Below are 60,948 nucleotides of genomic sequence, written 5' to 3'. Positions count from 1 at the left end.
TTGAGTCTGAATGTTCAGCGTCTGCTGGTAGACTCGATTCTTAGTAAATCAGGGCCTTATTGTCTACAGATTAAAATCATGAATGCAACATTCTTGTGCAAGGGAAACACCTTACATGGACTTCTGCAGAGCCTGCGATGAAGAATGGCTCATTTTCCCCATCCCAAGACCAGACAGCTGTGTTCCCTGGGGCTCTAGTGTGGTGCAAATGGAAGACACACACCAGTGACTGCTGGTATCAGGTGAATGGAGTCACCCAGCAGCCCTGAGGGATGCTAGTCGGACTGGAAGTGACGTCAGAAGTGTGGCAAGAAGCCGACAGGGGGATGCTGGATGTAGGCAGAAAAGGTAGTCAAGCTGCCTGTGGAATATGAGCTCCACAATAGCCGAGCACGTCCGAGCCCACTCGGGTTTATAACTGCACATGCGGAGTTTAAAAGTCATCCCGAGTTTTTTTTTTTTTTATGGACGGTTGGCAACCCTGGTGGCCCCTCCCCCTCCTTCCCCCCGCACCCTCATAGCGACGCCACTAGTGACATCTATTTGAGATGCTTCCAAGATTATTTAGAACTCATTGACAGATGCATCTGACCTGCAGTTGGACTCCTACAGATGTGCTTCAAGAGGTTTTGCATTCCCATAGACATTTATAGGAACAGAAAACCCATCTGACATGGGTATAGGGCCATCAAGCCTAAGCTGGTGTGGTCAATGCTGACGAGAACATTTAGCCCTGGTTAACAACAAATGAGGCTTTGAAATTGCTCTACTTTAGCATGATTTCAAAGCTGCTGATCATCTGTGGCTTGCCGACATCTGTGTGACTTCATGCACAGAGGTCAATGCAAGTCATGCATGAAATCACAAAAAATAGTGCAGGAACCTTTTTCAAGGTTGATGCAATTCAGTTGCACCAATTTGAACAGTTCCATAGCTGCAAACAGGGTGCGACTCATCATGTGACTTTGATCTGTCAATTCTCATGACAAGTCACACTGGTGTGAACCAGGGCATAGGGACAGACTGTAAACACCTTAGGTTGCTGCAATGTCATGGAGGTAGAAAACATCTGGGAATCAGGGGCAGGGTTACTGTAAAGTACCTTAGAACAGAGGTGCTCAACCTTATTGTGACCAGGGCTCAGTAAATTCTTCCAAAACCTCCTCTGCCCCAGTAGTAAAGAAATTGGAATACAATGTATTGAAATGCTGGAAGGTTCTGATTATAGTCAGGTGTCACTGTGGAGGTACTTCTTAGTGGCCCAATAGGGGGATGGGGTCTCTAGGAGGGAGCTGGAGGCAACTGTGGGGAATATTATCATTATTATTATTATACAGTATTTATAAAGCGCCAATAGTTCGCTCAGCGCTGTACATTACAAAGGGGGACAGAACATGTGACAGAACAATACCAATACAATGCAAAACATGAGGGGATCGAGGGCCCTGCTCTTTCGAGCTTACAATCTAGGAATATGGTCTCTCCAGGAGGCTGGGGACTTAGCAGAGGCACTGTAAGAGACTGTAGGGCCCTGCAATGGCTGGGGAAAACTGTTGGAGGTTGAAGGTCCCATGCGGGGACTGAAGTTCTTATGCCATCTCATATGAAGCCTACACAAGTTTTCTCTTTTCTCCAACAAAGGAACCCGGAGGCAAGGGAGCCCAGTAAAAGTGGGTATAAATGGGTCATGGGGAAAGGCTTTTAAGAAATGTTGTCACTTTGCCCTGGCAGGGCAAGAATACATCTTAACAGCAGTGGACTATGCCACCTCATACCCAGAGGCCATGGCACTATCCATCCTCGGGGTGCTCAAGGATGCTGGAAAGCTTTACAAGAGTAAGGAGTAGGAGTTAGGGGACTCTGCAGCAGACTTGGTGGCCCATTAGAGGATGAGGTTTCTGGAGGAAGTTGGGGGCACCCGCAGGAGATGCTGTCTGTTCAGGAGGCAGGGGGCTTTGCAGCGGCACTGTGGAAGCCTTTAGGACTTTGTTGGGGGTCACTGTTGGAAGTTGATGGGCACTATTTGGGGCTGGAGGCTCTACAGCAAGCTAGGTGGCACTGTAAGAGGTTGGGGACACTGTGGAACGAGTGTTCTCACAGGGTCCAGGACAGTTAGGGACCTGCAGGCCACGATGCAAGGTGGAGGGTCCACTATGAGAAGTTAGGGGGTCTGTAGCTGGAAGAAGGCAGGCCACAACCCATCAGTGGGACACAGCCCAGTACTTGTGAATACTGGCTTATGGGGTGTGGAGGAATTGGTGACAACTGAGGGAAAGATGGAGCTGTGCTTTAAAAACCTAGCCTAGTACATGACAAGGAAACTGAAGTGCTCTCCATTGGTATGCCCGATTTCCAGTTTTACACTCATTCACATGTGACCCTATGACTTGTACTCCTAGGACTTGGTCCTTGCTTGTCCTGCCCTACACTTCACAATCACATTTCTGACATTGCATGCTGAGTTATCAGCCACTTTCTTCTCATTGGCCCGTGTTATCAGCCACTTTCTTTCCATTGGTCCCTGCGCTCGTCCCTCATTTCCGTCTTTCACAACGAGCCCGCCCCACAGGTGAGTGGGCGGTGTCGGAACATGCGCTCCCCTGTACTTGTCCAGGATTGGTTGGTAGTGACGCCGCTGCTCGCACTCGTTCTGCCCTACTCGCGTGGTGTGTCGCGCGCTCGCCACCCCCATCCCTTCACTACCATTGGGCGGACAGATACGCGCCCCTCGGCCACCCGCAGGCATATATAGGACCCGCTGGCCCCATTCAGACCCTTGTTATGTCCAACTGCACAGTGAAGAAGCAGAAGATGGAGGACTCCGTGCTGGAGCAGCTGAAGAAATGCACGGTGGTGGTGGCTGATACCGGGGACGTCAATGGTGAGACCGAAACCTCATGTGTTCACCCCCCGGGGAGCCCCGAACCCCTCTCCTCTGTGCTATATGGGATCTGGTGGGTAACCCGTATGTAACGCACTCTGGATAGGTAACCCGTATGTGAGCGCTGAGTGCCCGACACGTGTGGTGGTGGGGGTCACATGACAGGTGACTATAGACAGTGCATCCAATCAGCATCCAGACAGATCCCTGTAGTATATAGCTGATGGTACCTCTACAGAGGATCGTACAATCAGATTGCACAGTGTATGCCCCCCCCCCTTCTGATGATCATACACATATTGGTCTGAACTGTTCTAAACAGAATTGACTAAAATCTAGGCAATATCCCCAAGGCACCCCGGGGTGAGTTCAATAAAACCACGCCACCACTTCTGGTAGTAATCCCTCGTTAACTTGTCGCACCAAAATTTGTGACACATCTGCGACATTTCTAATTCTGACAGCGACGTGTACGCCAAATGCAGGTGGTTCTAAAATGTGACCCCTTACATAGTGGAGCGACGCCTGCGCCAAATTCTAAAATGTGACCCCTTACATAGTGGAGCGACGCCTGCGCCAAATTCTAAAACGTGACCCCTTACGTAGTGGAGCGACGCCTGTGCCAAATTCTAAAACGTGACCCCTTACGTAGTGGAGCGACGCCTGCGCCAAATTCTAAAACGTGACCCCTTACATAGTGGAGCACCGCCTGCGCCAAATTTTAAAACGTGACCCCTTACGTAGTGGAGCGACGCCTGCGCCAAATTCTAAAACGTGACCCCTTACGTAGTGGAGCAACGCCTGCGCCAAATTCTAAAACGTGACCCCTTACGTAGTGGAGCGACGCCTGCGCCAAATTTTAAAACGTGACCCCTTACGTAGTGGAGCGACGCCTGCGCCAAATTCTAAAACGTGACCCCTTACATAGTGGAGCGACGCCTGCGCCAAATTCTAAAACGTGACCCCTTACATAGTGGAGCAACGCCTGCGCCAAATTCTAAAACGTGACCCCTTACATAGTGGAGCAACGCCTGCGCCAAATTCTAAAACGTGACCCCTTACGTAGTGGAGCAACGCCTGCGCCAAATTCTAAAATGTGACCCCTGACATAGTGGAGCGACGCCTGCGCCAAATTCCGCATTACATACCAATAAAGTGTATCTTCCAAAAGTGGAGATAATTGAGGCGAGGGTCACTCAGCGAGCTGTGTTTGCGCAGGGGTGGCAGCCCGTTCATTTGAATGCGCTTCTGTGCCTGTGTTTCATGCAAGAAAAAAAGTTCCTGCACCTTTAAAACAAAGTCAGAGGGAAATCACTTAACGCTTTTGCACTATGGGATTTCCCGTAAATGAAGCGTTCTGCGTTGTCAGGATGCATGGGGGGGGGGGGTGCTAGTGAAAATAATTGGCAGCCATGTGTTTCTGCAAAGTTGCTGTGAGGCTTGGCTGCCGGTGTGGGAAGAGGTGCGATTTACATGCTGTCCCACAGCTACCCCTACAAGTGTGACCCTAGCCTGAGACCAACTCCTTTGGCGGACAGATTGTGTGGAAGGGTGTCGCGTGCGTTCTAGAAGTGCTGCTGCTGGTGTCACTTCCTGACCACTACTTGAATTTGCTGCACACTGCACCAGTTAATGCTACAAAAACGCACTCTGGATAGGTTTTCGCTTACACTTCACACCACACTCCATTCCAGTGCAGTTTTGATGCAGTTTGCTATGTTCCAGTACAGTTCTGTGCAGAAACAATTCAGCATGTTGCACTTTTTTTTCTGCACCAGAAACTGACTGCACTGGTGTGAACTACAGCCATTGGAATACATGGAAAACACTGTGCATGCTTTTGTGATGCAGAAAAAATGCACTGGACTGCACCTAGTGTGAACTAGCCCTTAGAGGCACTGTAGTGAAATCTGTCTGTGCCAATCTCTATGGATTCCAGGGGAGGGGTCATTGATTTCAAGCAAAATTAACCAATTTAATTGAAATGATTCTAATTGGCATGAACAGAAAATCTGATAGTCGGAAAGTAGATCATTTGATAAGATCGGTAGGTGTATGGTGCACTGAATGATCTGATTGGAACAGGAAATTGATTATAGGATCATCTTATATGAAGTCGTTCTGTGTATGGCCACTATTAGTGACATCTGGTTCAGCTCATGTCAGTGTTGCAAAAACAGCAGCTGAGACTGAGGCTGCTCATAGGTCTCATTCACAGTAAGGCTATGTTCACACTAGAACATGGTGCCGGGAAACCCGCAATCCGTGCGCTTCCCACACAGTGTTCAAGGTTGCAGTGCAGTCACAGGTGTCAGTGTTTGCCTCTTCAATACCGTGCAGTTTACCGCCTTCCTGCCCAGGCCGGTGTTTAGCTTTTAGAGCTGCCGCACTTTGACAATTGCACAGCCATGCAATGCTATACCCAAACTACCTTTTTCTTTTTTTCACACAACTAGTGCTTTCTTTTGGTGGTATTTGATCACCACTTGGTATTTTATGTTTTTTGCTAAATAAAAAAATATATATTTTTTTTTAAATAAATTAGGGTGGATTTGATTTAAATCAAGTTGATTGAAATCACTAGTGAAAGGGTCAATTTAAATCATCGTTTTTAAAGAGCAACTGTCATCTGTCCCTCAGCGGCTCCTCTCACCCGCTGTTGACTCAGTTTCATTCACTTTAATGGGACGGATGGTGATGTGGCAGTGACACTACAAGGTGAGGGATGTGACGGCAGCAGGTGAGTGGATGCCCGCTAAAAGGCGTTGCCATGATGGATTTAAAATGACAGGTGCTCTTTAAATGTAAACAATCCAACTCATTCTTGCTGGTAGTTAGAATCTTTAATATTTGCAAACCGAATGAAGGTTTCCTTTTTAGAAAAAAAATTGTCGTGGTCCATGCAGTGTGTGCACTTAGATATGTAAAAAGGCTGCAGCGCTCCTTACACGGGGCAGTATTTCAGGTGGACCTGATCAGGAACCCCATATAAAGCTGGCCATACACTATACAATCTGATTGTACAATCTTCTTTTGATCTGCACAAGAGCTTGTCTGACTGGGTACAGATTGAGTGGATGGTGTCGGCTGTTCTCATATTACATTGTCTAGGTCGGGGATTAGCATTCTGTAGATTGCAGGCTGGTGATTGGTAGATCATGGTCTGGCCTGGCTGACCCGCCATCCCAGAGCATCAAACCAAGTGCAATGCAGAGGGACTACTTTTTTAAATTGGAGCTGTAGTAAGGAGCAAGAGCCGCATAAGCCGATGACTCCTCTGTAGTGCCGGCTCCTGTCCCATGCGGAGTGATACCAACTGCACTCCACCTCTTATCCCGGCTAGCAGTCTCCAGAGTGGTGCCAGCAGCAGGAAAGATCTTCAGGTCAGTGTGATGCAATACACTGCTCATAGTAGTATAGGACTGCTTTCACACTTGTGTGCTGCGGTTTACCCACACAGCGGATGAAGTGTACATGAAGCTTTCCTGCGGTTTGCTGCACTTAACCATAGACTTCTATTATATCCTGTGGGTTTGGTGCACTTTCTGAAAGCACATCACACGTGCAGGATATAATAGTCTATGGCAAAGTGCAGCTAACCAAGGAAAGTCGCAGATGCGCTGTGCCCACAGTACAGGTAAATGGCAGTACATCGGTGTGAAAACAGCCTTATAGGGGGTTCAGAACAGGAGGCAACACTGCCTGGTGATCTTTGACTTCTATGTTCAGGTAGATCTCCACCTCTTTAAAGTTGTCACCCCCCCCCCTCCCCCAACACTGCATTTATTTTGTCCAAAAGGTGAACTTCTCCTTTAATACCCCTGATCACTGCCACACCTATCATATGACGATGTAGTGCACTGGTGACAGTATGTAAAAAAAAAAAATGTAATTTCTTACTTTTCCAAAAAAAAAAGTAACAAAAAATTACATCTTCAAAGCACTCGCCATACCTCTTAATAAATACCTTGGACTGTCTACTTTCCAAAAGGGATCATTTGGGCTGCCCTGGCATTTTAAGGCTTTAAGAAATAAGATTGGCTGTCAGCACATCAGGACTGATCAATTTTCAAATATATACTATAATTTGTAGGTTCTAACATTTCACACAGACTAAATATACGATTTGGGTTAATTTTACCAAAGAAATGTAGCAGACTACTTTTTGGCCTAAATTTATGAAAATAATTATTTGCTAAATTTTATAATAGAAACTAGCAAACGTGTGTTTTTTAAAAATTGTTATTTTTTCGTTTACATAATAAAAAAAAAACCCCAGTAAATACTAACAAATGAAAGCTCTATTTGTGTGAAAAAATTATACAAATTTAATGTGGGTACAGGGCGGCATGTCTGCTCAATTGCTAAAGTAGCGCAGTGCTGAATAGCAAAAATTCTCTGGATATGAAGGGAGGCAGATCTTCCGGAGGACAAGTCAACACACTGGAAAGCATCAGGTGTGAACCAACTCTGAGCCAAATTCTTTAATTTGTGTTTCACATGCCCCCGCCCGCCACAGCAGCTCACAGAGGCAGTGCTGCCAATCTGGGAATCAATGGGCAAGACTCTGATGTGTGACCGGGTGCTAATTAGCCAGCCACAGGCTTTTGAATGAGCAATGACAACACTGATAACATCACCCACCGTAACATCTCCTTCCACTGTAGTGCAAATAGTCTACAGGAGTGGTACTCTGCTCTGAATAGGAGCTGTGCGGCATCATTGCAACATCAGCTTCATTGGGAGGACTTCACTTCACAGTCAACAGATATTTGTGGGGCTTACAGGGGTACTAAGAGAAAACTAACCCCTAAATTAAGTGCATATTTAATTGGAGGCAATACTTAAAGCCGGATACAATTCGGAACATGCTAATTTGTTGCAAAACATGTCAAAAATATTCTGAGTTTTATCAAAGCAATTGTGTTGGTGTCCCAGGGTAGCTGTGTTTGATATACAAAGTGTACTGGATACAGCAGTTTTTTTTAGTTATGTAATCATTTGGCATCTACAGGCTTTCTCATTCAGAGACTGGCGCTGTAATAGAAATATTTCATATATTCAGGGCTTTTGGGTCCAACTTTTCTAGAGCGGCCTTAGGCTAAGCTAACACCCCATTCTTGTGCAGCCAACCAGTAGTAAGTGTTATTCACAACCGTGCCCTTTATCAGGAGAACACCTCTGTTCTCTCCAGCTTTTATGTTAGAACACTTATGGGGGTGTCATTTGTTTACTGTAAATTACTACTGTAATAAATTATTGCAAAATTGCTGACACTTCAAAGGTCTTTATTTCTGTATGTAGAAACTTGCATTGAAGGGTTCTTTAGGAAGTAGTTCATTTTTTGTTTTTTCAATGTAATCTTTATTTTGAGTTTTGCAAATACAGAAATAAGGAAAAAAGAACATTCCAGCATCCAAAGGTGGGTGTAACATTCAGTGCTTCAAATTTAATGACTCAATAGTCAGGGCATGTACAAACAAAAATTACAAGCAATGAGAGTTAAGCAAATTATCTCAATAAGAAATGTAATAAAAAGGGGGGAGGAAATCAACAATATAGACATAATTAGTACAAGAAGAGGCCTGCTGGTTCCAGTAGAATCCCACAATATAAATAAGGAGCCTTAAGGAGGTACAGAAAATTTTCACCAGGCTATGCATCACCAATGCTGCCCGGTGGGCAGCTCAGGCAATGGAATTATGGGTTGCCTTCGTATGCCAGCAAATCATCTTCAAGTGTCTGCTAGACTGCAGTAGGGAAATACCCAGCCTAAAGATTGGGTGAAAATGTTCATTTAGCAATGCTAATGAAAAATACTGACAGCAACAAAATTTTAAAAAACGGATTTCGGGGCAACTAAAGGTCTACCATAACATACCACAACCAGTTCACGGGCTGAGGGGGACATTAATAGAAACACACAAAATAAAAAAAAGAGTAATAATGTGGTCAAGATTGTTGGTTCGCCTGGACAAGTTGTTTAAACCTAGGCTTTGCTAAGGCTAGTAAAGCAATGTCTAGACTAGAGGAGACCATGTTCAACCCAGATACATAATGTCTCCAAGTAGCCCAAATGGAGGCAAAGCAGTCTCGTGTACCCGTTTATATAACAATCCACTCCTTGGCCCCCATATTCTTCGTTGCCTTCCAGATTCAGCCCCAACGACTAGGAATGTGTCCTCTTCCACTGAATCGGCATGATACGCTTAGCTGCTTTTAGCAGAAGGGAGAGAGCACTACATTTATAGTTCGTAAATGTATGAGGGGGTATGTTGTATGCACTGTAGGAGACCAGATATAGTGAATGCAGGGTCCTTGGTTTAGTAACCCTTTTATACAATGGGAATCAGAGGGCTCTTCTCATAAGAGCTTACAGTCTAAGAGGCAGGGTCAAGAGATACAAAAGTTAATAACTGATGGAGAGAATGTACAGTGGTTAGGTGGGGGCAGGATAGACCTCTATGAAGAGATGAGTTTTCACAATTTGTGGAAAAAAATATGGAACAGATTATACTTTTTGGAAGAATAATTGAATTAACAAAAAGCAAACCAAATTCAAGATCCTGTATGGGTATCTTTAGTAGAAATGAAGTCATGATACCCTTAATTTCTGTTTCTCCAGCATAGTATTTTCACATAAAAGGCTCCTCCGTTGGCTAGACATGCTGTACTATTGATCCTTACTGCAGGATAAACTTTCTTGCTTGCAGTGATGCATATTCTTCTTACTCGTTAAAATGCTCAGCCATGTCACCACATTGTGGATAGCTTTGCACTGGAACTACAACATCTGGACACTTTGCATGTAGATGAGCTGTGCATGACTGTGGCAGATAAATTTAACACCTGTAGATTTGACATTTTGGGCAAATAACGGCAATGTTCTCATAGGAGAATTGGTGCCTGTACCTAACCCTCTTCTCCCTCCTATTCTTCCTGTTATCCGGTCTGGTGGATTACGGCACAGGACTTTCACGCCATATGCATAACATCCCCTCCATGCTTCTCTGCCTGCTATCTGTGATCCGAATACAGCACAGGGCATTCAAACACCCAGGGATGTGCAATTCCTATCGCATTAGGTTTTTGGGGGGTTTTATGTAATCTTCAGGCCTAAATGATATTTTAAGCGTGTGCACAAAAGGCAAAAAGGGCTCTGGCAGTGAAAGGGTTAATACATAAGGTGACCTTCAGAAATGTGTTACATGTTCCACCCATTTTTACAGTGGAACGTGGAACGTGCTCCTGCAGTGGCTCAGCAATCCGAGCCCTCTGTGTGACCACAGTAAGGGGAGAAGTTCCCTGTACCAGCTCTAATTTTTTTTTAAGAGCGCAGCTGTGCAGGGCTCCACCTACACAGCCACATCATCCATGAATGAATCCGCTATGAGGACCTACATTGTTTGCGAATGTCGGCTTGTAATTCTCATTGAACTACCATGACGCTGTTCAGTGCTCTGGCAGTTCATTGATTCTTCCTGTCGAAAATACATCTTACACTGACGGTACAAGGTGAACTGATCCCTTTAACAGAGGGAACATTGCAGCTTGATTTGGCTGCTCAGCATGCGCTTGTACTGAACACCCAAGTGATTCCGTGTGAGGGTAACCTGAAAGAAAAGTTTTTTCGTTTTTTTTTTTTTTTTTTTCTCATTTGGGCTTTCGTCTCATTTACTCAGCAGATGCGCTTCTGCTGAGCTTTAAGAGAGCCCAACATTCCCCTTTCCTGAAGAGTACCCAATTAGTGCTCAGCACACAGCAAGGTCTCTCCCCACCCGGCTAGTCTCTGGGTGCAGTGCTGGAGACAGGCGGGGAGGTGAGTAGGAGATCAACAGCGCCATAAAGCCCTTTTCATTTTTAAAAGCCCCATACATATTCCAATTATATGTAATTTTTGTCAGTGTCAGTTTGCCTGTGTTATACATTTTATTACTGTTTTCTTGACCGATTGACATATATCTTCTGAGATTGTCTACCCTGTATCACTAGAAAATGTTAATAAAGATTGATTACAAAAAAGACCCAGAAGTGCCTAAAAACACCTCCAGATTTAAATACAATTTTGTTTAAAATGTATTTTTATCTAGACAAGTAGATTGTCATGAGGGACAAGTAGATTGGGACCTCGATTTAGTCCCTGGACAAGAAGTTTTTTTTCAAAAATGTTCACACCACTGAACTCCATGTTCATGATATCCTTCTTCAAACTGTCTGTGATTCTATATCTGGCTGACGACAGCTGTGCCAACAAGATGATGTGATTTAATTACCAAGTCCTACATGATCAATAGGAAGCAGCTGGCAACATGCTGCAAATGTGTGCGAGGATACCAGAAAATACGTGACCGAGATTGGCTGCAATCACTACATGAACAACCATTTATTCAATTTAAGAATAGTAATTAATGTATAAAGACAATTTTTTTAAAGTTATGGATGAAGTGGAGAGGGATTTTATTGCTGTCTCCCCGTTAGGGAGATTTCACCCTCTCGATTTGTCCTGCTTACCATTATCATTGACTGTAAAAGATGATCTCAAATTTCGGAGAACAGGAATTAGTGGAGTGTGACGGAGGTGTGGGCGGGACAGAACGCACACGGAGAGCAGTAGACACACGGGTTTTATTGAAGGATGTGGGACACTTGATCGGGGTAACAAGGGTAACGTCCGGGCACACAACAGAGGGACAGTTCAGGAAAAGATAATCCGGGCACACAGCAGGGGGCAAGTCAGGCAAAATTAGTCCGGGCACACGGGCAGTTCAGGCAGGGATATTCCGGGCACACAGCAGGGGCAGTTCAGGCAGGGATATTCCGGGCACACAGCAGGGGCAGTTCAGGCCAAGGTAGTCCGGGCACACAGCAGGGGCAGTTCAGGCCAAGGTAGTCCGGGCACACAGCAGGAGCAGTTCAGGCCAAGGTAGTCCGGGCACACAATGGGGGCAGTTCAGGCCAAGGTAGGAGAGGTGCGAACCGCACTGCAGGGGGCAGATCCCTTTGTGTGGGCTATGCGCGGGCGCAGGGACATGTAATGAGGGAGTGAGAGGGGGGACCGTGACATGGAGAAAATCTTCCAATAGACAGACCAGTTCTGCTGACAACCAAGGATTCCTTTGCTTCCTGTTTTAGCTATGGGACAGGAAGTGAAGGGAAATCTCTCCAACGGGACACAGATGGCAAGAAACTGACAGCGGTTAGAACTCTCTTGCTGTATCCAAAATGGGGTGGAAAAGGCTCTGTCTTTAGTTTTACTTATAATTACCAAGTGTTTTTATTCTACTGTGCTGCTTTAAAACAGATTAGGTTATGTCATGACTTTAGATCTCCTTTAATCCATAAACCCATGGCACCTTATACTTGTTCAGTAGTCGGTGTTCTTACCTGCCTCTGTTGTGCTTCATTTACCTTAGCTAACCTGGTGAAGACAGGGAGTGGTAATACAAAGTTTGGTAAATAAAGGTGCAAACGTTTGGAAGTAGTATTGTTTGCATTGACTAAAGCTTTGCAAGCATGAACTCTGCATACATAATGTAGGTCATTGTGTAGGTGTCTGGTGCATAGAATCTTTATATGCTGAGTAATGATTATGCCATGATTTTCTGCCTTGAGGATTAAAGCCCTCTGTGCACAAGTAGGATCCTAATATGACCACCTCTGGTGATCAGAGTATGGATTGCCTAATCGTTATCAACACAGATATCATTTTGGAAGGGTGGAAGATGTGACTGTGTTGAGTCTATCTATGTAGTTCTGGTATGGCCTTTCTCAATTTCCCGCAAATTTTATGGACAGTTGGCACCTGGCAGGAGCTCCAGAATTTGTGGAATTTGGCCTTTACTATCAGAAGTTAAATCTGTTTCAGTTTGCAGCTGAGAAAAAAAAAAATGATCTATGTGGTCCACTTTATACCTGTGACGTGTAAAATGTGTAATGCCAGCAAGGCCGGGGCCTAAACTAGGCAGCCGCCTGGGGCGCACTGCCACCTAGGGGTGCCTGGAAGCAGCACAGGACAGCACTGTGTGGCCTATGGACCTCTTGTATGCGTTTTTCATTTCTGTGCAGAGACCCCGTCTCCACATACACAGGGATTGATGGTATCTTTACTCTGCACAATCGTCTCTCAGCATGCATACACACATGACCATTTAGTACATATATATACATATTGCAGTATTCCTTGTAGCAGTGAAGTGTAGGCTCCCCCTAGGATGGGAAGTGATAACATTAGCCCAGGACCCCGGGCAGTCTCTGATCGGAGGATTGGTCTGTTCGTCTCTGTGCCTCTGGACTCTGCACCCCGGAAGGAGCCATCAAAGGTGAGCCAAGCCTAGAAAGATGGCGGGGTGGTGGACAATGGACACGGTGCTGATTGATCATGTGGGACACCGCCACATAATGATTGATCCATCAGCTGAGGGGAGGGGCAGCAGAGTAGAGGAAGATGCTGGATGTCTGGGGCCAGTGTCGCAGCTGATCTGCTCCTTCTAGTAATTTTGCAAATTAAAATAAATTTAGCAGTTTCATATTTTGTCAATTTAATATTTTTTCTACTGTTTTTAAAATGTATTTATTTTTTGGGGGGAGGGGGCACGTAGCTGGTCTTGTCTATGGCGCAAAATGTTCTAGCACCAGCCCTGAGTGCCAGGGCTGTACAAGGTATGGAATTCAGGCACCAGCAGGATATTTTCTAGGAGCCAGGTCTATTGACAGGACAGCTAGGGAACTTCAAAGGTTGGGCTCTGTCTATAAATATTAAGTAGCATTGGCTTCCTAGTCCCTGGGATTTGACTGTCCCTGGGTTTTGTCCTCATGTATCAGTGGTGCAAAACCTTGATTTTTCTGCTTTTAAATTTTTCAAATGAGTTGTCTATTAAACTTCCAATTCTGTGGTGTCACAGAATACTAGACATGGGGGGGGGGGGGGTGGATGAGTAGCCTTCCCAGATTAATTTTCTGTTTGGCTTTTCACTGGTGAACACAAGATCTCCATTGCTGATGACATTGGCCTTTAGAATGTAATTAACCAATCAGTAATGAAATTAAAAGACTTGTTCAGATTTGTCTGCATTCCCAGTGGAAGTAGAAGAAAATTGCTAACTCATCCTGTATTTTCCCCTGGATCTAGGCTGTGATATACCAATATACTAATTGATGCTTACTGCCTGGATTACATTTTCAGTAAGCACTGCATGTAATGGGTAGGATGTTCTAGTGATGGATTTCAGCTGTTTGTCGCATGAAAAATAAATATTTTCTTGCTGATTAGTTGAAACTGCTGATATCACCATGATTACAGGGTTTGAGAACCTTGGTGTAGACTAGAAATGTGTATCTTCCAATATTGTAATGAAGAAGAATGTAGACTTTAAGCTAGATCATGGAACGCCAAGCTTTCTCAACAAAGTCAGTTTACTGTCTTTCAGATATTATGGGGGCAGACGGTGTCCAGTGAGATTAGAAAATGTCCCAGTGTTGGTCGAAATAAACAACTCCTCAGGCTTGGTGGTCCAAGGAAGTAAAAGGAAAAAAAAAAATAGTGCCCGTGGTGAGGAGGAGGAGGTATAGTGCCCCTGTAATTGTTAATGGTTGGTGGACTGGTTACCCATCATTGGGGGCAATAGGAGGAATGGTACCCCATCACTTGTATCAGTGGATGGAATAGTGCCCTATCATTGGTATCAGGGGGGAAAAATTTTGCCGCACTGTTAGTGAAAGGAATGTTACCTCATTGTGTCAGTGAGAGGCCTAGTGCTCCAAGGGAAGTACAAAGGCAAGCAAAGTAGTGGTGCACTGTAATGAAAATTCCAGTACCAAAACCAAAAATTAGGGATACATTTGGTTGAAACTGAAATGGACGGTTTAAAAAAAAAAAAAAAAAAAAAAAGTAAAATTTAATGTGGCTGGCACTTTTGCATTGAAGGCTATGGGATGTGATTTTGCATTGAAGGCTATGGGATGCAGCTTGCCATCTGTCGGAGTCGCATTGATTTTGAAAGTATTTCCTGCACTATTTTTTTGCGATTTCAGGTGCGACTTGCATAGATATCTATACATGAGGTCGCACAGATGTTTGCCAAGTTGCACCGACATGGATCCAGTGTGAAACAGGGCTCGGGGCAACAGCATACTAAAGATAAGTTTCATGGATGTTCTAAGCAGATATTGGAATAATTTTTAGTATATAAGTGCACAACTTGAGAATCTTTAAGGGCTTAAATGTGCATTTATTTTATTTTTTTTTACTGGAGCCTGCAGAGCATTTCACCCGCAATCAGCAGATTGTGGGTGCAGTGTCAGGCTCCTGCACAATCTTCCCCTAGCACTATGCCCATATTCCTGTAACAGGTTTTCTGTTACAAAGCAAGAGGAAGAATGAATGAACTATGACAGTGCTCAGCAGCTTCCTTGCAGCCCATTCAAACTACAATTACGTTTGCAGCCGCAGACAGTACTTGTAGTTTTTTTTATTCGCAGATCTCTTAATGGTTTCCTAAAGGTGAATTTATCCTTTAACCTATGCATTTCTGTTATCTAATTTTGAATAAAATGGAACTACTAAGCTCCACTCCAGTGCTGCATTGTCCTTGAGCTCATTCACCAGCTGATCATGTATGGCTTAGCTCAGTATGCAGGAGACATAGTATGTCTGTTCTGCATTAAACCTGCCTGTTTGGGGTTTTTTTTTTTTTTTTTTGCTTTTTTTTTTTTTTTAAAGTTCCATTTTAATTACACTGGTTGGCCAATTTTTTAGTAGGTGTGTAATACTTTACGTGTTGAAATAAGAGGCAGAGAGGACTTGGGTCAAATCATGGGAAGTGCTCTTATTTCCCAAGTTCCTTTTTTTGAGGGATGTTATTCTAATTACTAAACTAGTTTCCACTACTCACTTTGTTTAGAAATCGCTTGCATCAAGGAATGTGGAAATATCGATGGTGAAAATGAATGTTTGCAACATTGTAGGGACCTATAGATTGGTAGAGCTTTCAAACTGTATTTAAAGTGGTTCTAAAGGCTTAGTCCATTTTCTTGGGAAAAAAATAGCAAATAAGAGTATACAATTGTGACACCTGTCCTGATATAATTAGATATTAAAAATGACCTTTCCTTTTCAATTTCCAGCTGCTGTAATTTTCTGTAAAATATGCAATATGGCTTCCTGGAGGTGTTTTATACACAGATGGTGTACAAAACGCCCCCCCAGAAATGTCATTTTCTGCTTGTGTGATTGGCTTACTGATTTTCCCAGAAGTCTACACTAAAGTCAGATTTTCAGCATCCCCTGCAACACAAATTGCATTTTTGGTGAGATACTCCCAATAGGAAACCACGTCTAAAGGATGCAGACCCTGCAATTTTCCGCATCAGAGCCCTGCAAGTACAACAGCTGATTGAGAATTATAAAATCACTCACATACAGATTCACTCAGCACATGGACAAACAGCTATTTCTTCAGAATAGCAAAAGTTAGGAGTTTACAACAGTTTTTGGTTTGTTTTTAAATCCTTGCAATGTAATAGATCACTCAGAGGGGAAATGTTTGTCAACAAAAGTGAAGTTACTTTTTGATTTTTACCTTAATTCAGAGGTAAAAATCCTGTAACGCTCAGCTCCCCTCACCGCTCTAAATACTTGAGCCTGCGTTCAGTGCATTGCTATGCTCGGGCAGCAGTTCTCACCTGTCTCCCTCCTCTCAGGGCATAGAAGCAGTAGTGGAAGCCATTGGCTCAGTCCAATTCTGTGATGAGGAAGGAGAGGGTCTGTCTTTAGACACAAGCAAGCAGCTTGGCTTAGGATTGAACCTGCACAAGTGCCCCCAGAGCAAGCCACTGGAGGCACTCGCTAAAGAGGAGGAGCCTGGAGTGCTGGTGGGTGACCTTAGAAAAGGAGGATCAGGAATGCTCTGTGCTAAACCATTGCACAGAGCAGGCAAGTATAACATACTTATGAAAAATAACCTTTAGAATCAATTTAAACCCAAAGCCAAAAATGTAATATATTGCAGCTTACCAACCCTTAGAAAAAAGAAAAATGTATGCACCCACCACATCTGTTACCTGTCAATCCTGCGAATAACAAGGCTCATTTGCTGCACTTTATCAAGGGAGCTGCATGATGACCCTGGGCTGCTCACCAGGTTTGGACTACAAACATGTCTTCCTCGTCATCTTCACTACATCAAGGAGCCAGAAATTTAGTATTTTATAGAAGGCAGACAACATTCTTTGTAATTTTCGTATAATTCACAGGAAATGACAAGGACACTGCGTTTCTGGCAAGATCTACAGTTTTCTGTACTTGCTGGAAATGTTAGTATGAACAGTGAAAACAAATGGCCATCCTCACATCTGAGAAATGGTAAACTGCAATATAGATACACTTTTTTTTTTCTTGGATTTTCAGTGATACTAAAACTTCCATTTTTTAAAAAAGATAAAAAACATGTTATACTTACCAGCTCTGTGCAATCATTTTGCACAGGGTAGCCCATATCCTTTCTATATCTTTTCTTGGGTCAAACCCAACCCCCCACCGGAAGTTGCTTCTTATGGGGGGCACTTTGTACGTGCTTTCTCCCGAAGCGGGCTGTTTGTGCCTATTCAGAAACCCAGCAGCCCGGCTCAGCCCCGCTCCTGCTCTGTTCACAGGTTTTTTACTGACCGCAGCGCGAGCCAATGGTGCACAGCACTGGACCAAGATCAGGCTCAGGTGAGTATTTAGGGGGAATGCGGGAGTTGCATAAAAGTTTTTGTTTTTTACACCTTTAACCACCTTTTACCTTTTGCCCTCCTGAGGATTTACCCCCCTTCCTGACCAGGCCATTTTTTGCGATACAGCATTGTTACTTTAACAATTGCGCGGTCATGCAATGCTGCACCCAAATGAAATTTACATTCTTTTTTTTTCCCACAAATAGAGCTTTCTTTCTTTCTAGAGATTTCTTATCACCTGTACATTTTTATTTTTTGCGCTATAAACAAACTGACAACTTTGCAAAAAAAACAATATTTTTGACTGTTAAACATGTTCAGTAAAAAAATTTAAAAAATCAAATTTCGTCATTAAGTTTAGGCCAAAATGTATTCTGCTACATGTCTTTGCTAAAAAAAAAACAATCCCAATACATGTAACTTAATTGGTTTACGTGAAAGTTATTGAGTTTACAAATGGCGGTATAGATAACTGTATTTTTTTTTTTTCTAGTAGTAATGGCGGCGATCAGCAACTTATTGCGGGACTGCAGTGGGCATTCTGACACTGGGGGGGAAATTAACTTGGTGTCACTGACATCCCCAGTGACACCAATACAGTGATCAGTACTAATAAAAAGCACTGATACTATACTAATGGCAGTGGGCAGGAAGGGGTTAACATGAGGGGCGATCAAAGGGTTAACTGCGCATGTGTGTGTTTTTACTATGTGGGCTGTGTGTGCGCTTCACTGTAGAGGGACTAAGGGAGCCAACTGGAGAGATCGGTATTGTTTACATACAGGTCTCTCCCCCGTTGGAAATACTCGATCATCGGGTGCCGGTGAGTAATCACGGGTGGCGCACATACCCGTAAATGAAAAAAAATCATATGATTTTTGCACACCCCTACCGCCCTGTAGCAAAAAAAGGGGCTCATAACCACCTGAAATGCATGTTAAAACTGCATTGCAGCAAGAATGAAAACACATGCCTGCACATTGACATGTGTGCTATGGTAAGCCGTAAGTGTTGGTGTAATCTGGCATTTAGGGTCATGAGTGATATAATTCACAATGTCCTGCACCAGACTGCTGTGAAAACATCCCTTTGTAGTTCCCAGTCCCTTGTCTAGTCCATGTTCTGAGGAATGTGTGCTAACCTTGCATTCCCCAAACAGCTTGGACCTTGAGACTGAAGGCTCTGTATTCAACCTTCATTTCCTAAGTGTTTACATATGAAGAAGATGGGTTTTTATACTTTGCAATGCTTTTAAGCAACTGTGTGTGGAAATCCTTGGCTTCCTGCTTTTAGAATTGAATAGCCTTTTCCTCATTTAGTTGCAGTTCTTTCTGCACAGTCACTGTGAGTAAGGAGGAGGTTTTCGTTTGCTTATTCATTGTTCTTGTATCTCTAGGTCCACACCTAATTCTTCCAGGTTGTCTCAGGGAAAATCTCAGCTGTGGAAATGATCAGAGTTCAATCTCCTATTCTACAAAAAATAAAACTACACTTATGGTCTTAATTATGAAAAACATATAAGGATCTTGCACAAATACAGGATATATCTATATGATTATTTACATCTTAAATCTCAGAAGTCTTTGGTAGACCCTATGACCAGGCATTATCTGCATTGTGCATAGCCCTTGTTCACATGACAAACTTGGGTGCATTTGGTGGTGCTGTCTGTCAACTTGACTTGTCATGGTAAAATTGATGCTACTCAAACCATCATGACTGCTGCATGTGAACAGTCCCCTCTGCTGTATTGTAGGCTTTAGGTGGGTGGTCATGGGCTATAAATCTGCAGCTCAACTACCTATTTACTGCCCCCTGGCGGCCTGTATGAAAGACACCTTAGTCTTGTTACTTGTCATAAGATAGTTTGCCATATACAAGTTGGCAAAATGTAACACAGAACTCCAGCAAATAAAAAAAAAAAATAGTCTATTAAAAGATCAAATAAACATTTACTGCAATATCTGGAGCTGCTGACTGCAGTACTTATTTTCTGCAGTCCGTCTTCCTGGTTTAATGATAGCCAGGATCAATCACTCCACTTATACAAAGGCAGGCCATATGTTATGACATTTTTTTCCTTTGACCAGGGGATGAAGGGGAGAAAATTGCTCAATTTCCCCCTTCACAATGATCGCTGTTGGCGACTACAGCTGCTGGCAGTGATCAAATGGGGAAAAAAAAACTCACAGGTTGGTTGTACTGAAGTTGATTGACATCAGTACAACCAGTCTGCCCAAAGATGGGTTAAAATTTGGCCAGTTGCTGCTGAATTCTGATCTCCGTATGGATAGCTTAAAGCGGAGCTACACCCAAAAGGGGAAGTGCCGCTTTAAGGACTTCTCCCCCGCTCCCCATGGGAAGGGGGGGGGAACGGGTCCCCTAATTTGACGGGTACCTTCTCCTACTTCCGGTCCGATCACCTAGGCCAGGGGTAGGCAAACTGCGGCTCACTAGCTGTTGAACTACATTTCCCATGAGGCATTGCAAAGATTACAAAACTGACAGTTACAGCTATGAGTTGCAGAGGCATGATGGAACTTGTAGTCCTGCGGCTCTCAAGTTGCCTACCCCTGGCCTAGGCGATCGGAAATGGAAGGTGTCCTCGCTCCCTGTAGTATTTTGGGACATGACAGGTCCCAGAAGACTTCAGGACCATTCATGAAGCGCAGCGCTACTCACACATGCGCAGTGTGTACCCGGCTGTGAAGCCGCAAGCTATCACAGCCAGATGCCCACACTGAAGATGCCGGCCTCCTGGAATACAGGACGGCCTGTGAAATGGGCTGCAGGGGACACACCGTGGGACCGAGGGACAGGTAAGTGGCTGTTTTTTAAAAGTCAGCAGCTACAGTTTTTGTAGCTGCTGACTTTTATTTTTTGACAGGGTGAGTGGAACTCCGCTTTAAGATCAGGATGTCATGGACTTGTCCCCACCCTGTGACTGGACAGTAAAGTAGAAACAGTACAGTTCAATTGTCACTCTGCTTCTTTCTTCTATCAGAATGCTTTATCACATGAATGGATTGTCTGCTTCTTTCTCTCCTACCCTGTAGAGCTATGCTTTGCAGCAGTGGTCTCCAAACTGCGGCCCTTTGCTTGCCTTTATCTGGCCCTTGGGGCACTATTCCTCCTACTGTCACCAACTATGGGGACACAATTTTTGCCACTGACAAATAGTGGAGGACTATTCCTCCCACTGATACCAATGATGGGCACTCTTAAACCAACAGACACCTACAATGGGTCAGTATTCCTCCCACTCATTTGGCATGGTTTACTCCCACTGACACCAGGACTTTCTACTTCCACTGGCCACAGTCTGGCCCCCCATAAAGTGTGAACGGCAGTAAACGGGCCCTTTGTTCAGAAAGTTTGGAAACCCCTGCTAAACAGGAACTGTAAGAGGCTGATACCAAGTCAGTCAGGTACTTGCACTTTAAGAAATAAGTTTTAGGATGGACAGAGCTGCATTACTTTGTTCTTTTATAACTAGTGTTCAGCTTAAACAGTCAGCGTCAGCTGTTTTCTGCCCCCCCTGAGGACAATCAGACTTCAGGTCCCTTTACCATGGGGGTACTAAGGCATCTACAGCCCACTTGTTCATGGCAGGCTTGGGTTTTAATGCACTTAAAATAGAAGAATTTTATCCTTTTGAGATGTACTGACTTGTACTTGGTGTGTGTTAGTCTCTTTGCAGTACTATTGTAATGAATGTGAGCAGGAAGCTAATTTAATTTCAAGAGTTATGCATGTTATTACTAAAAAATATTAGGATTGCATTTTAATACTGAATTTCTGCCGAGCATGATCGTTTTATATCTTTTCTTTTAGCAATTGAAGAATACAAGCCGAAAGATGCCACGACAAACCCATCTCTGATTTTGGCAGCAGCCCAGATGCCAGCATACAAACATCTGGTAGAAGATGCAATCCAGTATGGGAAGAAGCTTGGCGGGTAAATGCTGTAGATGTAATGCTAAGGGCCAGAATTTCTACATGCCTGTTAAAGCACAGCGTCACTTTTGGTTAATCTACTCTATAATATTACAGCCACTTACCATAAATTCAGCCTTGCCCCTTTAAGTATGTAAAATGGATATGTGTAATCAGGTTTACCAGGGGTTATGTGAATATCAAAATGCCATGACGGATGGCGGTCAGTCTGGATGAGTGGGTGATCCCAGCCATGCTGCATTTGCATGCAGACTGCCCTAGTGTATTGCCCAAATGAGAAGCTCATGGTGCAACTAATTCAGAGTAAGCTATTTCACACAGTCGCATCCCTCCTTGTACATCACAGCCCTCTCCTTTTCTGGGAGTGCCTAATTACTCTGTGCTGACCCAGCTCCTCCTTGCCCTTCCTACATAATCTTTTATGTAGGTACTGGGGAAGGAGCAAAGGAGAATACGGAGTCTGCTGGGGCAGCTGACATCACTTCAAAGATGGCAGCACCCAGCACAATCTGTGGTCTTTTGGATGTATACAGAGGAGGCTTCTACAGATAAATAACATGCATAAAGTATATGTAAGCATTTGTGTACACATGAATGTTCTGGCAACTACCCTCTTTAACTCTCTTGGGCTTTTATTGTGTCCCCTTGTGGGAGAATGATCTTTGTCCTGGTGACTGTTGTGAAATTCAAAACTTTTAACATTTCAAAAATCTAGGATCTGGAATAGGGTGGAAACCATAAAATGGTGATACCAGTTTGGTAACAGTTGTCAAAGTTGATATTTCATCATGCTTTGAGAATTTCCTTCATCTCTGGGATAGTAAGTGGAGGGAAAGCACCTCATCAGGGGCAATGCAATACAAATATGGCAGAGGTGCTAATCCTTCTGTTCAAAAGTAGTAAAGTATTGTATAGCACTCCATTTTAATCCCCTACAAATGGTAAAATCCATCAGTTTTGTTTTTGTTACATCAAGTTTTATGCTAAAATTAGAAGCAGAGAATTGCATATGGACTTAAAACAATAGTGTTGATTTTCTCCATTTTCATTGTGGCAGTGCGCTATTTGCCGCTGTTGATGGCAGCTATATTTGAACAATGAATGCAATTCACTGTTGCCATGCAGGCAGTAGCAGAAGTTGTTATAGGAAAAATGTGCATTTTGGAGATGCGCCCTCTTGTAATCTACCTAGTATCCAAGGCTACTTCCTTGCAGGCCACACCATGAGTTCCATTTGAGGATTAGGTTGGTCATCTGCTATTTTTTGTAACAAAATCATATATATTTGCCTGTATGGTTTCTGTGTTAAAGATGGTAATACAAGCAAGTGCCCATACAGTGTAATTTATCATATGGTAAACATCTGACTTTTTTTAGTGCAGCAACATTTTGATATGAACCTTATCCATATAATGCCACCTAATATTTCCCCACTAGATCCAAAAGGTCCATCTTTGAATCAAGACCTCATATGAGCTGAGCAGGAAGGATATAGTCTTGTAGTTGTGGCCCAGGGACCAAATGCAGCATTTTGCTTGCCTTTTTACAGCCCTTGGGGCAGTAATCATCCCACTGACACCAACAGTGGGGTACCCTTTCTCTCACTGACACCAATGATGCTAGGACATTTTCTACTTCTACTGGCCACACTCCGGCCCTCCTAAAGTCTGAAGGACAGTAAATTTGGCCCTTTGTTTATAAAATCTGGAGACCCCTGCTCTATAGAGGGAGGAAAGGGTATCGGATTGCCTAAAGTAGGGCTTGTGCCACAAATGACAAGATAAAGGTAAAGCCCATGAGAAGATAAGTACCACCACCTTTCTGTTTAAATAGTTTGCGTTTCCAACAATTTACAGGTAAAAGAAAATGTGCATTCTCTGATAGTGTGTGTATATGTGTATATATAGATACAGATGTATGTATCTCACAGAAGTGAGTATACCCCTCACATTTTTGTAAATATTTTATTCTATCTTTTCATGTGACAACACTGAGGAAATTACACTTTTCTGCAATGTAAAGTAGTGCGTGTACAGTTTGTATAACAGTGTAAATTTGCTGTCCCCTCAAAATAACTCAACACACAGCCATTAATGTCTAAACTTCTGGCAACAAAAGTGAGTACACCCCTAAGTGAAAATGTCCAAATTGGGCCCAGTTAGCCATTTTCCCTCCCTGGTGTCATGTGACTCATTAGTGTTACAAGGTCTCCTGTGAATGTGGAGCAGGTGTTACATCTGGTGTTATCGCTCTCACTTTCTCATACTGGTTACTGGAAGTTCAATATGGCACCTCATGACAAAGAACTCTGAGGATATGAAAAAAAAGAATTGTTGCTCTACATAAAGATGGCCTAGGCTATAAGAAGATTGCCAAGACCCAGAAACTGAGCTGCAGCATGGTGGCCAAGACCATACAGCGGTTTAACAGGACAGGTTCCACTCAGAACAGGCCTCGCCCATGGTTGACCAAAGAAGTTGAGGGCATGTGCTCAGCGTCATATCCAGAGGTTGTCTTTTGGAAATAGACATATGAGTGCTGCCAGCATTGCTGCAGAGGTTGAAGGGGTGGGGGGGTCAGCCTGTCAGTGCTCAGACCATATGCCAAATTGGTCTGCATGGCTGTCGTCCCAGAAGTAAGCCTCTTCTAAAGATGATGCATAAGAAAACCCGTAAACAGTTTGCTGAAGACAAGCAGACTAAGGACATGGGTTACTGGAACCATGTTCTGTGGTCTGATGAGTCCAAGATAAACTGATTTGGTTCAGATGGTGTCAAGCGTGTGGTGGCAACCAGGTGAGTACAAAGACAAGTATGTTTTGCCTACAGTCAAGTATGGTGGTTGGAGTGTCATGGACTGGGGCTGCATGAGTGCTGCCGGCACTGGGGAGCTACAGTTCATTGAGGGAACTATGAATTCCAACATGTACTGTGACATACTGAAGCAGAACATTATCCCCTCCCTTCAGAGACTGGGCCGCAGGGCAGTATTCCAACATAACGACCCCAAACACACCTCCAAGACTACCACTGCATGCCTTGCTAAAGACGCTGAGGGTAAAGGTGATGGACTGGCCTATTGAGCTTCTGTGAGGCATCCTCAAACAGAAGGTAGAGTGGTGCAAGGTCTCTAACATCCACCAGCTCTGTGACGTCATGGAGGAGTGGAAGAGGACTCCAGTGACAATCTGAAGCTTTGGTGAACTCCATGCCCAAGAGCTTTTCCTGCATTTTTCTGTTTCAGTACAGAGATTTCCTCTGCTGTACATTTTCCCCTCTTTTACTAATGCTAGATGTTTTATGACCAGCATCATTCACCACACTTTTCTGAGCCCATGTTGTGCTGAACATGATCCAGCCTGTGACTGTACAGTGAGAGGAGAAGTGGCACAATTATCAGTTCGTCTAACTGTTTCCCATCTATCAGTATGCTACTTGTCAGCACAGGATGAGCTGATTGGCTCCTTATGCTGCTTCCTCCTCTCACATTTTATTTCTGCTATACAGGGTCTACAAAAGGTTGATACTAGGTCATATTCATGTACGTGCACTGCTTGAATGTAAAAAAAATACTTAATGGTGTATTTTAAGTACAGAGCTGCATCAGCTTATCTTTATCTGGCTAGAGTTTGGTTTCAACAGAGTTTTCCCTTTTAGGTCTGAACAGGAGCAGATCAACAACGTCATGGACAAGCTTTTTGTGTCATTCGGAAAGGAAATCCTGAAAGTGGTTCCTGGTCGGGTTTCCACAGAGGTGGATGCCAGGTGAGGTTTTATAACTCATCCAAAGGGTTGCCACTTCCTGTTTAATGCACTTGATCTATAACATGCATTCTGTATTGCTGTGAGAAATTAGGAGCTTTAGACAGAAAACAATTCATGAATAAAAGCTGCCATATTTTTTTTTTTTGTAGTAGTAGTTTGAAGTACAGAGTAGTATTCTATCCCTCACTGACCTTTTATAAAACTTGATCTGAAACTTTTTTTTTCCTTTAGCAGTACAGTCTTCTATTTACTTGTGTTGTCTGTTTGACAGGCTTGTCAGTCTATAAGACCATCTTGCCTGAGCTCATTTCTAAAGCATTAAAACTGTTTAATAGCAAAGTTGCTGTCAGGATTGCATCAAAGAAAAAGTATTTGTTTGACAGTTTTGCCCCCTTCAGCATCCTATGGTGTGGCAGTTCTGAGTCCTGATCTCAGGCGGTACATAGGTTGGCCTTCGTGGGGGACTTACAGCTTGACATGGAGAAAACAAGTGAACAAATACTTCTCTAAGAAATGAAGCTGCACTATTACAAGGGTTAAATTGAATCTCACCACGAGGTCACTTTTACCCAATAGCAGACCTGAAAAGGCATAGATATACCGTGCTTAACTTTCCAGAAGCTGGTGAATTAGAAAGCTGCCGCTTCTCCAATTCCCAGCCGCTGCATGTATTTTACATTTTCATGTGTAGACGGTTTGCTCCCCCTCCAGCCACTGTAATTCAGTCTGCCAGCACTTATGTAACTACAGGATATACTAACTAGTTGAAAGGACTACAATGGCTAGTGAGGGGTGGCTAGTGAGGGGAGCAAGTATTCAACCCATATGGTCAGATACATACAGTGGCTGGGGAGCAGAGGCTTTTCAATGCACAGTTCCAGAGGAAGGGTAACTATATGCATGCTTCCTTTACAGGTGGGCTACTTGATAAGTGACCAGGGTCAATTTAAGATTGGATATTCTGGTTCTTACAAATGTCCATTCTTGACTGGTTCTCTTTAAGCTAAGATCACAGTAGCTAACGGTGATATACTGTACTTGTACTTGTAAGAGGTTCAGGCACCTATCAAAATAGAATGTAATTGAGTTCTTGTCCTAGGGTGGTGATGTGCATTGCAATAAAAGAACATTCTAAGATTGGAGCATCGCTTGCAGCAGTTAAGGTGTGACGTTAACCACAATTAGCATGTCCACAAATGTTCTTTGCTGCATGTACCCATTTTCTAACATTAGCCAAAAATTTGAACTTGCACAGATTTTTTATTTTTTTTTATTTTGGTCACAGGTAGTCTCAGCTGAGTTGGGGTTAAGATAACAGCAGGTTTATTTGGGGTGTGAGTTGTTAGGACACACTTAGTGAGAGATGACAAGGCTGAGTTACAGTCTTCTTTCTATCAAATGTAAATACATTTGATCGCATCTAACTTTATACTAACCAACCTTTTCATATATCAGCAGCTTATGTCAAAGGTAACGTGTGCTTTGTATTTTATCTTGAGGTTTACGCAAATTCCTGTAATTTTTTTCTTTATACGATTTATAAAATGGTTTCTTTAAGAAGGAATACCTTCCAGCTCTGTAGTTGGGGCTCTAGCATCTACACCAGCATGTGCCTCACTGTTAGAAAGGCAGGTGATAATGCCTTGAGGGATACTGGAGTAAATGACAGGCTATTATAAAGATGGAAACTGCTATATGGGTCTTCAGAAATTAAAATACATGCTGGCTTCTCTCAGCACATTTGTTTAATCCCTTATGTCAGTTTGAATTGTGTAAGATGGCTGCATACTTTAAAGCTGAGTTTCAGGCAAACCACTGATTATAGTGATAACACATAGGGCTATTTTTACCTGTGAAATTATGTATTTGTCCATCCAGCCCTAATATGTTCACAGCTCTGAAACAAAGCACAGCCTTGTGTGGCAGGCCAGGAGACCTGGATTTTTCCCTGTGGCAGTAAAAGCAGAAATAAACTCTGAAATATACTCACCTCAAGCTTCCAATGATGCAGCGGTTAAATCCCTTGCTAACCACTGTCATTTTCTCCCTGGGTGCCGGGTTTTTAGCCTCCTGAATGTCTGGTGGGGGATAATGATGCAATTGCACAGGAGTCAGTCATTCTGGTACAGTCAGAATGTGCAGTGAATACATTCTAAGCTGTGCACGTGCAGCTCATTGTAGATCCAATAGAAAACTGCAGGTAGGTGTTGTTGCAGCAGAGACATAGCATGCCTCTTCAATAAAGAGCTGCCTGCTTGCCGTTTTCTAAAAGTTAGGTTTAGTTCTACTTTAAGTAACACTAACCCCAGGTTCATACTACTGCTATGCGGGAAATGCAGTGAATCCTGTGCGCTTCCTGCACCGCATTGCAATCACGGCATCCATGCGATCTGGCATGGGTGGCAATGTTGAATTGACACCCCGAAACAGATTGCAAAATGCAGTGTGATTACCAGAATTCACATTTTTTTCCCCTTCTTACTAGTAATGGTGGCGATCTGCGGGACTGCAGCAGACATTCTGGCACTGGGGGGGAACCGACTTGGTGTCACTGACATCCCCAGTGACACCAATACAGTGGTCAGTGCTAAAATAAAAAAAAGCACTAACACTGGGCAGGAAGGGGTTAACATGAGCGACGATCAAAGGGTTAACTGTGCTGGGTGTTTTACACCCAGGGCAGTGTCTGTGTGCGTCAGTGTAAGCACACTGCTTTGGTTGTTTGTGCTGTGCTGTGCACAGTCATCCAAAGCAGTGTTCCTGAGCTGACGGAGGAGAACTGGTAGTAAACAAAACAGTTCTCCTCCCCGTCGGAGATCCTCGGAAATCACCAGGCGCCGGTGAGTAATCAGTGATTGACCGCCACGGCTGCGAATGGCGTTGTGGGTAGGGCGTGCGCCCCCTACCTGGAAATGCAAAATCACGTGTATATACGTGATTTTGCGCACCCGTGCCGCCCTGTAGCAGTATTTCTGCTATAGGGCGGTCAGGAAGCAGTTAAATAAGGGACACCTGTTTGATATCTGTTTTTTCAGACTGAATGACCTCACTAATTGAACTTCACGCTATTGTTTGAACATGCCCCTTTCAATTGATTCAATTACTCAGAATCAGCAGCATGCATGTCATGACTGTTGGGTCTGTTAGTTTTCTATTACTCTACTACACCTGCTAGTAAATTTGCCATGTAGAAATAGAATTTATACCAAAAATAGTGGTAGATATAGTTAGTGATGTTTGACTGCTATTATTTTGAACACAACTGTACATAATGAATACAGAGCTGTATTAATGTCTCCCATATCTGCCTGGAGTTCTGTTTTAAACATAGACTAGCATGGACTGCTGATGTTCAGTTGCCACTCATGCTGAAGGCACGGTAATTGCATTAATTTAGTCTGTCATTGATGTCTGCTTCTTTAATAGGGAGATCTGAGAGTATTTGAATAATGTGATTGGATGATGGGATTTTGGATGGAGAATTCATGTTTAGTTCTATTATGGCAGTGTGGAGACTAATCTGTAACCATTGGAGTTTAGTGCATTTAAGCCAACTGAGCATTCGGGATAAGTTGACACATTTATGTCTTGGGTAAGGATTGTGGATAAATGTGGTGGTTGGATTTCTGTAAAGAGGATCTACTTTTAAGAACTATTCCATGTGTGATGAGATTAGTTTCCCAATGACTGCCATACTGAACTGTGGTAAATATGCAGAATTTGCATGTTGTGATTTACAAGATATGAAGCTTTTGGTTGTCCCACCCTTGGTTTGAGACTGATTATCCTGATTGTCATTTCAATTCATTTTAGCCATTTTAACAATTTTAACGTAACTGTCTATATTATGAACATAACACAACTTTCTAATTTCTGTTCTGTAGATTGTCTTTTGACAAAGATGGTATGATTGAACGTGCCAAGCGCATCATTGCACTGTACAAAGAAGCTGGTATTGACAAGGAAAGAATCTTAATCAAGTTGTCTTCAACCTGGGAGGGAATACAAGCTGGCAAGTAAGATTCTCCCGTCTTGGTATTTTCATCCCTTAGAGTGGAATGCTGGCTACTCAACTACATTTTGGCTTAGTGGACTTGGATACCTGAGCACTCTGTGCAATCTAGAAACACCAAGCTTTTCAGATCTCAGCAGTTCAGATAATTGCACTTGTGTCTTCTATAGGCTGCTTGTAGGCCTGACTTTATTGGCATCCCAAGGTGTGTGTAAATAGTCATACTATTATATAGTTGAAGCAGTATTCTACCAAAAAGCAAACATTCTATTGCAGCTTACCAATTCTTAGTTTTGATGTCTGCATTAGTTTACTTTTTAGGCTTTCTTGCCTTTTTCACCTGGTGATCTGACTGGGAAGTCTATTGTTTTTCAACAGAACAAGCTGTCCTGCAGCTGTAACAATTATAGGGAGACAAACCATTTACCACTGACTGGTGCAATGATTAGCTTTTATTTATGAAAAACCTTTTATCCCAAAATGAAAAAAAAAAAAGTTTGCTTTAACTGTTTTTATAAAGGATTAGCTGGAATTTGGCTTCAATTTGTTATTGTATTTAAATCTGCTAGTACATCTAACACTACACCACCCTCCCTCAGACTGACAATGCTACTGTGCCTCTGCTCCTTCATTCAGAGTGGAGGTACTGTAATAAAGGAGGTATGTTACTGGCCAGATTACCAGGTGAGAAAAGCCTAAAAAGTAAAACGAATCCAGCCACCACATCAGGGGATTAGTAAACTGCAATCTATTGCATTTTTAGTTTTAATATAATTTTTTATATGAAAGCCCAGCAGTTCTATAGAGAATAATTTTGTATAAAATAGCACATCAGTTTGTAAATTGTATTTAAAATTGACCAACGACCCTTATGCTTTCTCCTTAAAACTTTTAGAAGTGTGAAATATTGTTCATATCAGTTTATACCAATTTTTTATTTTGTTTTCTTTTTTTTTGCGTGTGGTTTGTAAAACATGACCTGCTTTGTGATGTAATTTTAACATTGTGCATTTCTTGATGGTATCTACACTTTAGAACCTAGAAGTGTGGTAAAATCTCCATAATGAGGCCTCCAACAATAAAAGCCTGACTAACCCTTTCCAGTGCCATTCCCAAACGTAAAAAACTGTTCTAGATGAAGTGACACTTTAAATGGCAAGTTTGGATTTTGGACTCTGCACAATGTTCTATTGCGTTGCATTGTGTTCACACACCAGCATTATTCTGCACATTGATAAGCATTGTACAAAAGAGGCAGAGGGCAAAGGACTAGTCATCAGCATTTCCTGTGTTACCCTTGCATCTCATATTTCCACTTTGACTTGCCATGCCTTGTTCTGCACTCTTTGTTGGGGTGGCTATCATGGTAGAGACAGGGTTTGCTTCCCTGTGTTAAAGCCTCCAGGAAGCGCAGCATGGCAAGTGACGTCACTAGATGGGACTCCAAAACCCCTGAGACTAGCCATTAGAGGCAACAGTGCTGGAGATCCCACACTGCATGACATCACAGGTGTGAGGGGAGCTTTAAATGCAAAGCAAAAGTGTGATGATAGCCTTGGTAATTGTCCCTTTTATAGGCCTCTACCCTCTTCACTGTATGCGCCTACCTATATTCTTACCTTAGGCCCTGCTACAGAGATCCTCACTGTGTAGCCCTGCCTGGCACAACACCGCCTTTATTGAAATATATGCTGTGGTTGTAATATAAATGGCTGGGTTGTGGAAATGAATAAAGTGAGCAGCCTGCAGAATGTAACGCCTGTGCACTGTTGGGCCACACAGTGAAGATAGGTGCTGACTTATTAGGTATGTGGGCCACACTGAGGTGGGTGAAGTGAAACTTTAATGATAGCCAAAGTCTTCCCATAACAAAGGTTTGGATTATAGCAAACAATACTACAGAATAGTCTTTATTAGGTAGTATGTGAAGGAGAGGCGTATGGAGGGTCTGACAATGGATATTATGTGCAGGAGAGGAGTGTGAAGTGTATTATAACCAGCAGTATTGATTGTATTCCTGCTGCTGTGTGATGGAAAATTAAGGCTTTTCTTTTTCTACCCACTTCTGTCCTCACTTCTGTTGCACATTGCTGCCAGCTTTGCTACATTAATACTGAAAATGTAACACCATATCTTAAGGTATGAGCTTCATAACTGATTATTGCAAACTGTAGCGATGTTCGATATTTAGGAAACGCCAAGTTTTTTCGTTTTTTTTACTTCTTGTATTAATGCATGTCAGTGCAAGGCAGGCAGCTCATTTTAATCAGAAAAGCAATGTTAATGCTTAATGGTAATGTTAAAGCTAATGCTTCTGTATTTTACTTTTTTTTTGTTTTGTTTTTTTATTTGTAAACTATTCTAGGGTGCTTGAAGAGCAATATGGAATACATTGCAACATGACACTGCTGTTCTCTTTTGCTCAGGCTGTGGCCTGTGCCGAGGCTGGTGTTACACTCATATCTCCATTTGTGGGCAGAATATTAGACTGGCATGTAGCCAACTCTAACAAGAAGAGTTTTGAACCACATGAAGACCCAGGTATGTTTAATCACAAACTTAAAATGAGTAAAATTTTGTGACTACAGTCCCTAGATACTATAATGCTCCTGTACTTAATGTGTTTTTAAAGGGTGCGTTCACCTTTACTGACTTTTGCAACAAAGTCCCCTGCATTATTGTCCTCAAAACCTGAACATGCAGTGCTCCTTTTTGTAAAAAAACACCTAATTTCATTACCCTCCCCTTTCTTTTCTGCAGTTTACAGGACTGAGAGGGGAGTTCAGTGAAAAGAGCCAATGGGAAAGTAAGCATTCTTTTACAAAAGTTGCATTGCATGTTGTGTACTGAGGAAATGGGAGAGCAGTGGGAGGTTTTTTGCAAAAGTCAGTAAAGGTGAACTAACTCTTCAAATTACCTTAAAGTGGCTGTAAAGGTAAAAGGTGTGTGGGCTTTGTTTTTTTTTGTTTTGTTTTTTTTTCTCCCTGAATGCAATCTGTTCATCTGTGCAAAAGCACCCTATAGACCATTGTGCTCTGTATGGAGATATTCCCATGGCTAGGACATGAAAGATGTCTTGGAAGAGTGCATAACAGATTTCACATTTACGCAGTTTTTAAAAGCAAGACTTTGCACTGAGACATTGATGAGGAAATAGTGCTTGTAATGGGGATTCCTGTGGTCCGACTGAAGGACTTGTCAGTTTGTCTCTAGTTACTCAGTGTTTCACTGGGCTCCTTGCCTTTCTGTATTTGCAGATTTATCCTCTAGCTCATGGCCTCAACGTACAGGCCTTTCGCGTAGTATAGGTCAGCAACCAGACTGGGTTTTGTAGCTTTCCTTCAAGCAGTATTAAACCCAAAAGCAGACATTTTTTTATCTGCAGCTTAACCACCTCCTGTCCGGCCGTTGTATATAAACGGCCAGACGGTGGCAGTGCAGGGGCGGGTGACCATTTATAAACTGCCTCCCCGCACCCTGCTTGTGCGCGCTCCCTGGGAGCACGCATCACTACAATCTGGTGCCCGCTGTGTCCTCCGGACAGTGGAACACCGATCATCAGACGGGACCTCTGTACGAGGTCCCGATCATGTGATCACTTATTGGCCAATCCATCACATGCAAAGTAGTAAGCAAGATGTCACTTGTGACATCATTGCTTACTACGTGTGAAATCTGTGAATGATCACAGAGGTCACATGGTACAAGTGGTACCACTTGTACCAGTGGTGATCACAGAGGTTACATGGTACAAGGCTATTCACAATAGCCTTGTACCATGTGACAAGCTGTGACCAATCACAGCTCACTCAGTAGTTCTCAATGGCTGCAAGAATGCAGCTAGAGAGAGAAATAATTGCTTTTACATCCTTTATGGGTGTAATAGCAATCAGTGTAAAAAAAAAAAAAAAAAAAATCTTCATCACCCCCCACAAGTAGTAGTGTCACCATGGTGACACTGTACTGCTAGGGTGATAGTATGTAAAAAAAAAAAAAAAATATTAAAAAATTTAAAAAATGCAAAAAAATGTTTAAAAATTATAATTTTGGTTATAAACTAATTTGGGTTATTTTTATTTTACTAAAAATTATAACGGAATAAATTTTGGCCAAGATTTATGATGAAATACTATTTATTTGCAAAACTGTTTAAGAAAAACCCTTTTTTTTTTAATTTTTGGACATTTTAATTTACATAGCAAAAAAAATAAAAATCCCAGTGGTGAATAAATACCACCAAAATAAAGCTTTATCTGTCTCAAAAAAATGCTACAAAATTCATATGGGTACAGTGTTGCATGGCTGCGCAATTGTCATTCAAAGTGTGATAGCACTGAAAGCTGAAAATTGGCCTGGACAGGAAGGGGGTAAAAGTGTCCGGACTGAAAGTGGTTAATAGATTCTTGAATGTGATGGCTGCATTAGTTTTTCTTTAGGCTTTCTTTCCTATGTTTTTACTTGGTGATCCTGTCAGTACGTCTGTTTTTCAACAGAGCAAGTAGTTACAGGGATGAGGCAATCCATATACTACTGACTGGGGTGCTTACAATGATCAGTTTTGTATTCATGTAAAACAGTTTTAATATCTCTTTGTTTACCCTATTCGTACTATATGCCCAGTAAAGGGCATGTTATTTGTCATATTGCAAGTCAAAGTAGAGAATTGGCTGGAGAACGATCACTTTGATGCAGTTGGCTAGTTTTATCATGTATGGCTACATGTGTGTACCAAGAATCTGTTTTTTTTTTTTTTTTGTTTTTTTTTTAGTGCTTTCATGAGTGTATAAGGACCTGGTAATGCTGGTGTTGTGTGTCCTTACTTTATGGTGCCATTCATTTTAGTGGCAGCACTAAGGGAACACACACGAATGTGTTGCAGCTTGCTATATCACATAGTAATGCACTATCTTGCCTTGTGGTATCCTGAGTTGTAATGCTGCATGTCTGTCTTTTCTGGTGCACTGGCAGGCCATTTCGCACAGTGCATCAGAATGGAAGGATATGAATGGGCCCAAAGTTACTTTCGTGGTAAAATGAATGTATATTCAACTTCTATACAACTTCAATCCGTATGCAGGTGTGAAGAGCGTTACCAAGATTTACAACTACTACAAGAAGTTTGGCTACAAAACCATTGTGATGGGAGCCTCATTCCGCAACACCGGGGAGATTAAAGCACTGACTGGATGTGATTATCTCACCATTTCCCCCAAACTGCTGGGAGAGCTCAGCAAAGACTTCTCCAAGCTCACGCCAACACTCACTGTTAAAGAAGGTACTATAGCAGACTTTAAAAAAAAAAAAAGTGTGGTTCCTCTAAGCTAAATTCACTTCAGGCATAAACCAAGAACAAGCTTAAAAATATATTGCTATCTATCAATCCTGAGATGTGGTGGCTACATTAGTGTTCATTTTTTGTTTGTCTAAGAACATTTTCAGCAAGTACAGAAAATAACATGTTGATCTTGCCAGAAAGGCTGTGTCCTTGTCACTTCTATGAGCTCAACAGAAAACACAATTTCCTTATCCATTGTAAACTACTGGTCCCATCAGTCCACAATGTGACATAGACATACATGTTTGAAGATCAGACTATGTGGCAGGCATAGCTTTCCCCAGAGATACAATAGAGAAATGAATGTAGCCACCCAGGAACAAGATGTGTGCTTACCACCAGGTGAAAATAAAAGGAGGGGGAACCTGAAAATAAGAATATGCAGCCATCACATCTAAGGATGTATAAGCTGTAGTACATTACATTTTTGGATTCCTAAAGTCTTTAAAGCAGTACATGTCCAGCATTTCACTTTCTGGAAATGCTAGTTGCCAGTTATGTTGATTCTGTCTTTAGTTATTTTAGACCTGTTGTGACCACTGTGCAGTGGACTTGCAGTTTGGTCTGGGGCACAGCAGGCTCCACAGCAAGTGTAAGCAGGTCCCCTAATTGCTGAAACCTCCTGCTGATAGCTGCAGTCCAATACTAAGCCCAGGAGCTGAATTGAACAGTTCCTGAGCTCCTTTGCTCTGTTGGAGTGCTGGTAGCAGGCACGCTAAACAGGGTGCGCACTGCTTACAGAGGTAATAATGTGGCATCAGACATTGCAGTAGTCACAATTAGTACAGGGGCTTAGGCAGAGCTAATGACCCTCTATCCTGCTTTCCCTTCATCAGTAGATCAATGCCATAGTGAGCTATTGCTGGCTGTTTACTCTACTTTTTGGTACTCAGTGGCCGAATAGCTGCTGAAATCAGCTGCTACAGTAGAAATTGGTCGATTTCCAGCCTGTGTATACAGCTGCCTGTCTGACAGAAGCTGGTCGGAAACCAGCATTTGATTGGCATTTGATCAGCGCCAGCAGTCAATGGCTGCAAGCTCTAATTAGTATGTTCCCTGTAAGGACAGCAGGGAAGATTGCTGACTTAACACCACTTGTGTTAGTACAGTGATCTGTCAGGTTTTTTTTTCAGTTTTGCCTGCTGAGTTGAGCAGCAAAAAACTTGGTGTGTACCAGACTTTAGAAGGGATTTGTTGCTTCAGGGCTGCATATAGGGCAGCTGGATCAGGTGTCCACTAACCAGATTCAGCCTTCCTGTATGAGAAACTGGTAAATGACTAAAAAACACATTTGATAAGTTTATTACATTTCAGAATTTTAATGATCGCAAATCTGTGAATGTTACTGTCATTCGAATTTGTGTATCTGCAAACCCAACCTGCTCTTAATATTTTATTTAGCATTTTTCACAAATGGATAATTTTCTGGGTTTGCAGAGACATAATGTAGTAATAGCAATGTATAGATGCAGACTGGCCCTATGTTATTGTGTGGCCTCCTATACTTAGTCAGTTAACCATTACTGTCTGACACTGACCTTCAACAAGTGCGCAGTTTAGAAGCTCTGATTTCACTTGCTGTATGTTCTCCAGGTCAGTGACTCCGTATTGAACAGAAAATTACTATGACATACACATTTATTACCATTTTCAGAATTTAGGAACATCAGCTTTATACTACATGAACAACGTTATGGGATTGTAACCACCGGATGGTTCCGTGGGTACAGTTAAGGCAATCTATCCCTGGTCCTACAACACAGAGGATAATTAGGATGTATAGTATGGACTTTATAGGCTCATAATCTCTACACACCAATTGTTACAATAACAGTAATGTTAACAAAATCATTAGTCACAGATTACTAAAAAGCTTATGCACTCATTGTGTAGCAAGGTGTGCCCCCCCAAATCAGCAGGGGCACCTAGGCATTAGCTAAAAAATGTGTAGTTATTGCATAAACATAAATTAACTGACCCAAAATTGTTTCATCCAACTGTGGGGGTTCCACCTTTCACAGATTTGCTCTACATGTTTCGTGACTTGGGTTACTTCAGCAGTTTTTAGTGCACCTGTGTGAGAGAAAACCGGTCCAGCCATCAATGGTCCCGGCAATGCACACCATGCACGGTTACTGTGCACCTGTGGCACAGAGGGGACCCGCACAGCTGGCCCTCTATAGGTCTACTCACACAGTGGCAGTTGTACCCAGAAGTACATTCTGCCACCCCATGCATAGTGGCTACAAATACCACAACCATGGCCCACTGGGCACACATCCACAGGTACCAAGACTTCTGCCAGCCATGCAGGAATCGACACCACCCCGGGAACAAAAACACGCATAAAATATAATCAACCAACAATATACTAGAGATGGCATTTCCATATATTATAGATGAGACACATTACATTCTCATTATGAACTTAAAACTATTTATGAACATATATACCATAGAGAACAGCATCCCAATCATTCTAATCACTAGCCCATACAGATAGTAAATAAAAATTAGTTTTCAGAGATTGTAAACGATACATAGCAATGAGAGCCTACATAGAATATTAAGATCTAGCACAAACTCATTTGCTAGCTATATCAAAGTGAAAAATGTTCTAGCAATTGTCTTGTTATAAGAAAGGTTTATAGGATAGCATTTCATTAATCCCAGGGGGTTGTGTGGCATTTAAACATTCAATCCAGAGAGTTTCCTTACATAGGATTCTCCTGTCCTAATTGCCACCACAAGGATCTTTTTAATTCCAACAAAATGTTACACAAGTGTCAAATTTATAATAGACCCAGGTGGCAGCAGACTGGGGGTAAGTATTTTAGTATTGGATGAGTAATATATATGTTAGTGCACCCTCTGTCTGAATGGACAAATGATCTTGCCTACATAATATGCTCCGTAAACAACCCCTTGGGGTACCACAATCAGCGTGGAACGATGGAATAAACTTTTCACCATAAGGTAACCAAAATCACATCTCAAGGATCCATGGACAGTAAGAACACTGCCCACATGTGTAGACACCTCTCGGTTGAACCGAAGTTTCATCATGGGTGTATAGTAGCTGACTGTTTATCTTTTATGGATGTTGCTTTTCTAAATACTATCTTTTGGGAGTCTTTAATATTAGAAATTCCGGTGGCCGAAACGTTTCGGCCAAAAACACCCCTTTCGGCTGTCGGCCGAAATGAAAAATAAAAAAAGCACTGATACAAGTGCTCAAAAAACCCCCGCCCCTTAAAGCTGCTTGCCATCGCCTGCCTGCTGCCGCTCGGTGATTCAGTCTTACCTGAGAAACCATCGATCCAGCGATGGGCATAGAGATGAGAAGGAAACATGGCCGCCACACATCTCTATGCCCTTGGAGGACTTGAGCAATGTCGCTTCCGGTTCCGGGCATTTTTTTTTTTTTTAAAGCACTAGATCAATGCTCTTTTTGATCTAATGCTTTACATTGCAGAGGAGAGATGTGGGGTCTTATTGACCCCACATCTCTCCATAAAGAGGACCTGTCACTAATTATTTCTTTTACAAGGGATGCATGCATTTCTTGTGATAAGAAAAAAAGTGATTACAATTTTTTTTTAACGGAACAGTGCAAAGAAAAAAAAAACATTGAATACATTTTTTTTTAAAGTTTGAAGTGCACCCATCCCCCCATGCTCGCACATATGTAAATAGTGTTCAAACCACACACGTTAGGTATCGCCACGAACGTCGGAGCAAGAGCAATAATTCTCACAGTAGACCTCCTCTGTAACTTTACACTGCTAACCTGTAGAAATTTTTAAAGCATCACCCAGAGAGATTAAGTACTGCAGTTTCACGCCATTCCATGAGCGTGTGCAATTTTAAAGTGTGACATGTTTGGTATCTATTTACTTTCAGTAACATCCTTACATATTTTACAAAATAATTGGGGTATATATTTTTTTTTTAATCAGTGTATTTTTTTCCAAAAAATATATATTCAGTTTTAAAAAACTGCTCGTTTTGGTTTTCAGCCAAGGGCATTTTGAATTTTTGGTTTCGGCACCCAAATTTTCATTTCTGTTCACCACAGTTTAATATATTTAGTTAGTATGGCCTTTTCTTGTAAGAGGTGCCAGTGTTGTAAGATAGCGCACAGTTCTTGACTTACTGAGAATTTTGTAATTAATTTCACTGATGTGCCGGTTATTAAAAAGATATATCAGGCCTGTGGAGTCTTTTCCCCGCCCAAGAGGGAAGCTATGTTTAGCATCTTTTTCAAAAGCATTGTATTAAGTGTATGTTGTATGTATTCTCACACAGATGCACTACAAACTCCTGAAGAAGCGAGCGAAGTCGTAAAACATGTAGAGCAAATCTGTGGAAGGTGGTTTGAAACCATTTGGGGTCACCTATGTAATTGCATAATGCCTAGGTGCCTCTGCTGATTTGGGGGACATGCCTTGCTGCACACATGGAGTGCATAAGCTTTTTAATAATCTGTGACTATGATTTTGTTAATAAACATCACTGTTTTTTTATTGTATCAATTGGTGTAGAGTTTGTGCCTATAAAGTCTATACTATATATGCAAATTATCCTCTTCTCAGCTTTTTACTTGTGAAAGTTTCCTTAAACTGAATGCAGTAACACTTTTGATCAGATAAGGGAACCTTTTATTAGTATTTAGTTTACTCTGAAGGTAAGGTGATAGGCTTACTTGCCCTGTATTCAGTAATTCTGCTGCATAATGCAGGTTCCTCAGCCCAATTGTTAACCTAAACGAAGGTCAGAAGGATTAATAGAAATGTAGTTGTTTACACTTTTTTCCTTGGAATGTTAGGCAGGCTCACAGGAACCATTGTAAATACCTACATTGAAATGTGTGATGTGCTGGGATGAGCATAGACAAGGTGTCATGTCTGTCTATGGAGCTCAGTACTGTGATGATCAATGTTGCAGCACTGCCATCTTGTGGCCAGAGTTGGATCTGCATTGCAAACGTGCGCGTAAAGTCCTCTATTATGAGTAATTTCTTCTCGTATGTTCAGTCAATGAAAGGTTGTAATAGGACTGAGGTGGGAAGAGAGGAACTGATTTGTAATATTTCTGTGTTTGTAAAGCTCAGGCCTGTAACCTGGAAAAGATTCACTTGCCTGAAAAGGATTTCCGTTGGCTGCACAATGAAGACCAGATGGCTGTAGAAAAGTTGTCGGATGGGATCAGAAAGTTCACTGAAGATGCTATAAAACTGGAAAAGAAGTTAAAGGTGTGTCTCCTGCAGTCTGTGTAGGGGCTCCTAAATGAGCTTTGATTGGTATGTGTTCCTACAGAGCTCATAGGCAGACTACCCCAATCTCTAATCACCTAAATGGGTGAGAATGGTTTCATGTCTGGCCAGCTTAAAGCCGAGCTTCAGGAACTTAACATGTTTTGTACAATCGTTAAAAAATTTCTTTAGGCAATAATGAAAGCACTGTATTTCTGCCTTCAATCTCCTGCATGACCGATATCAAAATGAGTTTATAGACTGTGACCCCGACAGGCTCTGTTTTGCATAGTGCTGCCACTCTAAGGGCCTGTGTCTATAGGCTTTTGTTAGCTCTAAAGCTGAACTCCAGCCACATTTCAGCAAGCCATTTCCTTACATTTTCATGTCTGGTTTTTCACCCCTCTGAGCTACAAAACTTGTCCCTTGTATTAGGGGCATTTAAACTTTGTGCAACCAGACACAACTATATCCTCCTCATAGTACGCACTTACTGTGCGTGAGTGCAACTGCACAGCACCCATTCATGACCCACCCACAGCACTGGTTGGCAGCTTTACAGCACTGCCCACCGTGAGGAATCATGGGAAATGTAATTAGTTCTCTATTCCCCTCATCATGCACAGCCTGCCTAGCTGATGGTGTCACAAGTAGAATAAATGGGGAAAAGGGTATCCATAGGAAAGGTTTTAACTTTTTTTTTTTTTTTTTTTGCATCTTAATTGGTACAGGTGCACAATAAAGGTCAAATAAGACAGGTTTAATGGAAGCCTATTGAGGCAGAGATATAGAAGTTTCTAGTGTGAGTTTATTGGTCGAGATGCAAGCTCCATGCTTAGCCTTTCTGAGCTACTTTGTAAATCACGGTTGTGGAACAGGCATGTTGCATGCATATGCTTCTAGGTTAAGTACCTGCAAAACTGTAAATAAAGATAGCAGCCCCAGAGCTTTGACCTTTAAAAAATGAGCAATGCCACCTTCTGTACATCTGTTCTGTATAGTACAAGACATTGAGAGCGCAGGATTGTTTCGCAGGCCCATAGCATAGGTCTCTGGGTAAATATGCAGATGCTGGCAGCACATGTTGCAATTCTAGAAAGATTAACCACTTGTCCTCCTGAGGGTTTGCCCCCCTTCCTGACCAGGCCATTTTTTGCATTGTGGTGCTACGTTACTTTAATTGCGCGGTCATGCAACGCTGCACTCAAATTAAATTTGACCTTTTTCCCACGAATTGAGCTTTCTTTTGGTGGTATTTGATCGCATATGAGGTTTTTATTTTTTGCACTATAAAAAAAAGTCCAATTTTGAAGTCCACTTTTTGCTATTAAACATGTCCAATAAAAAAAAAAATTTTAAAAATCAAATTTTGTCAAATTTACGCCAAAATGCATTATGCTATGTTTTTACTAAAAAAAAAAGGTGTAAATTAATTGGTTTACGTGAAAGTTATAGCATTTACAAATGACGGTATAGATACCGGAATTTTTTTTTCTACAAGTAATGGTGGCAGTCAGCGACTTATAGCGAGACTGCGGCAGACATTGACACTGGAGGGAACTGACTTGGTGTCACTGACAACCCCAGTGACACCAATAAAGTGATCAGTGCTAATAAAAAGCACGGACACTGTACTAATGGCACTGGGCAGGAAGGGGTTAACATGAGGGGCTATCAAAGGGTTAATTGTGTGCTGGGAGTGTTTTACATAGGGGGCGGTGTGTGTGCGCTTCACTGTAAGCACACTGCTCTGGATGGCTGTGCATGTGATTTTCCATAGGCACAATACTTTCATGTACTTCAATAGCAATGAAGATTGTTGGACATAGATACAGAGTAAAGTAAAGGAAGTTGAATTGTGATGTGCTAAATATTTTTTTTCTTTTCTTTTCAGGAGCAACTTGGAAACTAATCTATTTAATACTTTTATATACCAAATCACGGCATCCAGATCATAGCTCACCAATCCTCATACCGCTCCCGAAATTCTGTTAGTCTTACTCCTGTTTTTATCAACATTGTAACATTGCCATTTTGCATAATGTACATTTCCTTTTTTGTATGACGACTCAACTTATGCACTGATTAAATCCTGCACCTGTCAAAGCTGCTGTGGTTAGTTTTGTATGGTCTTGTTTGATTCGCACCATTTGCAGAAATGCTTAAATTGCATTTGTGTTCACTAATTTCATAATGTGCATTGCAGCATAGAAAAGAATGTCTCGTAGTTGTATACCCATTGAATCAGTTTACTGAAGGAGGTAGGAATGTTCACACACTAAATTTATCCAATATGTGAAAAGCAAGGCCCAGTTTACTTATTTCCTTTGCACATGATTGGACAAGTGAAGTGAAACGTTCTCAACTAAATTAGCCTCATTGAATTAAACAGAATGTCTCCATGTGAACAAACGAAGGGCTTGTTCACACTGTGCAGTTACTGGCAGTTTTGCACACCAGTTCAAGCTTTTGCTGACTCTGCTTGCTAAAGAAGGTTCTTTAGGAGGGTAAGATGCTGGCAACCCTACCCCCCCCCCCCCCTTCCTCCACTGTACACCATCCCCTATGTTCTCTGCAGGACAAGGTGGTGGAAAGAACTGTGGAGCACAGCGAAAGCACATGTGTCCAACACATCCTAGAGCATTGGTCTCTAAACTGACCTGAGGGCCAAATGCAGCACTTTGCTAGCCTTTATCTGGCACTTTGGGCAATATTGCTCCCACTGACACAAACAAGCTTCATAATTCCACCCACTGATACCAATGATGGGGCACTATGCCTCCCACTGATACCAATGATGGGGCACTATGCCTCCCACTGACACCAATGATGGGGCACTATGCCTCCCACTGACACCAATGATGGGGCACTATGCCTCCCACTGACACCAATGATGGGGCACTATGCCTCCCACTGACACCAATGATGGGGCACTGTGCCTCCCACTGATACCAATGATGGGGCACTATGCCTCCCACTGATACCAATGATGGGGCACTGTGTCTCCCACTGATACCAATGATGGGGCACTGTGTCTCCCACTGATACCAATGATGGGGCACTGTGTCTCCCACTGATACCAATGATGGGGCACTGTGTCTCCCACTGATACCAATGATGGGGCGCCGTGTCTCCCACTGATACCAATGATGGGGCGCCGTGTCTCCCACTGATACCAATGATGGGGCGCCGTGTCTCCCACTGATACCAATGATGGGGCGCCGTGTCTCCCACTGATACCAATGATGGGGCGCCGTGTCTCCCACTGATACCAATGACGGGGCGCCGTGTCTCCCACTGATACCAATGACGGGGCGCCGTGTCTCCCACTGATACCAATGACGGGGCGCCGTGTCTCCCACTGATACCAATGACGGGGCGCCGTGTCTCCCACTGATACCAATGACGGGGCGCCGTGTCTCCCACTGATACCAATGACGGGGCGCCGTGTCTCCCACTGATACCAATGACGGGGCGCCGTGCCTCCCACTGATACCAATGACGGGGCGCCGTGCCTCCCACTGATACCAATGACGGGGCGCCGTGCCTCCCACTGATACCAATGACGGGGCGCCGTGCCTCCCACTGATACCAATGACGGGGCGCCGTGCCTCCCACTGATACCAATGACGGGGCGCCGTGCCTCCCACTGATACTAATGACGGGGCGCCGTGCCTCCCACTGATACCAATGACGGGGCGCCGTGCCTCCCACTGATACCAATGACGGGGCGCCGTGCCTCCCACTGATACCAATGACGGGGCGCCGTGCCTCCCACTGATACCAATGACGGGGCGCCGTGCCTCCCACTGATACCAATGACGGGGCGCCGTGCCTCCCACTGATACCAATGACGGGGCGCCGTGCCTCCCACTGATACCAATGACGGGGCGCCGTGCCTCCCACTGATACCAATGACGGGGCGCCGTGCCTCCCACTGATACCAATGACGGGGCGCCGTGCCTCCCACTGATACCAATGACGGGGCGCCGTGCCTCCCACTGATACCAATGACGGGGCGCCGTGCCTCCCACTGATACCAATGACGGGGCGCCGTGCCTCCCACTGATACCAATGACGGGGCGCCGTGCCTCCCACTGATACCAATGACGGGGCGCCGTGCCTCCCACTGATACCAATGACGGGGCGCCGTGCCTCCCACTGATACCAATGACGGGGCGCCGTGCCTCCCACTGATACCAATGACGGGGCACCGTGCCTCCCACTGATACCAATGACGGGGCACCGTGCCTCCCACTGATACCAATGACGGGGCACCGTGCCTCCCACTGATACCAATGACGGGGCACCGTGCCTCCCACTGATACCAATGACGGGACACCGTGCCTCCCACTGATACCAATGACGGGGCACTGTGCCTCCCACTGATACCAATGACGGGGCACTGTGCCTCCCACTGATACCAATGACTGGGCACTATGCCTCCCCATACTGATCACTGGTGCCTTGTAACTGACCGCCAACCCGGAGGCATTGTTCTCACTTATGCTGGGCCCTGGACATTTCTACACTCACTGGCCACATTATGGCCTGCCCTAAAGTCTGAAGGAGAGTAAACTGGCCCTTTGAAAAGTTGAGACCCCTGCCCTAGAGTGTGCCAGGTGCTCTAGATCTTTTCAGTTTAGGTATTCAATGCAGGGGAGTTTGGTTCAGGTCGCTGGACAAGTGAGTATTGCTTTGTAGTGCTTTGCTTTAATCAAAAAGGTGACGGAGTTGCTCTTTACAGCATTTTCATATCCATCACTTTCAGCCAGGAGCTGCTATGTTTGAGAAGCTGTACTTGTTTTACACTGATTTACATCTATGCTGTGAGTAGCCTGTGTAATTTTATCTGCTATTCAGAACACAAGTGAAAGGACCACACCCTTCTCATTGTCTTCTAGCTCATTTAGACCCCAATATATTTTCTGTTTTGAAATGGGCAGTAAATGAATAAGTGCTGGACTTACGATATGTCAGATACACCCTGTATTCAAGCAAATGTTTGGATAGCTTCTACCACTGATCCCACCAAAGTAAAACTAGATGGTTGGTGATCATTTAGTTTTAGTACTTGAAACCCCTGATCTGAAATAAATATGCACATTAGGGTCAGTGTTTCAAAGTATTGGATCAACATGACAAGTATGATAACCAGGCAGCTATCATTTTCAGGAAAATTTCAGATTTTTATTTGGTAAAAAGACTTTTGTATAAATATAAGATTGAGTTATGAACTTCAATCATAACACCAAGAAAATATGTTGCTCTTGACCAATCTGATGAAATGGATGCATTTGTTTTTCTTTAGTTTTTTTTTTTTTCCCTTTCACCAAATGCTGTCAGTAACACTTCCTGTCCTAAGGTGACAACCCTCCCATTACTGAATCTATGGAGGAGCAGTGTTGTCACCCTAGAAGTGTTAAAATTACAGAATACCACCTCTGCCCTGTAGCTTTGGGGAAGTGCTGTGGTTTGGAGATGAAATGACCAGGGCTTATAACAAAGCTTTAGATAACACTGCCAATTGCATTGGACACTTTTTAAATAGATGTAGAAAAACCTGTTATATTTAACAGACCCAAAGAAGCCAAAAGAATTTGACAGGGTTTACATATGCTTAATAGATTTAAAAAGAAAAGACCAGGAAACATTTGCCTTCCACAAGAACAAGCTAAAGAGAATTGGATGGAATGAAAAATTAAAGTAGAAGGGCTTAGCTCACATCCTATTTTTTTTTTCCATCAGCACCTTTTAAATTGCTTGCGGTGTTGCTCAGAGCCCTTTGTCAACATTGGTTTATGGCAGTGCCAATATTTAGGTTAACAAAAATCAAGCTAAGCAAGAAAATGCTTCCTGCATCCTTAGAACCCTAAACCTGCCTTTGATCAGTTGGAACAGAACACTAGCGTTTGGTATGATTGATGCCAAACTAGTTCATTTGGGAATCGATGGCAAGATACCATCTGAGACACTCCATACTCAAATGGCTGTATCTGTTGTCCCCTGCAGTCAGCATCTTGCTGAACCAGACGAGGCAACTGACTTTCCTATCCACATTGATGGTCTAAAATCTGACATTATATTGGGCTGCAGAGAAGTCTTGAATGATTCAAACTACTTGTATATGGACTTAATATATGCCCCCCTCCAAAAAAATAAAAAACATTTTGCTGCATGTCTTTTCTCAGAAGTCTTCACAGTGTTTGAAGTGAAATTACTGACATTTGTTGAGATTGTTAAAGGAACGTATAATGGTTTTATATATATGAATTTTCTTAGGTTTATTTTTACAGCTGAGAATATTACAAAATGCCCAGTATGCACTAGTTGTACCAGTCTGCAAAGTGGCATGATTATATTCTATTTGGCAAACATATAACACATTTTGTAACTTGGTTCTCTTGCCACAGACTGGCTGTATAGAGGAAGATATTTGTGTAATTTGTGTGTTGAAAGTAATTTACACAATGCCCTTGCTGTAATAGTAAATGAAGAGCCCATGTATATTTAACAGATTTACTGAGACTGTGGCTTGACGGTATGCCCTGGGCTTTCCTAGGCCACTAATGAACAGCTCCAACACACCAGGACATGCCCTTCTAACTATGTGGCATTTCATATATACTGATCTCTGGTCCATTCAGGGCAAAATACCAAGTTTGCTTCAAAGCATGAACGCTAATAGGCACAGACTTTAAGCTTGCGCCTATCCGGTGAACCTACAAGTGTTAAATGAAAAGCCAGTAATTTCAGAATGGGGGAAGCGAGTAATCCTTCCCTAGTCATGGTGTCTGAACATTGTGATGTGGGGTCTTTAGCTCTGACTGTTTTTCGGGTCAAAACTTAGAAGTATTTTGTGAGTGATGGGAGAGCACATGGAGGCCAAGTAAATATATGCTCACGTGCAAGCAAAGAATAGGTTTTAAAAACAAAAAATGAAACACAATTTTGATAGCTTTGTGACATTTATTCCATTGCAGTACAAGCAGACACAGCCTACATGGGGATGACAACTCTGCTCTGAATTTAGGTTCAGTGCAGCATTGTTGCCACACAATCACAGAAAGCTGCATTAGGTGGACTTCACTGGCAGAATTAACAGGTATTTGCGGATCTTTGCAGGGGGACTGAGCTTCACCATACATGTTACAATCTGTACAATGAACTTTACATCTACCAAAACTATCCAATTAGATGGTCCTTGCACCAATACTTGGTTTATCTAAAGAAGCTTGTACAGTCAGATTGTAAAATGAGTGGTGAGCTTTAGATTTTCCAAAACCTATGCAATTGAAGATGAACCTAAACAATCCATGCAGTAAGTATCAAATCAGACTGCATAGTTAATGGTTGCTCTAAAGATTGTAATCATGTATTGTCTGTCTTTGACATATGGGAAACTTTTTTTTATTATCCTACTTACCTAGGTGGATTCAGTATTGGTCCCCTGGCGGCTCTAAGGGTGAGAATGTGATAATCACCAGACCACTTGGTTCTCACCACCGCTGCTCTGCAAACACAACTGCCCCCCTTCCTTCCTGAGTTCACTGGAGTGCTGGGCTGTGAAGGGGGCAGAAGCAGCTGGCTCAGGCTCTCAGCTGCTTGCTGAGAGGCCAAGCTAGGTGTGGTTCCAGACTCTGGGGTGAACCCTGACCATATATTTATTTATTACAGGTACTTATATAGTGCTGTCAATGTATGCAGCGCTTTACATATATATGGTACATTCACATCCATCCCTAACCCTCAAGGGGCGTACAATCTAAAGTCCCTAACTTTCATACATACACATACTAGGGCCGATTTGGACAGGATCCAATTAACCTACCAGCATGTCTTTGGAGTGTGGGAGGAAACCAGAGTTCACCAGAGGAAACCCATGCAGGCACAGGGAGAACATGTAAACTCCTGGCATATAGTCGTGATCCTTCCCCAACCTGGACAGTCTCTGTGACATCAGCCAACAGCAGGCTGTGCAGGAGCTGAAGATGGCTCATAGGAGTGCAGAATCAACTGCACTCCTCTGATCCATAGAAGTACAGCCAAAAGAGCTTTGGTTATACTACTTTTATGTTTTGCTGCACATTTTCGAATAGGTCTTATTTACACTACTTTTCTAATCCGTTAGCCCAACAGGTTGATCAGCCACATTCAGTACACACCTTGTGGTGATTGAAAAAAAAAAAAAACAAGACTAAGTTCCATTATTAAAACATTACTGAAAATATGAAAGCTGGAATATGGGTAATATGAGCTATAATTTTAATGAATATAACCACAAGTTGTACCAATTTACTTCAGATGTGTAACTTCATACATTATTCATGCTTCCATTATGCAAGTCTGGGAATATGCGAGCATCTCACAGGACATAATTGTAATAGAATGAATCTACTGCAAGATCTACTCCCCCCTCGTGGAGAGAGCCTAATGCCAACCAATACCCCCCACCTGAGAGCCTTCCACTACCATCATCCTCCATACACTGGGTCAGCAGAAGGCACATGCATGTGCATGTTGCTCTGCCCACTCATAGTACATGTACTGTAGACGGGTGGCAAGCAGTTAAAAAATAAAAGGTATTTATAATTAAGTACTATACATATAGTATACGTTTTGTCTTTCATTTCTATTTTAAACTGAATGAGTTGTTTTGCAAGGTGAGGGTTTACATATACTTTAACACAGACCCATGAGGCATAGTGAGTGTGTGAAATCGTTTGTCAATGTGAGAGACCCAACCGGGACAGGGGCTTTTGGAGTGGACTATGGGCTAGCTTTCTAACCACCATGCATTGGACCCAAATGGTTGGACACTTCAGGATGCACATGGAGATCTGTGCAGTCAGCCACCTGTCATTGAGTTCAACAGGCTGTCTACACGGCTAACCTGTGCATTCTGCAGGGGTGAAGATAGCCCCTTCATGCAGATGTACAGATTAGTACGCACGTGCGAGTGAGCCCTTCGTGTTTGGTAGGAATATGAAGAGTACTCTTTTATGTCTTGGAGAAGGCGTTTGGGAAAAGAGTTTGGCTAGATATAGCTCAATTTTCTCTCATTCTGACCATGGGCTGAATGAGAGAAAATCAACCAATTTACCCATCCACACTACAGCATGCATGGAGGAATCTCCCCTGCTGCCTATTGGGTTAACACAAACATGGATAGCATGCGGTCACTGATAATTATCTACCAGGCTCAGATTTTTAAATCAACTTTTTTCCAGCTGGGTAGTTCTTTCAGGGCCACCCATGGCCCAAATTTCTTCTGATTTAGCAGGAATTGGACAAAATTCAAGCCATGTAGCGAGCCTTAATTGTAGGTGGTTAGCAGCTGGCCTCTTTCACCCTGCACAATACCCTAAGGTGATTGTGTCTGTAAGATAATGGTTCAGTTAGGACTTGCGGCGCAGTATATATAATGTCATGCTCAAAAGTGACAAAAAACCAACTCCTTAACAATGGTGAGTGCAGAAAGCGAATGAGCAATGACATCACCAACTATATGTATATTAGTTCCTTAATACAAATTTGTGTAGAGATGTTGGTCTTTGGGGACAGTGCATCATAAAAGGGGGTGGGCTTCATTACCATGCCATTTACCATGCATCATTTCCAGCCCGATGGAACTCTGTATTGTCTTGAGTAAAGAATAATGAGATTTTACAATGTAGACATGATTCAATTAACCACTTCCTGTCTGTCGTATAGCAGAAATACTGCTACAGGGTGACACGGGTGTGCAAAATCACGTATATATACGTGATTTAGCATTTCTGGGTAGGGGGAGCATGCGTTCTACCCGTGCCGCCATTTGCGGCCACAGCTGTCAGTCACCAGACCCCAGATATTAATTACTTACCGGAGCCCGGTCATTTCCACCATTCACTGATGGGGAGGAGGACTGTTTTGTTTACTAATAGTCCTCCTCCCTGTCAGCTCCGGCACACTGCTCTGAGCAGTGTGATTACAGTGAAGCACAGACATCCCGCCCCCTAGTAAAACACTCCCAGCACACAGTTAACACTTTGATAACCACCTCATTGTTGTTTTTTTTTAGCACTGATCACTATATTGGTGTCACTGGGGATGTCAGTGACACCAAGTCAGTTCCCCTCCGGTTTCAGAATATCCACCGCAGTCCCACTATAAGTCGCTGATCTCCGCCATTACTAGTAAAAGTAAAAAAAAAAATCCCAGTATCTATACCGATAACTTTCACATAAACCAATTAATTTACATGTATTTGGATTTCTTTTTTAGCAAAGTCATGTAGCAGAATACATTTTGGTGTAAATTTAGGACGAAATTTGATTTTTCTATTTTTTTTACATGTTTAATCACGAAGTCAAAAATATTGTTTTATTTCTCAGAATTGTAGGTCTTTTTATTTTATAGCAAAACAAAAAAAAATGCACAGGTGATCAAATACCACCAAAAAAAAGCAAAATTCATGAGAAAAAAAGGACGTAAATTTAATTTGGGTGCAGCACTACATGACCATGCAATTGTCAGTTAAAGTAATGTAGCACCATAACACAAATGGCCTGGTCAGGAAGGGGGGTAAATACTCAGGAGGGCAAGTGGTTAAGTAAAACATTTTCATTTTTGACAGCAAATAAATGAAGATTTGGTCAATCAACAAATCATGTGTAACACAAAATCCTTTTTTGTAAATTGCCTTACACTCGATTGGGTATTCAAAGTGAATCCTGTTCAAAGACAACACAACTTGCCTATTTTCAAGGAAATTGATTACACTTTATTTCTTTAGTAAATCAACACTGGAACTGGAAAAAGTACAGAGAAGGGCAACCAAACTGATAAGAGGCAAGGAGGAGCTCAGCTATGAGGAAAGATTAGAGGAACTGAATTTATTCTCTCTTGAGAAGAGGAGATTAAGGGGGGATATGATCAACATGTATAACTACATTAGTGGTTCATATAGTGAACTCTGTGTAGAGCTATTCACCCTGAGGTCATCACAGAGGACAAGGGGGCACTCTTTACATCTGGAGAAAAAGAAATTTAATCTCCAAACATGGAAAAGTTTCTTCACAGTAAGAGCTGTGAGAATGTGGAATAGAGTCCCTCAAGAGTTGGTTCTGGGCAGCTCAGTGGATTGCTTTAAAAAAGGCCTGGATTCTTTCCTAGATACACAGAATATAACTGGATACTAATATTTATAGGTAAAGTTGATCCAGGGAATATCCGATTGCCTCTCAGGGGATCAGGAAGGAATTCTTTCCCCTGCAGGAGCAAATTGGATCATACTTTGCGGGGGGGGGGGGGGGGTTGCCTTCCTCTGGATCAACTGTGGGTGTAGGACTATAACTTTTTTTTTTTTAATGGTTGAACTGGATGGACTTTTGTCTTTATTCAGCCAGACTAACTATGTAACACAACCAAACAAGAAAAAGGCACCTAATATGACACGTCTATATATGTCAAATTGATATCTCCGTCTCACTCATAATTAGTGTGGATTTATGAACCCAATATACCTAACAAAAAATAGCAGTGTAACAGATGCAGTACTGTTCAAAGTGGTTACTTGAAAATCCAAGCAGAGTAATATTATTATACAGTATTTATAAAGCGCCAATAGTTCGCTCAGCGCTGTACATTACAAAGGGGGACAGAACAATACCAATACAATGCAAAACATGAGGGTATCGAGGGCCCTGCTCTTTCGAGCTTACAATCTAGGAGGGAGGGGATGGTGGCGCAGGAGGAGAAAGCTGTGGGGGATGGAGTGGTAGGAAGAGTGGAGGAGGTCGGCAAGTTAGCAGGGGGTTGGGTAGGATTCCCTGAAGAGGTGGGTTTTCAGGGTGCGCCTAAAGGAGAGGAGAGTAGGTGATAATCTGATGGGTTGGGGCAGGGAGTTCCAGAGGATGGGTGACACCCAGGAGAAGTCCTGGAGGCGGGCGTGGGAGGAGGAGACCAGGGAACTAGAGAGAAGGAGGTCTTGTGAGGAGCGGAGTGTGCGTGCTGGGCGGTACTTGGATATTAGGTCAGTGATGTAGTTCGGGGCAGTATGGTGGACAGCTTTGTACGTCAGTGTTAGGATGTTGAATTTGATTCATTGTGCAATCAGAAGCCAGTGGGGGGATTGGCAGAGGGGGGTGGCGGAAACGGAGTGGTTGGAAAGGTGAATGAGTCTGGCAGCCGTATTCAGGATCAACTGAAGCGTGGATAGCCAGCGGGGAGGCAGGCCAGTGAGGAGGGAGTTGCAGTAGTCGAGGTTTGATATGATGAGGGAGTGGATGAGCTGTTTAGTTGTTTCTGGGGTTAGGAACATGCGTATTTTGGCGATGTTGCGGAGGTGGAGTCTGCACGAGTTTGTTAAAGATTGGACTTGGGGCTGGAAGGATAGGTTGGAGTCCAGAATGACACCAAGTACTCTGGCCTGCGGGGCGGGTTTGATGGTGGTGTTGTTGGACGTGATGGAGAAGTCAATGGGGGGTGGTGTCCGGGCTGGGGGGGAAGACAAGAAACTTGGTTTTGGAGAGGTTCAGTTTAAGGAAGTGGAGCAACATCCAGTCTGATATGTCGCTCAGTAGGTGTGTGATTCGGGCGGAGACCGAGGGGGTGAGGTGGGGGGTTGAGAGATAGATTTGTGTGTCGTCGGCATAGAGGTGGTAGTTGAAGCCATGAGAGTGTATGAGTTGGCCAAGGGAGGAGGTGTAGATGGAGAAGAGAAGGGGCCCGAGGACAGAGCCTTGAGGGACCCCAACAGAGAGGGGGAGTGAGGGGGAGGTGGTAGCATTATAGGTAATGCTAAAAGAGCATTGTGACAGGTAGGATGAGAGCCAGAAGAGAGCAGAATCTCTGAGGCCAATGGCGTGTAGTTTTTTGAGGAGGAGGGGGTGGTCGACTGTGTCGAAGGCCGCAGAGAGGTCAAGGAGTAGGAGCACTGAATAGTGCCCATTAGCTTTGGCGGTTAGCAGGTCGTACAAAAAACTTTATTCGATCACATGGATCATATAGAGGTTAGACACTGATGTGGTAAACAGATAATAATAAAAGCACTTAAAAACATTCGGCGTCTCCAGATTTAGTGATTGTTCGGCAATTAAGGATCCACATAAGGCAATGGAGTTCCTAACTACTAGATCAGAGAATTTTCCATATTTTCCATACAAAGTCAGCATAGGGAGATCATTCTTCAAAAACCATTTTGGTATTAATCACAATAAGTCGAATGACTTCCTAAAATGGAAAAATCAAACAAGAAAGAGATCATAGTAGGTGGAACAAAAAATAAGGTAAATACACTGGGCAAGTACATTAGCCCAGTAAACACATAACTAGTGTATATTTTAATCATTACCTTCTCAAAAGCTTGACCAGAATTGAGGGATGGATATATGGCCTTCCTGGGTAACCACCCCAGATGAAAGTGTATCCACAGTAATAGATGATTCTAAAAGAGTGTATAGATGTAAAACATCAATAACAAAAACCGTGTACACGGGTACGTTCAGATACTGTCTGCTGTGTGCACCTTCATAGAAATACCAATTTGAACTCTTGACTGTCTTTTCATAAATATATTCCCCAAAACTATTCCTATACCAGAAGAACATGACTAAAAGTACCAAATGACAGGGGATAATTGATACTGGGCAAACTGATACTGCCAATGTTGCTCAAGTCTGTGGTTAACAGCAGATAACCACAACCATGCGCTCTTGTAGAACTAGTGACAGGCTTCTTGGGTGATGGCTAAAGTCTAGTGCACACAATCAGAAAATCGCTTGAAAAATACCGCTTTCTAAGCGATTGTACAATAATCTGATCTTTAGTACACAGCTTTGGTCTGAAATTGTTTGAAGGGAGAAGCACAAAAAATTTTCTAGTATGATGTTAGATCATATAATTTTCATTTTATCAGTACAGCTTTTGTCCAAAAATACAATACAAATATATTACATCACTTTCGATTTCTCTTTCTGTCGTACAAGAATTCTAGTATCTTTTGTAACCTCTTCACTTTCGATATGAGACTAGCATGCAAAAAAAGAAACAAATGATCATTCGTCCAATATTCTCATTATGTGTATGGGCCTAGCCAGTCTCCAGATCTCAACCCCATAGAAAACCTTTGGAGGGAGTTGAAAGTCCGTGTTGCCCAGCGACAGCCCCAAAACATCACTGCTCTAGAGGAGATCTGCATGGAGGAATGGGCCAACATACCAGCAACAGTGTGTGCCAACCTTGTGAAGACTTACAGGAAACGTTTGACCTCTGTCATTGCCAACAAAGGATATATAACAAAGTATTGAGATGAACTTTTCATATTGACCAAATACTTATTTTCCACCATCATTTGCAAATAAATTCTTTCCAAATCAGCCAATGTGATTGTCTGGATTTTTTTTCTCATTTTGTCTCTCATAGTTGAGGTCTACCTATGATGCCAATTACAGGCCTCTCTCATCTTTTTAAGTGGGAGAACTTGCACAATTGGTGGCTGACTAAATACTTTTTTGCCCCACTGTATATTCTTGGGCAAATTGGACAGGCTTGTTGGGTGGTGTCTAGTCGCTTACCTTTCCTCATAGAGACATAAACATAGGAGCGGGATCCTATTAAAAGCTAGTATGATTTATTACAAAATAAAAATCGAACTCTTATATACTGTATAGGTTTCTGCAATCCAGCATAAGCAGTTAGTAAATGGTTAAGTTAATTGGTGTAAGGAGACTGTATGAGGCGATGGTGAATGGTCACAATGCCGGCAGTAAGGGGGCCCGCTCTGGATGACAGATGCACCAAGAGCGGCACGCAACGCCGCCATTAGTCCTCGTGGCCACCTGCTCTATGTGCATGAAAAGGGGGCAGTAAAGTGTTTCTGTCTTTGTCAAAGGGTTTTTTAACATTCACAGTTTCTTGTGAGTGGATAGACTACAAGTACCATCAACCATTGTAGCTGATGCCTTGTAGTTCTCAAGGAACTATGAAGGCGATGGGGAGCACCTCACAGATAACTGATCTTCCTGCTCTCAAATAACAGCCTGCCTGTATAAGGTATGCGCAGACAGCTATCCTGAGAGTCTGCAGAAGCCTGAGATTGAATCTGTGATCTGCTGATTGTGGGTACATTGCGCTGCAGGCTCCTTAGAAAAAAATAATAAATGCACAATTTTTACCTGCAATAAGGTGATTGTAGCCGTATCAGTGCACTTGCGACAGAAACAATTGAGTACTGACGTGATACTTTTTTTATTTGCACTAACATACAATTTTGAGGACAAGCTTTCGGGGAATGTACCCCTTCTTCAAGGTCCAGGCAGTACTTAGTACTTGAGTACTGCCTGGACCTTGAAGAAGGGGACATTCCCCGAAACCTTGTCCTCAAAATTGTATGTTAGTGCAAATAAAAAAAGTATCACGTCAGTACTCAATTGTTTCTGTCGCAAGTGCACTGATACGGCTACAATCACCTTATTGCAGGTAAAAATTGTGCATTTATTATTTTTTTCTAAGGAGCCTGCAGCGCAATGTACCCACAATCAGCAGATCACAGATTCAATCTCAGGCTTCTGCAGACTCTCAGGATAGCTGTCTGCGCATACCTTATACAGGCAGGCTGTTATTTGAGAGCAGGAAGATCAGTTATCTGTGAGGTGCTCCCCATCGCCTTCATAGTTCATTTATTTTTTTTTCAAAAGGTAAACTCAGCCTTTAAGTTGGGCTGTCAGCCCATTCAAAGTAAAAGTGGTTCTAGAGGCTCAAGGTTTTTTACCTTCATGTATTCTATGCATGAAGGTAAAAAAATCTTCAGTGTGCAGTGGCCCCACAACCCCCCAATCCTTACCTGAGCCCCTTCCAATCCAATGACGTTTGACAGCCTCTGCTGGGGACTCTTCCTCCTCATTGACAGCAGCAGGAGCCAGTGAGCCAATGAGGAGAGAGTAAGAGCAGGGGGCAGGCCAAGCCGAGCACGCAGCGGTGCCCCCAGGGTGAGTGGCTTACACTGGGGACATTGCTTTAGGGGGAGGTGCCAGGAGCACCGACAGGGACCGAAAAGAAGAGGATCCGGGCAGCTCTGTGCAAAATCACTGCACGGAGAAGGTAAGTATAGACATGTTTGTTATTTTAAAAAAAAATGTAAAAAAAGAAGCTTTAGTTTCACTTTAACCTGTTTCTGCCCAGGCAATAGCAAAATGATGGACAAAAGCAAACAAGGGTGCACTCTCATTGTGCATTACCGTGGTACACCACGTGTTTATTATGAAATCAATTAGATATATACTCACAAACCAAAGGAGAATAAAAGCAGAATAAGTAGTCAGCAATGGCAGTCAATACAATGCTGTGCCCTAATTAGGGATAAGCTGACGCGTTTCGGGAGACAAACCCCATTCTTCAGAGCTTTCATAATAAACACATGGTGTACCACGGTAATGCACAATGAGAATGCGCCCTTGTTTGCTTTTGTCCATCAGTATCCAGATTTCCCAATCTTTGAAGGGCTGCACCTCCCCGTTTGGCATTCTGAACTCTTTCGAGTCTGCATGAAGATTTGAGCGCTGGTTTAGTTTGTTTGTTAATAGCAAAATGATGGCTGAGTGGGACTCTCGTCGATCCAGGTCAGCATTATATGACGTCCTTCTGGATCACGCCACATTGTGACGAAATCTGTCACCAGCTGTGTACCTTGGACACAGCCAATGACAGATCTGTGTACCAGCCCATTGCCAGTACCAATAAGAGGACACATGACAATTGTAAACAATGAATGGCTTTCCTTTCATGCCATCCATTGTATAAAATTGTGTCACTAGCTGTGATTGGTCACAGTGATCACATGCACAGACTGGGCCAATCACAGCCTATCTGTGTCATGTGATTAGCTGTGGCCAATCACAACAATAAACCTGAATGAATCAATATCATTCAGTTAAATCCTTGCATATAGCAAAACAATTACTATGTTACTATGGTAACATTATTCTACTCTGGTCACAGTGTGTTATAAAAAAAATAGTAAAAACGTAAATAAAAAAAAAAATTGAAAAAAGTTTTTCATTTTTTTCTTACTGTCACCAGTCAGTGTCCCTGATCACTGCCACACCAGTTATATGATGACACCGTACTGTACTGGTGACAATATGTAGAAAAACATTGTGAAAAAATGTTTTTTAATTCCCTCAGTTTCCAAATAGTTATGACAAAAAATTACAACATGAATTACAAGTTCAAATATAACTGAAATTATTGGGCCTCAAGAAATTAGATTGCCCGTCAGTACTTCAGGATTGATTGATTGTCAGATAAATACCATAGCCTGTGGGTTACTTTCACCAAAGAATGTAGCAGAATACATCTTGGCCTAAATTTATTTGTAAAAGTTTATAACAGAAACGAAGAAAACTCTTTTTTTTTCAAAATGTTCTTTTTGTTTGTTTATTTAACAAAAAAAAAAAACTAGTGGTGATTAAATACCACCAAAAGAAAGCTCTAGTCGTGTAAACAAATATATAAAAATTCAGTTTGGGTACAACGCTGCATGGCCACGCAATTTTCATCAATCATCAAAGTGTGAAAGGGCTGAAAGATGAAAACTGGCCTGGGCAGGGAGGGGTGCTCAGTATTGAAGTGCTTAAAGCAGGATTAAACCCAAAAACGAAAATGTAATATAATGCAGTTTACCAATCATTAGATGTGGCTGCATTAGATTTTTTTAGGCTTTTTCACTCTGTTTCCACCTTGTAATCTCGCCAGTTACACACGTTCTGTATTAGAGTGCCCCCATTCTGGATGAAGGAGCACAGGGGGCACAGCAGCATTTTCAGTCTGGGGGGAGGGGAGTGTTAGATGTACAAGCAGATTTAAATACACTAACAAATTGAAGACAAACTCCAGCTCACACATCATATAAAGTTGTAGCAAGCAGTTTTTCCTCCTCTCAGGATAAAGGTTTTACATGAATAAATAAGAGCCAGTCGTTGTAAAAACCCCTGTCAGAATTAAATGGTTCTTCTCATGCCTGCAAAGTGATCTGGAAGAAAGCTTGTTCTTTTTTTAAAAAAAAAAAACAACAGATTTACTGGCTAGATCACCAGATGAAAATAAAGGAAAGAGCCTAAAAAGACAACAATTACCGCATTCACATATAAGAATTGGTAAGCTGCAATATTTGGGTTTATTACTGCTTTAAATAGCTATCCTGATGCAGCACACTCTAGAGCACTGCAACGTGTTGGAAAGTGTATATTTAACAAATGTAAAAAAAATAAATAAATACATTTCAGCAGCACACAGGGATCTGTAACCAAGAGTGTGTGATGCCATTGTAGGAAAAATCATGTTTGTGTAGAGCTCTATATTGGAAACCTGTTGTCACTGATGGGTCTTTGCAGTGTCTTCAGACTGAAAAGTGCAATTGAACGGAATTGTTTAGCCCACTCATACATTCAGGAACAAAAGTAAGGTGAATGCCTAGTCACACAGCAAATATATTACTAAATCTGGATCTTTGTTTTAAGGCTTCACTGTGTTCTTCATCTCAGCGTTGGCTGTTCCTGAGAGTCGCCCACAGAGTCAGCACTAATATTTGCTGAATGGAATGTCATGTGAAGTATTTAACTTGCGCATTAAAACGTGGCTTGTTTTATGGGATGTAAACCTTCGTTGCCCTGCCAGGTATTTTGTAGTGAAATGTACAGATACAATAACACAGAATAGGAACCTGGCAGATTTATAAACACAGGACCAGACCGAGTCATAAAAGGTGATTGAAATTCATACGGATAAGGGCTGTGCCTAAAATAGCCCTGTATCTTAACCCTTTTCCACCCATATAAAGCATATCTGGCTAATGTTTATACAGGGAGCATTACTGCAGAAATGACACAATGAGCATACTGAATTATTTTGATAGTTCACTTTAAAAGCAGTCCTTCTGTATTATTATTATTATACAGTATTTATAAAGCGCCAATAGTTCGCTCAGCGCTGTACATTACAAAGGGGGACAGAACATGTGACAGAACAATACCAATACAATGCAAAACATGAGGGGATCGAGGGCCCTGCTCTTTCGAGCTTACAATCTAGGAGGGAGGGGATGGTGGCACAGGATGAGATAGCTGTGGGGGATGGAGTGGTAGGAAGAGTGGAGGAGGTCGGCAAGTTAGCAGAGGGTGGGGTAGGCTTCCCTGAAGAGATGGGTTTTCAGGGTGCGCCTAAAGGAGAGGAGAGTAGGTGATAATCTGATGGGTTGGTGCAGGGAGTTCCAGAGGATGGGTGACACCCTGGAGAAGACCTGGAGGCGGGCATGGGAGGAGGAGACCAGGGAACTAGAGAGAAGGAGATCTTGTGAGGAGCGGAGTGTGCGTGTTGGGCGGTATTTGGATATTAGGTCAGTGATGTAGTTTGGGGCAGTATGATGGACGGCTTTGTACGTCAGTGTTAGGATTTTAAATTTGATCCGTTACTCAATCGGAAGCCAGTGGAGGGATTGGCAGAGGGGGGTGGCGGAAACGGAGTGGTTGGAAAGGTGAATGAGTCTGGCAGCCATATTCAGGATCGACTGAAGCAGGGATAGCCAGCGGCGAGGCAGGCCAGTGAGGAGGGAGTTGCAGTAGTCGAGTCGTGATATGATGAGGGAGTGGATGAGCTGTTTAGTGGTTTCTGGAGTTAGGAATGCGCGTATTTTAGCGATGTTGCGGAGGTGGAGTCTGTACGAGCTTGTTAAAGATTGGACTTGGGGCTGGAAGGATAGGTTGGAGTCCAGAATGACACCAAGTACTCTGGTCTGCGGGGCGGGTTTGATGGTGTCGTTGTTGGATGTGATGTAGAAGTCAATGGGGGGTGGTGTCCGGGCTGGGGGGAAAACAAGAAACTCGGTTTTGGAGAGGTTCAGTTTAAGGAAGTGGAGCGACATCCAGTCTGATATGTTGCTCAGTAGGTGTGTGATTTGGGCGGAAACCGAGGGGGTGAGGTGGGGGGTTGAGAGATAGATTTGTGTGTCATCGGCATAGAAGTGGTAGTTGAAGCCGTGAGAGTGTATGAGTTGGCCAAGGGAGGAGGTGTAGATGGAGAAGAGAAGGGGCCCGAGGACAGAGCCTTGAGGGACCCCAACAGAGAGGGAGAGTGAGGGGGAGGTGGTAGCATTATAGGTAACGCTGAAAGAGCGTTGTGACAGGTAGGATGAGAGCCAGGAGAGAGCAGAATCTCTGAGGCCGAGGGAGTGTAGTTTTTTGAGGAGGAGGGGGTGGTCGACTGTGTCGAAGGCCGCAGAGATGTCAAGGAGTAGGAGCACTGAATAGTGGCCATTAGCTTTGGTGGTTAGCAGGTCATTGGAGAGTTTGAGTAAGGCAGTTTCGGTGGAGTGTAGGGGACGGAAGCCAGACTGTAGGGGATCGAGGAGGTTGTTGTCGTTGAGGTGAGAGCATAGGCGGGTGTAGACTAGGCTCTCGAGGAGTTTAGATGTAAATGGGAGCAGGGAGATGGGTCTGAGTTTGTTCGGGTCATTGGGGTCCAGGGAGGGCTTTTTAAGTATGGGGGTGATGTGTGCATGTTTCAGAGGGGAGGGGAAAGTGCCGGAGGAGAGAGAAAGATTAAAGATGTGGGTGAGGGAGCGTAGGATGGAGGGGGAGGGAGGTCGTAGGAGTTGCGAGGGGATAGGGTCAAGGGGGCAGGTGGTGAGGCAGGCATCAGAGAGGATCTTGGAGACTTCCTCGATGGTAGTAAGGTCAAAGGTGTGGAGTGTTGGGGGAGCTTCAGTATGAGGAATGTAGGGTGGGGTGGAAGATCAGTGGTGGGGCTGTGGGAGAGGGGTGATGAGGGGGTAGCTGAGTGAGGGGGAACGGGGTTGGAGGGAGTTTGAGCAGCGACAAAGTCTCTGCGGGTTATGTCAAAGGGGAGGGGGGATGAGGGGGTAGCTGTGTGAGAGGGGATGGGTTGAGAGGGCGTGTGAGTTGCAGCGATGTCCTTGCGAATTGTGTCAATCTTGTTTTTGAAGTGATTAGCAATCTCAAAGGCAGTGAGTGAGGTGCTGGGTGGAGGTGGGGGTGG

The 60,948-nt window shown here is 43.0% G+C and overlaps 1 protein-coding gene across 1 annotated transcript; it reads left to right on the top strand.

Annotated features, from left to right (window-relative positions):
• Positions 1 to 2,655: 2,655 nt before the first annotated feature.
• TALDO1 (transaldolase 1) lies at positions 2,656 to 42,021 on the top strand. The gene is made up of 8 exons (XM_089653575.1): positions 2,656 to 2,881; positions 21,428 to 21,551; positions 25,207 to 25,314; positions 29,199 to 29,330; positions 31,692 to 31,867; positions 34,404 to 34,601; positions 39,770 to 39,915; positions 41,810 to 42,021. Exons 1-8 carry the CDS (start codon positions 2,782 to 2,784, stop codon positions 41,825 to 41,827), a joined length of 1,002 nt encoding a protein of 333 aa, XP_089509701.1. The 5' UTR covers positions 2,656 to 2,781; the 3' UTR covers positions 41,828 to 42,021.
• Positions 42,022 to 60,948: the final 18,927 nt, after the last annotated feature.

This window comes from Staurois parvus, unplaced genomic scaffold (assembly GCF_062004578.1).
Source record: "Staurois parvus isolate SC_StPar_1 unplaced genomic scaffold, SC_StPar_1.0 ptg000715l, whole genome shotgun sequence".
In the NCBI taxonomy this organism is placed as follows: domain Eukaryota; kingdom Metazoa; phylum Chordata; class Amphibia; order Anura; family Ranidae; genus Staurois; species Staurois parvus.
Note: the sequence above shows the minus strand (reverse complement) of the source record. Positions and strands in the feature narration are given on the sequence as shown.

Coding starts and splice junctions, on each gene's coding strand:
- TALDO1 (XM_089653575.1), top strand. CDS start 2,782: ATGTCCAACTGCACAGTGAAGAAGCAGAAGATGGAGGACTCCGTGCTG. Junction 21,552..25,206: donor TATGGGAAGAAGCTTGGCGG/GTAAATGCTGTA, acceptor TTTCCCTTTTAG/GTCTGAACAGGAGCAGATCA. Junction 25,315..29,198: donor TCCACAGAGGTGGATGCCAG/GTGAGGTTTTAT, acceptor TCTGTTCTGTAG/ATTGTCTTTTGACAAAGATG.